This window comes from Aulonocara sp. 'chitande type north' Nkhata Bay, linkage group LG17 (genome assembly GCF_057382095.1).
Source record: "Aulonocara sp. 'chitande type north' Nkhata Bay isolate Kocher_YH1m ecotype deep benthic linkage group LG17, A_spYH_male_GT1.1, whole genome shotgun sequence".
Lineage (NCBI taxonomy): Eukaryota > Metazoa > Chordata > Actinopteri > Cichliformes > Cichlidae > Aulonocara > Aulonocara sp. 'chitande type north' Nkhata Bay.
The window spans coordinates 27,052,209-27,124,297 of NC_141360.1; the positions used below are offsets into that span (position 1 = coordinate 27,052,209).

At 40.1% G+C, this 72,089-nt stretch overlaps 1 protein-coding gene across 1 annotated transcript; it reads left to right on the plus strand.

Moving 5' to 3' along the window:
* The first annotated feature begins 14,233 nt into the window (after positions 1 to 14,233).
* Positions 14,234 to 35,170, plus strand: mtpn (myotrophin). The gene is made up of 4 exons (XM_086269416.1): positions 14,234 to 14,787; positions 17,891 to 18,004; positions 18,867 to 18,950; positions 33,745 to 35,170. The coding sequence occupies exons 1-4, from the start codon at positions 14,716 to 14,718 to the stop codon at positions 33,829 to 33,831; spliced, it is 357 nt and encodes a 118-aa protein (XP_086125542.1). The 5' UTR covers positions 14,234 to 14,715; the 3' UTR covers positions 33,832 to 35,170.
* Positions 35,171 to 72,089: the final 36,919 nt, after the last annotated feature.

The following is a 72,089-nucleotide window of genomic DNA, read 5'->3' on the forward strand; positions in this document are numbered from 1 at the left end:
GGCTCAGGGGGTTGGGAAGCGTATCTGTAACCGGAAGATGGTCGGTTCGATCCCTGGGCTCTCTGTCCTGGTCGTTGTGTCCTTGGACAAGACACTTTACCCTACCGCCTACTGGTGTTGGCCAGAGGGGCCGATGGCGCGATATGACAGCCTCGCTTCTGTCAGTCTGCCCCAGGGCAGCTGTGGCTACAACCGTAGCTTGCCTCTACCAGTGTGTGAATGTGAGAGTGAATGAATAATGGCATTGTAAAGCGCTTTGGGTGCCTTGAAAAAGCGCTATATAAATCCAATCCATTATTATTAATTATTAATCCCCTGCCAAGTTTGGTGCCGCTGATTCACACGAACAACTCCTAAAAACAATAAAGCTTCACCTACCTAGTCTTCAGCGGTGTACCAGGCTTGAGGCAACTTTAAACACAAACTTACACAGAAAGTGAGTGAGACGCACAGAAGTGATGGATCCTATGGACGCATAACCCGATTCCTTCAGATTCGGCAACTGTTTGTCACAAACAATGCCTGTTAACTCTATTTTTGACATTAAGCTGCATAAAGAATATAAAGAGGACAGGAAGTCACAGAAACACTGCTGGTGGTTGCTGATTTTCAAAATAAAAGACCATGCACACTGTATGCTGTGCTTCTGAAATTCAGAGTGATTCAAAGCAGAAAGGAACAAAACTACATCAGAGATGCAACATTGGAGGCATGCATCCAGTGTATTCCCACGGTAATAGAGAACATAATGTAGGCCAATTACATCCCAGCAGCTGAGGTACAATGATTTTTCCCTCTTCAGATGCTCCATCTGAAGAGGGAAAAATCATTCAATTATTGTGATATATCATTGTGATATATTATCAGCCCAGCGTTACAGTATCACAGCATTCAGAATGTAAATATGACTAAAAACAGCATCCATGTAAGCACTAAAGCATTACACTGTGTCTATACAGTAGGTATAACGTTTCTCATTCATTGGAACTGAGGTGGACTGAGATGTATTAAATCTGTACTGTCACTTGTTACTATGAGACAGCAAACTCTTATACTGCAGGATCACATTTCATTTCTCTATAACTGATGCCTATTGAAGCTGCCAGGATTTCAGATCCCAAACCAAAATGATTTCTTACACTTTTTGTCCGATGATTTTGTATCATGGTTACTTCTTTAGCGCAACTTCCTGCTGAGACTAACCCTACTGATTTACTGGGTAACAGAAATCAGACACAGGATTTTAGAAAAAATCCCTGCATGAGCTCAAGGCACAGCTTGCTGCGCTCATACACGGCGGCTTTTCAAATTCAAGCTGATGGTTACAAATTGAACATTTTTTTTCTCTCTTAATTGTAAGAGTTTCAAATTTAATTAAAGCATTTAAAGCAACTTCTGACAATATACCTTTTCTTAAAAATGTCACAGTTGGAAAAACAGATATTACCATCTGACTGCCTTTCCTGTGTTGCCTATAGTACAGAGATTCTTGCTGAGTATTCAGCTGACTGCTAATGAGCCCATCTCCTGTTAATTTAATTTAGAGCGTGGGCTCTTCCATGTAGCCACCACTGTTTCTGCTGCAGGGCCTTTAATCCCTGCACAATTAATCTCTGGTCTGCTGTTGGTGTGGCACCTTTGTTACATCCTGTCTTTCCTGTCTTACATCCTTGTGTTTTCTTGTAACCCAATGCATTATAATTTACACAATTAAGTGCTCAGGTAACTTCCCCAACAAATACAACAACAGATAGCAAGGATCATCAGGCGATCCACACCAAAACTGTTAACGGAAGCACTGTGTACTACTCGATGTGTATAATTTCCTAGGTAGAGATGCAATAGGATGTTGCGAAAGGCATTTCATGTTTTTAATGACACTGACTCTTATTGTGAAAGTAATGATCCTTATCTACTGATCATTTTCATTGTCAATGTCATTGTGTCTTCAGCATGCCTGTGAATAATCAGCCAAAGTGGACTCAATGTGCATCACCTTGAAAAATAACAGCTGAGCTGGAATACGAAAAGAAGGTCAACACGCATTCTCATTTTCCTTCTCATATTAGAGTAAATGATCAAAAATGTGAAATTTAGGTAGTATTATCAATCATAATCTGTCTGCCTGAACCAGAAATCACACATCCATCCTTTTCTCCTCCTTATTTTCAAGGTAGAGCTGTCGCTTTGAAAAAAAAAAAGCACAAGAATGAAAAGGCAAAATGTAACTGCACTTTTAGAAAATCCCATTTTCTGCATCATTTCCATATATTTCCAAAAACAATCATAACATCACAGATATATCACAGATTTTGTCTGGCAAGGCTTTACTGTTTCCAAACAGGGCAGCTTCATATCCTGAAATTGCTACTATTTCATTTTGCTGCTACATCAGTCGCGCACTGCAAAAACTGAGTTGCTATTTCTTTTTGCCGTCATATACTGTTGTGTTTGCAGCCACAAAGGGATTGATGCCTTAACTGACGTGAAACTCGTTGTTTCGTGCAATACAAAGTTCATCTGCTGTGCCGATCAGTGTGGTGGAGATGCGCTTTGTCCTCAAGTGGAGCGCATATCCTAAAGGCGTGTGATAAATCTCTCTTACAAGAATCACTTGAGCCTTGGATACAATTTATGCCTTTTTGTTTTGTTTGTTTGTTTGCTTGTTTTTTTCTGTTTTTAGAGATCAACGATCAAATCCTAAAAATAGAAGATCCCACTTCTGTAGCTGTAGAAGCGACTTTGCCTCTTTTCAGACCTTATACATTCATTTGAATATATGCAAAGAAAAGAAGTGACTTATGGAAATTGTCCGTGCCTTCTGTCTTTCTTTTCTGATCTCCCTTTGGGGTGGGGGACTGTTAACAAAGCCAGAATGAATGCTGCTGAAGTGAGAAGGAAATGTTAATGCATGAAATCCTTTTTCGGCTCCACTCTCTCCATAATGCTTCTCAATTTGCCCAAACTTTTCTCAAAGAAATTGGGTGATTTTCATTTTGCTCTTGAGTGAAGAGCTTCGGGAACATGCCTGTGTTAATCTCTTCAGGATTCCCTCTGTTTAACCCCTCACTGAGACATACTGACAAATGGGTTTTTCTTCTTCCTCTGTTGCGCTGAAATAAATCATTGCACCCGAGAAAACCAGAGTGGAGTTATTATTTATCCTTGGATTAATTTATTATCTCTAAAGCCAAATGTATTTCATTGCCTTCTCGTATATTCCTGTTTCGTGATGGCCAAAAGTATTTTACGGTGAACCGCTACAGTTAGTGTCCTGTGTACTGCACGGTGTGGACAGGCTGATCAGCTATGTCATGTGACTTAATGTGACTTGGCATTAACAATGGTCCAAAGTGACAACTGTGGTTGTTTTTGTCGTGAGCTTGATACTATTCATTAATGACAGGACCAACAATCCAAGCAACAATATGTCCCCTAAAGCTCCTGTAGTAGAGCGCTGAGGGGAGGGAATGATAAAGTGTGAGAAGGACCCAGGGGCTTTGAATAAAAAGAGATAGAGGAAAAAGTGAAAAAGAGAATTCCACCCATGATGAGAACCACAGCTTGGGGCGCACATCGCTCACATGTCCACCAGAGAATGAAAGTGCGGCCGCCTGATTTGTGCCTAATAAAGTTGTCAAATCCTATCAAGACTCACATCTACCATATAAAGCACTGGCCCAGTCAGAGCTAGTCAGGGGTGATCAGGGGTAGCCGGTAGTGGACAAAACCTCATAGTGATAGATGATGTGATAGCACTGCCTTATGGAAGTGGAGGCCAGATGATAGAGGGTGAAATGGGTGAACAATTGACAGCCACGGGTGTTTCTGCTCAATTTATTAGGAGCTGTAAGCATCCAAGAATTATAGTGATGATCCTAGTCTCCTGGTAGCAAATTCATCACAGACTCTGTGAAATGAACAAGTCTTGGAATATATTTTCTTCACACCTCAGTGCCTGAAAGCCCACTCTCACAGTGGCTGATAGGTTGGCAGGAATGTGGTACACATCAGTGTGCCTGTGCTTGCAGACAGGTCCTGTTCTATGCCTTCCCTATTTCCTCATGCCCACACTCCCATTAAGGAAGGCTGTATCTATGGCCTGACCCCTAGGGGGAGGCAGTGCATGGTGTCAGAAGAAGCAGCACATGTCTGCCCACAGAGGACACACTGACCGCTCCCTGTAACAATGACGAGTCAGCCTCAGATAGATCAGACCAAACAGGATATTTAGAGAATTAGCTACTAGTGGTCACCATTTGACCCCGAGGGCATCAGGATCTTAAAAGCTTCAGGTCCTGTTTAAGATCATTCAATCACAGTTCTAAGATAGACTTTTTAGAAAACCACTGACAGCTGAAGTGAAAATGTTGCTTTTTAATATTAACTTTAACAGTCAAATGTTTCCACAGGTTGCCTGTTGAAAACTACAACCTAGAGCTGTTATGCTATCTAGCACGACTACCCATTGCTCATACAGTAATATTACTTTATCTCTGCATTGCAGACTTTGACAGAGATTTAATTTCTCTTGAGATTACACTCAATAGCTCATGGGTCCATCAGATGGAAAATTATGTACTACTAATGTTTCCTCTGCCGCTAAAACACAACACGCTCTCCCGCAGTTACCAGTTTTTATTAGTCTTCCAAACTGCTTTTTTCTGCTTCACAAATTCATCCGAAAGAGTTTTGACTGAACTCCCTTTATCAAAAGTTTTCAAATTGTGAAGCTGAAAAACCAGATGATGCTCGCCCTTTCTGTCACAATACATTCCCAGTTTACAAACCCGATTTGCTCCATGTGCAATATCTGAGATCAACAGGGCAGCTGTGATTGAGAGGGTTGTTTGAGGTCTAAATCAGTCTAGGGTGGCACGTTACAGGGAGTTAGGGAAATTGCTTTCATCTCTAACTTGGTGATGGTGTTTTTACATTAAATCTGTGATGAGACACACATATTATAACTTCAGATTCACAAAATGAAACAAAAAGTATCCTGAAGTTGAGAGAGTTGTATAAGCTACTGGATCATTATTTTTTTATATATTCATATGTAATATAACTGATAATAAAAAAAATACCCGAAAGCTGTAATAAAACATATAAAAATAGTATACCCACCAGCTGAAATATGAAGTTTCTGCCTAATCATGTACAGGTCCACTAGCGCTGCCTCAACATCTCTAATCTGTGTAGGCAGGGGAAAGACCTGTGGGGGGATTTCTACATCAGGAAGTCAGCAACAGATCATTTAGGTGTAGCCCAAAAGCCCATTTGGCTTGATATGGCTTGATATGATTAGGATATGGTTAGCTTGGAAAGCAGGATGACTTTGGTCTTTCTTTCTCAAGCCTTTCCTGAACAGTTTTTGTAATTTGATTGGGTTCAAAGTCATGGTTGAGGGACAAACTTGGTCCAGTGAGATTGCCATGTGGGTTTGCTTGGTAAGCAATCAGTACCCAAGGTTACACAGATGACCGTACTGCAGCAGCTTCCAGTGCTATTTATTTCAGCTATCAGTTGTTTTAGTATCTGTTTGGCGCGATGAGTAATCTGTAGATTAACCAAGGAGAATTTTTTCTGGCTCACAATTTAACTGCTTTGGCTGCCTTTTAGCACTCTTATTAACATTGTTTCTAACAGCAGCAGGTTGACTTTTTCAACAAAAACAAAAAAGATCAAATGAACCTAAATACATTTGCAGCACCAACGAACTTTAAACGTTATCATTAGCTGGTGATTGAAATCCATGTGTGAAATTTGACACCATCCCAAGCTTGTTCAATCAAACTAACACACAAATACAAAACTGTTGTCCTAACTGACCTATCACACTGAGTTTTCAGATGAATATTATATTTTATAATATATTTAAACATTGAGAAACATTTTTTAGTTTTTAGTTATGTATACCTAAAGCCATCATTATTATTATATTACTATAATATATACTACATTTGTGAGGAGCATTCAACTTGCAAGGGAATTTCTCAGATCTTACAAGCTTATTCAATTCAGGTTTATTTCTATAGTGCCAAATCACAACAAAAACCACCTCAATGCACTTTATACTTTAAGGTAAAGACCCTTCAGTATTCTGGAGAAAACCCTAGCAATCAAGTGGCCCACCAGGAGCAAGCACTTTGTGATAGTGGGAAGGAAAAACTCCCTTTGAAAAAGAAGAATCCTCCAGAAAAACAAGAAGGAGCCAGCCATATTTTACAAGTGAATGAGGATGATGATATGAAGCTGATGCCTAAGTTCAAGAAGGAAGATCTGTCATCACTCATCTGCCTGCTTTCCTGAGTTCAGCTGACTATCGCTTTCCCACATTGTCAATCTCAACACTGACATCATTTCTCTAGTCCAATCATCTTCTTGCTTGCCTTTCTTGAGCCAATCAGCCTCCACTTTGGTTTAAATCTGTGCTCTCCGTCATTCTCCATTTTCAGATTCTCTTTCGTGCAACCCACTTCTTCTATGAACCACAAGTAAGCCTGCAATCTGAGAGTGAAGTGCTCTGTTAACATAATATACTACGGTATGGTGTTGTATGGTCTTTAAGACATGATGGGTACCTTTCAACATTCATAGGTCCATTAGTTTTTACAAGATCCCCCAAATCACTGGCTGAAACCCAGACTTCAAACATGGCAGAGCTTCCACTATGTGGATAGATGGCTGTGGATATTCACTGTACCTCTCTTCTGATTTCATCTGCACATACGGCAATTTAAATCAAAACGTAAAATTTGGATTCATCACTTCTTAAGACCTGTTACCACTGATTTTTTACAGTTCTTATGTAATGTGGCATCCCTCCACCCTTTTCCCTGTTACCCTACCTTAAGAAAGGCTTCTTGACAGCCAATATTTCAATGAGACGATTTGTAATGAACCGACGAGCAAATCATAGATGGATGAACTGAAGGATCACATGCATCTCACAGGTCCTCTGTCAGACATTACAGTGAAGACGTTGCTATATCTTACGAACATTACCAGAGAAAGTCACAAGGAAACTCTGGCTTCTTGGAAGTAAAATATAAAGAAATGATGGGCAGCTCAAGACTTTTGCACAGAGTGAAAAAGTTATTTCATGGTTTCTAAGAGGTCTCTCAACTCACACCTTGTTGCACTGCCCCCCAGTGTCCAAAAGGCAAATAACTGCAAGCTTAAAGTAGATATGTATATGTGGATGTAATTTTTCATTGATAGATAAACATACACACCAACACAAAACACAACACAAAACCCTCCATCTATTCTGATAATTTTGAGGCTACTGATAGTACTGATAGTACTGCTGCATTCTAAAGGTACATAAACTTGTATGACTGTGTTTCTTTTCAAATTCTGCATATTTCTCCAAGTAGTTATCTCTTTTTGCTTAAAAGGAAGAACAAAATTAAAAAGAAAAGAATATTTCAAGTGGGAGAAATTACAGTGTAGAGTGTAGTGTATTCATTTAATTTAAATTCATGGCTAATCATTACAGACAGTATTCAAGAATACGTTTGGAAATTTTCTATATTTTCAATGCTATTAAAAGAGAAAAAGCTAACAATTAATTGATTCCACTTACAAACAGTATCTGTGTATATAAAGATTGACATAACGTCTTCGTGATAAATCAGAAAAGTCCTTTAAAAAGAGCTACTCAGTGTAACTGTGTTCACTTTCACTCTGCATAAAAAAAGTCTTCAGTTCTGGGGTTTCTGGGGCTGCCAGAGAACTTTTTTATTTGCCACTATCTCCAAGCTCTCTGAGCTAAGTGTACATCTTAGTACTTTTGTCATGTTTTATGGCTGCAATGTAAGTTTATCTATATGAATGGCAGACTGAATAATGTATTGTGGTCAGTGTCACCAAGCAAAATTTTCTAGGGCTGAAATATTAAGGCTAATATGGCCAAAAGAGTGGTCACTTCAGCCTGTCTCCTAAAGAAAGTCTATCCCCACAGACCTCCATGTGAAAATAACCAACGTAAAAGCAAAGACTTAAAGTTATGAGTGAAGCATGCTAACTTTTACAGTCATCTATAAACCACTTGAAAGTGATTAACAATGAGGTAACTGCATCTATGGATGTATGTTGCTAACTAAGCTTGCTAGCCCTAGCTAGATAACTCTCCATCTGATACTGTCACTTTTGGCTTCAAACCACCCAAAATGGTGCTAGCTGAAAAGTTAAGCTTAGTCTTTAAAACTCGGGGTCATAAATTAGTATGTGACATCAGAGTGACTAAATCCTTTTTTTACATACAGTCTATGGGTTTTACACATTGTCATAAATCGTCTGGATTCAGGAGTTCTGCGGAGAAGCTCTTGCAGCTTGTTGCTTTGTTTTCTGGTCTTCAGCTGCTTGTACATATAGTGCCCTTATCTTCCTTAATAAATAAAAGTTATTCTTTAAATTTTGAAATGTGATTGTTGAAGACTATATGCCCTCCCAAGTCCTGACAATGTTGGACAAGCAGGTTGCTTTAGCAAATGCTGTCTTTGAAAACACACCTGACATTTGGGTGATTTTCAGTGTGTCCCCAGGATTGTGCTGAGACTTTAGTAGATACCTTGGGTGCCTGTGACAGTGACAGCAGGCCTCACTAATCACATTAGATTTGGCTATGGCAAAGACAAGGCCATGAACAACTAAGATAGATGGATTAAAGCAATTTAGCAAGTATGGATTACCCTTCACTACAGTGATCAGCGTGATAAGGATGGTCTCGAAGCTGGATTCTCAAACTCTCCAGCTGTTAGTTTGTATTGTGTGTGTGTGTGTGTGTGTGTGTGTGTGTGTGTGTGTGTGTGTGTGTGTCTATATATTGTTTTTCATTTTGCAGCAATTTTATTGAAACATTTTGTGATATTTATCTTCAAAGTTGCTTTATGAATAAAATGTTACTTATGTATGTAGGAACCAGTGTTCCAAAAATATTCAGTGAGACTGTTCGTCCCCAATTTTCTGTCCTGTAGAGGAAGGTGCTGCCTTTATTGGATATCACTGTGGGGAATGAAACTCCAAAAATAGTCAGTTTTGAAGGTTCTCAGACCTTGGTATATGAGGTATGATGACAAAGTTCTAGATGGCAGTTTGGTGTGATAGCTACCACTATCTCTACAAAGCAACAATCTACCAGCCATTGACTAACCAAGTGTGTCTTTCTGTGTGGGGTTAGCATTCTTCTCCGTGTGTCTGTGTGGATTCTCCCTGGGTAATGCACCTTCCTCCCACTGTCCAGAGACACGCATGTGGTTAGGTTAACTGGTGGTTCTAAACTAGCAACAGATTGGTGACCTGTCCAGTGTATAGCCTAGGCTCCAGTCCATCATGACATGAAGGGGATAAGTAAAATAAATGTACCCCTTCCAATATGGCTGCTACTTCTAGATTGCTGCCTTGAAGCACCTCTCTCCCTTCTGACCATTATCATGTTTGTTTTTGTGATTTCAATATGGACTTCAAACTTGTGAAAAGAGCAGCCATCAACTTCTGTGTCAAATTGACCTGACTGTCATGTCAAGAGAAATCAGTCGTGATGAGAGTTGGGTCTCAGGCTATGACCCAGAGAGAGCAATTATTAGTGGAAGAGCTAACGGTGTCCGAACCCGAAGGTCATCCGACCAGGAATGCGAGCAGGATCATGGTTGTTTTTGACATTCATGGGTTTGTGCACCGTGAATTTGTCTTCTAAAGTGAAACTTTCAATGCATATTCTACTGTAACATCCTGGGAGAACATTTGGCGCAAACAGCCTAAATTGTGGCTTTTGCCATCACGTGTCTGCTCACAGCCCTTTGAAAATGACTTATCCTCTTTATACCAAAATGAAATTCAAGGTTAAAAGTTCAGACTCAATGGACGCAGTACAGTACTAGTGAAGTATCGAGGTTTGTGCAACACAGCTGCTCAGTTGTTGGATACACTGGAAAAAGTCGATTTAACGGACTGTTTCAGAAAGATAACTTGTTAGTTTTTGCTGGAAATCAGGGACGAAGTACCAGTCTCTTTTCTTCACAAGATCAAGTCTCGTACCACTGAGTCCAAGGACTGGTGAGAAAATTCTTTCAGATTCAGGTAAATAGATTCTGATTTCACAGGTTAAGTTCTCATTGATTTCCTCTGTTCTCCCATAGGCGTGGGTTCAGGTAAGGGGTATTTTATTTCTATTGGCATAGGCTTGGGTGAGAATTTCTCTACAGGGCAAGAGTGGGTCAAGCCAGTATGTTTGGAAGGCAGACGCACTAGAAAGGACTCTGTGCTGAAAGAGGACGGGCAAGGCAAGTTTGCAAGTTAAACTACATCACTGTTTAACTTAACAATGCAACAAGGAGTGGAATGACATGCCCACGGTTACATACTGCATATGATTATAGAAGGTGTGCCAGTGGATCTGGGGAAGTCACACCCATTGCTGGAAAGATTTAAGCAGAGTTAGACACAGAGAGATAGTTACGTAGGTAAAGACATAGAGAAGGTGAAACAGTACCCGAGAAAATTGGGAGGGGGGTAACAAAAAGACTAGTTATAAGTAGGTACTAAATTTAAATCAGGTTTTGACTTTTATGGGGACTGCACTTTATAATATCACAGTCCAGGCTTCGTTAAGCATTTATGCGGGGAATGACATGCATTAATTTGAGACCTACATTAATATGGTCTACACTAAACTTCTATTAAGATATTTATCATTTTGTATTGAAATTAAACTTCAGGGGACTTAGATGAGGCTGAATATCTAGAACAGACAATTGAGTGAAATATTCCTTCATCAGTATATGAGCTTCAGTTGAGTCAATGCCACATACTCTGGCCCATCTGGTGTAATTAAGACTCCACCAGATTTGTATTAATCCACAGATAAAAATAGTCCACCATTTTACAAATTTACCCCCCCCCCCCCCCCCCCCCCCGCCCACACACACACACACACACACACACCCTTTTTTAAATTGAAACTCTATATTTATAACCTGATGTGAAAGACTCATCTTTAGGGCCAGTGCACTTAAAGCAGACAAAGACAGACTGGAATAGACAGAGACTATCCAGAGATAAGTTAAGCATTGCCTGTTTTTGAATTTGGAAACAATATTCCTAAACTATTTGAAATAAAGGTAACAATCATAGAACGTGTATTCATTTACATTTTTTCCCATATTTTAAAATAAGCATGAGCAGTAATGTTTTTCCTGCATCTTACATTTAAATTTAAGGCATTTAATGTGCACCAGTGAACAGCTGGAAACTGGTTTTATGCAACATACTGTCTGGCAGTGTGGTTAAACCTTTTTTATGGTTTTATCTTAGGAGAAACATAAATGGAAAATGGGATTGAGGTAGCTGATTTACATTCACATGGTGAGGGGATTTAAATTTGAGATGCTAATCTAGAGTGTCAGTCTGAAGTTAAGTAGAACACATTTTTTTCCAAGCTTGATAGGCTAAAGTGTTATTATTTAAATTAAAAATGTACTTGTGGAAGTTCTTGTCTATTCTTTGCTAGATAGCGTTCAACAAAGTGTTCGTGCACAATTAGAGACCCAAAATGTACAATTTTAACTTTAAAGCATCAATTATAATCTCTCGGTGAGGAAAATAGTCTTCATAAAATGGCAGCATTTGATCCATGAAGGAATGTCTAATTGACTTACTGCAGAGGTTATGTGAATTAATTATTATTCAAACTGACTGTAATGGCTGAGTGTTCTTGTAGTTATGGGGAGGTATATGTGCACCGTTGACTGAGTATTAGCCCCATGAATGTTTTGAAAAGCTAGAGAGGAGGGAGAATGTCTGGACAGTTTAATGGACACAGTTGCATAATGTATTTCTGCAGCCTGGGCTGCTAATAGACTGAAAAATGGAGGTGCCATACTGTCATGCCTATGGATAGAATTACTTTAACATGTCTGTCGGGTGGAAAATTCCACTCTGGTGCTTGTACATTAAAGAAATGTGCAGCACTCTCACAAATTTGGGCCTCCCTTTTGACACAGCTAAAGTATGTTTTTATGTTCTCTTTAAGTATGGTAAAAGTGTAATTTAGATCTTTATTACAAATAATGATTAATCGAAAACCTGGAGGATTTTATTAATTTTCTATCCAGCTGTGGGTCATATGAATTGAGGATATGTGATGAAATGCTTAAGCAGTACATTCTTCAGCACCATTAGTATGCAGATGTCATCATTATAACCGTGAATACTTGCAACTGACTATAATTAATTTAGACTTCACATGAATTTGTAGCCCATTCTGGGATTAATTTTAGTCAAGTTCTGTGTGTCACATTAGCATGGGGAAATCTGGGCAATACTCATCTCTGTCCTTATCAATTATTAGGGTCTAAAATCGGTTGCATAGACTGGAAAAATCTGATTCTTATTGTCACTTAAAACGGTTTTAATAATTGTGTTTCAGCTACAAGGTCTGTAATATATAGATGTACATATTGGAGAGATGATGGATACTATGCGAGGTACAGTGATAAAGGAAAGAGGAAGGCAGAGCACTTAAATTTAACCAGCGGTGTTTTAATTCACTATAGCATTTTCTTAGAATTGTATCTTTTACTGTTATCTTCTTCGTCTAGACTAGTTCCAGGGAAGTGATTTCATCAAATGAATGTGTGACAAGACTTTTGTCCTCACCTATATTTCACAAAGATGGTACATTGGAGATTATACACTTAGTTGGTTTCACTGGAAGAATGAAAGCAGATGTAGGTGTCTCTAGTGGCTTAATAGGCAAAGAGGCAGTTGTAGGCTTTGAACTTATTGCTCTGACCTTGAGCCTTTATAGATTAAGGTTATGTAATGATTGATCTTTCTACCCCTTTGGAGTGTTGCTTTCTGCAGCTGACCCTATTCATCAGGAGCTGATGGAGCTATCCTTAAATGGCATAGGTCAGAATACGGATAAATATGCAACACATGCTGCGTTTGTTTTCACCACTGCCTTAAAAAGTAATCATGCACAGCCATGCTCACGTAATAGGAAACATTCCTCAGGGATTTTGATCCATATTGGCATGATAGCATCACACGGTTGCTGCAGATTTGGCTGCTGCACATCCCATTCCACCACATCCCAACGGTGCTCTATTGGAGATAGATGTGGTGACTGTGGGGCCATTTAATTACAGTGAATTATATACTTTAATTATTTATTTAAGCCAGGATGGGCCAGTGCGTTCCTATTATTTATGCCAAGCTGACCTGACAACGATTTTACAATCTTTTATTGTTCAGTTCTGCTGAACCCCTGTCAACTGCAGCCTCAGTTTCCTGTTCCTGTTAGCTGACGGCCAGTGTAGTTGTCTGCTCTTCTGTATACTTTGGTTTTAACAAGTAACAGATGTGAGTTACGGTTGCTTTTATATCAGTAGGGCCATTTTCTTGTGATCACTGGCATCAACAAGCCATTTTTGCCCAGAGAACTGCCATCCACTAGATATATTCTCTGTAAGTCCTACACATGCTTAGCAATTTCTCAAATACTCACAACAGTCATGGCATTAAAAATCATGCCATGATCAAAGTCACTCCAACCACCTTTCTTCCCTATTCTAATGCTTGATTTGAACTTCAGCAGGTCATCTTGAACAAGTCTGTAGGTCTAAATGCGCTGAGCTTCTGCCATATAATTAGCAGATTAAATATTTGTGCTAGTAAGCAGGTGAACAAGTATACCTAATAAAGTGGCTATTAAGTATATGTGACGTCTTTCTTTTTTACATATCTTCAGGTGTTTTTTGTGTTCTAATAATAAACCACTTACATGTGAAGATAAAAAAAAGGACTGCTTTAAAGTGGAAATAATGTAGCTCAAACCCAGGCTGTGCTCTGAATAAAAATTAAACTTATGTTGAAGGCCATGTCAGTTCACAGCAATTTGGAGAAAAACGAATATGGTGTTTGGTCATAGCTATTTAAAGACATGTGAAACTATAATTTTGACTTCCCTTGGTTACTGTGGCGCTATGGCTTAACATGACAATGTAAAAAGAATGTAATATAGTTTGCATTTGGATTTTGTAACTAGGCATATGGGTTTGTTTTCTTACATCGTTAACTGTAGTGGAGTTGAATGTTTTTGTCTGTTTATTATTTCTATTATTAAATTTTTTCAGTTAAACATTTCTGAAAAACAGTGAAACGGTGTATACTCAGATGTGAAGACAAAGTGCGAAAAAACTTAAATGCAGAACCAGATAAGGAACGAATTTCCGTTTTACTTTACATGGTAACATAGAAGCTTATTTAATTATACTTTTCTGTATATGTTTATTCAGGAACTGTAAATAATTGTTACAAATTAGGATATTCAAAAATCCTGACGAGTCATATGCGTTGCATTAAGTAACTCCTTATCGTCACAGAACAGCATAAACTTCTCCATAAATATTCTCTTCCGGGTAACGGCATCGGAAATATTTCTGGATTGCAGAAAGGCGGATACCTGTTTGCTACTTTGCCGTTTAGAACTTTTCGTGAACCATTTTTCCCCGTCACTCGTCATTGAGTCGCCATATCGAACAAAAATTATTATTCTGAGTATTTTTATTTAGCTGAAACTGTATTAGCCTCGACGAGAGTAGTAGTTTTCTAGCCTCAGCTAGCTAACTTTTAACACACTAGCAGATAAGTTGTCAAACCCCCGGCAGTACAACAAGGAAGGTGCAACACCGAACCGACAACAAAAAGATGTGCGATAAAGATCTGATTTGGACACTGAAGACCGGGGACCTGGATGAGGTCAAAGCCACACTGCAAACGGTAATTTAGCTGTTATTTGACTTGCCCACTGTTGTGCTTTTTTTGACTACAGTCAGCATAGCTAAGGTAATCAACGCTAGTTCGTAGAGCTGCTAGCGAGCTAGCGTTAGCTGGAGTTGGGCAATGTTAAGTTAGTAATCCAGAATTGAAAAGCTGTTGGGACATTCTGGGTCTGTAACATTAACGGTAATGTGTGCACCTTTAAACTGGCTTTAATTCGTCTTACGGGTAACGAGACGTGTTTAAAGTTAATCCATTATCACTTTCCGCTGAGAGCAACTTGTTGGTTAGCTAACCAACTATGGTATCTGTTGGTACGTAACACGGGTAACGGCTCTTGACACCAGTAACAATGTTACTGTAACTGGGTGTTTTAAGCACAGTATGTACGTTACTAGAAAACGCATATTACAGTCTTCTATAAGCGTGTTGTTAAGAGAGCTGAGGCAAATGTCTAGCTATATGCTAGCGGCTAATCGAGCAGACAGGGCGGTGGTCTCAGCTGTAGTCTAGGAGATGGAGATGGAGGCTCGGCTAACAGCAACTGCAGCGTTCGTTAATGCCAGCATGCTCTTTTTGGAGCAGCCTGATGAGAAGGTTTCTGCCTATGCTTACCACGCAGAGATGTTTCTGTAAAACAGCTACCTTAGGAAACACGCCTGCATTCGGATTTTGTAGTTGGGTAGTAGCTGGATAGTTTTACTGCCACATGATTTACACTCAGTTGTTTCCCACAAATGACTAACTGAATCTATATTTGCTTCCTCATAAAGTAGAGCTCACTAATGTGTTTAAATTGTAAAATGCTAGTTTCCAATGTAAGTTTTACAATACGTGAAACTAGTAGTAGTAGTATTTATTTATTGTCATTGTCATATACATATATATACATAAACTACATATAGTTTTTGATCAAACTCTTAAAGACTGATAATGCTCAGGATGTTGGTGACTTTTGGGAAGACAGAAGTGTTTTCTTTTTTCTTAGTGTCTTGTTCTATTTGTGTCATCAACTATTAATCACGTGTTTGTATAAATGACTGTTTACATACACTCATCGTGATCGTCATGGTAATTTGGTACTTTTAACTATTTATTTCAACTGTTCTTTTTCTAGGGTGGAATAATTTTACAGCATACAATTTTCCACACAGGGTCAAAACTATACATACCGTCTCCAAGTATGTGACATATTTTAAGATTCTCTTACATACAGCAAAAGAAGAAAAAATTAATTTATTTTTTAGGTTGTCTGAGGTAACGCTATACTTGTTCAACTTGGCACCATAAAGTGCTTGCCACTGTTTCTATGTAGTCACTGATAGATTTCTTTTTTTTTTTTTCCCTTTTTTTTTCACCTTGAGTCTGTGACGTCAAGAAAAGCACAAGTTTTTAGACACAAATAACTGTCCTGTTAATAATATGTATTAATCAAAGGAGCTTGCAAAGAAAAGCGTCTGGACTTCTTTAAGTTGCTTGAAGACGTTTCACCTCTCATCCGAGAAGCTTCTTCAGTTCTAAGGTCAAATGGCGGCGAATCCCAGATTTGTCCGCCATTTGACCTTAGAACTGAAAAAGCTTCTCGGACTGATAATTTTTGCTGCCTAGTTCCCACATTACCATTATTATTATTTTATTAGTAGCCATACCGAATAACCTTCAGTGTTCCTGAAAGGGCAGCTTTAGTGACCTCTTCAAATTCCTGACAAATTGTTGTTCAGTGTTGTGCAGATCAATTACTTGAGCTGCCAGTGTAGGAGGGACTGTGTGAAGTTTTGTGTGCGTGTGTTAACTGCAGGAGGCGAAGACCGCACTTTAAGAACTGTTGATATAAACCACCACTACAAATGATTGACACGAGCTCATGATTACAGTTGGTGACTTCTGAGAAGTGAGGTTTCTTGTGTTCAGCTGTAATTGTGTCATTGACGAAACATGTAGATAAAAATAACTAACCTTTTTCTATAGTATAAATGGAGCACGTTTAATTTTATCAACCACTGAAAGTAACATTTAAACATTTTTAGAGAAGTTTGAGGTTTGATATCAATCAGCTACAGGACTTAGCAAGATGAGAGGTAAGGTCAAACATTGTGTTCAGTATGTTGAATTTGACCTACAAGGATGTTTTTGATAAGGCAGTGCTGCGGTGTGGATTCTGTTTCAGAAATATCTAGTGGTAATAGAACAGAATTTGTGTGCAACTGACCATGTTCATCTGACCCCAAGAAATGGCAGAGTAAAAAGAAATGTGGTGTTTTGTTTTTTTTCCAAAGTGTAACCTTAAGGTTTTAGGTCTACATAAAACTGGATTTATTTTATGTACAAGATTATATTGAGTCCTTTCACAACAGTTATTTCATGAAACTAAATATATATGTGACATTACTGCCATATTAATTCAATGTGTCTGCTTCAAAAAATTCATATTTGGAGATCCGTAGCAGGTTGAGTCTTCATTTTATGCTTTCATGGTAAATATTGTAGCAAATTTAATGTAGGAATTAGAGTCAGGAGATGACTATAATATTAATAATAATGTAAAAACTTGAGGTCATATGTAATCTCATACAGTTTTGATATCAATAATGCACAGTATTTCTCAATGCTGTTTGCCTAGTCTGTCCATTTTATTGCTATCTCATTAATGTTGATCTTAGTTGCCCCAGGAGAACCAACACCTGAGCCTTCATCCCCAGCTTAGGTGTTTATAATATGAAGGTCTTGTGTTACAAGATATTAATGCATCTTCTAGGGCTTCCTATACTTCTATATTCTTGATAGTATACCCATTTTTCTGAGCTGATGAATGCTTTTCTTGCTTCACTTCCATTCGTCCTTATACAGGCAAGTAATTATTCATATACTTCTGGGGAAAAAGTCAGGACTGACAGCCCTCGCTGGGACCAATTTGTGTTTTATTATGGGTCCAAGCAGCAAAAAATGATTTAATAGATGTTACCTTCTTTTGAAGGGCTTTGATTTGTGTTTTCTTTTTTGTTTTTGTCTTGTTTTTTTAAACTAAGAGACACCATACTGGCTTGTGGCAATGCCAAGTTAGGCGATCTCATCCCTGTTAATGTGTACTTTTTCCCTTCTCTAGGCTGAGCATGTGAACCGGACCCTCGATGGTGGGAGGAAGCCGCTGCATTATGCTGCAGACTTCGGTCAGACAGATGTGGTGGAGTTCCTCATTTCTAAGGGGGCAGATATCAATGTAAGAGTTACAACTATCTCAGCTTCATTCTTTTTGCATTAATTTGCCTACTGCTCAGCACTACAGTGACCACAAAAATAACAGAGCCTGTGTCTCCTTCCTTTGACTGTCTAATGTCTGGTTAGAAACAAACCATTATTTGTGTAAACAAAAGCAACCTGGCTTTAATAAAACAGAGTTTATCATATACATTTCTACCCACTGTTCATTGGCTGTTTTTTACCAGTGAGTTGGCCAGGCCTCAGCAGGGGTTTTTTTATGGGTCATAGTGGGCTTCTCATGAGACGCACATAACCACAATTGATCCGCTTGCAGTTAGGGCAGTGAGTCTGTGTTGCCTTACTTAACAGAGGTCTATGCATTTCCTGTTATGCTTAGTAAATTAAGCCCCTCTTAAAAAAAGTTCAGTAGTAGTTCAGGTAATCTTCCTTTCGTGTGAGGCTAAAACCTCTTTGAAAGCCCCAAATTTTCTATGCTAGAAAACCCCTTCTCACATTTAACCTTGATGGCCCCTTGAGGCTTGTAGTTTCAGAAGGTGTGGTAGTGGCCTGATTCAACAAAAGTCTTTTAAATTGCTTTTTACCTTGAAAGCATCATGTGTTAGTAATTTACAATGAGACATGGATGCTTTAACTCTAATGATCAGGAGTAGGAAGTCTCTAAATCTTCATTGCACAGGAAGACTCACATCAGCACGGTGCATCTCACCCTCTGAAAATTGGTATCTGCAAATCAAAAGACTTTTTTTTTCTTTTTAAAACAAGAGTTTAAAAGTGTAACAATATACAATCTTTGCTTTCCCTCCAAAGACCAAAAGTCTTCTTCTTCTCACTCATTCCTCTCTCATCCTCTTCTTCCACAGGCTCCAGACAAACATGGGTTTACTCCACTGATGACTGCCTGTTTTGAGGGTCATCTCTCATGTGTCAAGCTCCTGTTAGAAAAGGTTGGTGCCCTGATTGCGTTCATGTATGCGTATGTAAGCATCTGCACAAAGGAGTGCACTGGTGTCTTTCACCCACTAGTGCATGCTGATGTATCAGTGGTTCCATGTGAGCCATGAGTGCTGATGAGGTAACTCATTGGACAAAAAGCCCTTTAACACATTTCTATGGAGGCTGTGCTGGAATGTTCATAGAGCATCGCAGACTGTCGCTGCTGTGCACTTGCTTTTTTGTTGTTTGTTTCTTTCATTCATAGGAGCACTGCCGTTGGCTTCATCTAAGTCTCTGCTCCATCCCTCCACATTAGCCTCCCTAAGGTGTTTAGCTCTGGAAGTACCTTAAATGCTACTTGGGTCCAAAAAAATACATGCTGCTATGTGCAGATCTAGTCACAGCTGTGAGGAGAGGCACAGAACAGAGTCAGGCACAGCTGGCATTGGCTGTAACACTACAACATAATAACAGGAATACTATAATAAATGTCCAATCTATCCAGCGTCATCTGGCCTTAGAATACACATTTCTGCAGTTCCTTCACAGTTAGACAGACTCATTTGTAAGTGGTGAGCTTTCTTTTACAAAGTCAGTGTTTCTTCTTGCATGTCTTACCTGAATGTTAGACTCAAAAGTGTATGCACTCCTGGCATAATGACACATCTTCTACCCATCAGGACAGCTGTAGCTACTGTTTCACTACTGACCAAATGAGCCCGACTGCAGTTGAATTGATGGCCCTGTGGAGGATGAATGTCACACATTCATTTTAACACACACATATCTTTTTCTGTGTACCCCTCCACTAGGGGTGGGCGATAGAAACGATATACGATAGAAACGATATAAATTTGGCCAACGATAGAGATTTTGACTATACCTCTCTATCGCGATGGCGCATGTTGATGATGTCATCAAGCTGCGCCTGTTTTGGTTTAAAGCATCGCAGCGGCTAAAACCATTATCACCTGCAAATTATGCCAGGCGACAGTCATAGCAAAGAGATGAGGCACTTTTGAAATATGGGGAAAGCCAAAAACTGCGCTTCCTTCACTTCCGTAACATTGATTCATTAATGTTGAATTCTCTCGTAGCTTTTCTATTCCCATGTTGTTGCAGTATATTAATAACTCACCTCATATTGTGGATGAATAGTCTTAGTTGTTCTCCTGACTGACGTTTGCCCCATGTATAGCATCCTGCTATACGATTGCATTTGTCCCTGACCACCAGAATCCCTCACGTTAACTTTTAATGAGTGGAAAAAAAGTTGGTGTTCATCCTTCAGCTTCACTGTGCTAATGTTATGCTAACATAGCTGTGTCGCTAGCAATCACGTAGCACAACATTATATACCAGGTAGTCCAACTTCAGTAACCCTACAAACGCCACTGCTGTTTAGTTTTCTGTCTTCATTTATTTTGGAAGTGGTAGCAGAGCTGTACGTTTTATTTAGTTTCAAAAATCTCTCAGTCAGAACATGGTATGTCATGTTTAGGTGGAAACTAGGGAGCTAACTTCCTTTCTAACTTTTAACTCCGTTAAATTTAATAAATTAAATGGATGTTAAACTTAATTGTTACACCTGCTAAAGCAGCAACGCTGATGATTTTATTAAAGATTAAGGAATTTAGACAGTTTTTAACTCTTAGTGTTCGTTTGACTTTGGGACCTGAAGGGGGAGTTTTGGACCCAGATTACTCCGCAAAGCTCCTCACTACGGCAGCCGTAATGCTCTGACAATCCATCAAGCAGTGCGGCTTACCAAAGTTGTACTAATATATTTTTTAACAGATTTCTGCACGCCAAAATCGGTTCGAGGTCAGTAAGCACAACCAGAATTCATACTGTCGTGAAATCAATCAATGTAGAGCAGTGTCACAAACCACGGAGGCCCCAGAAAAGTGCAATCAAACGATGAGTTTATTAACAGCCCGGAGAAAACATCAACATATGTCTTCTAACCAAAATACATGTTGTGGATACTTATAAAGCAGTGGGGTACACGCCCCCCCATAGCGTCAATGACAGATTAAAATAGGTTCCAGACATTAGTCACAGTTAATCGTACATCTTTAATAGCTATAATCAGACATAGAACTTCTCTTTTCTATAACACCTTCCATACAAGGTAATAAACTTCAAGCCCTCGGGGTCTCTGAGGCTAATTATTGACTCTGGTCGTCTGTTACCAAGTAGAATAAAATATAGTAAGACACCAAATGAGTTGAGGCCTCAGGCCGGACACATTCCTAGATTATATGTATTATATGTACTGTAAGCATGCATTGCAGTTATCCTTCTATGTTCTAGTTTCCCTCAGCATGTATCACCTGGACAGTCATGCCAGTGAAGCTTAAGACCCTTAATGAACTGAACATCAACTCAAAATAAGCACAGATATGCAATGTGTATAAAATACTTTTAACCGTACTTGTAATAAAAGTTAACATAATGGAAGGATCCTCAAATGGACATCTTCAATAAACAACTGTAATGCAGTATCAATACTGTGAGAAATATTATTAGATGAAATAATGCTGTAAAGAATGTTATTAATGCAATTATAATGATGCAGATTATATGGCAGCAATAAAATAATTTCTGTATCTCCACAATACATAAGGCACACTCTCGATTTTTGAGAAAATTAAAGGATTTTAAGTGTGCTTTATAGTGTGGAAAATACGTTATACAGAAGAAAAGAATATCGCGATATATATCGTTACCGCACATGCTTCAAATTATATCGTGATATGAACTTTAGGCCATATCGCCCAGCCCTACCCTCCACCTTATAACACTCATGATGTTTTAAAGAAGCAGGCAGGTATATAGTTGACTGGGTCCTCTATCTCGGTACATGTTTATTATTAAATTTAAGTGGGGAAAAAAAAAGCTTATTTGAACAATGATGCAAAGAACATGGATGTTTCAGTCGGACAGCTTAGCTTTGTAAATGTGCTTCAAACAAATGTGTCATTTTCCAAATTTCAAGCCAAACTATAAAAATTGACAAAAGTACACCACCACTGATTGAGTGGAGTTTGCATTGTGGAAGACTGCATCATGTCATGAAAAAGCATCATTCAAAGGCTGCTCCAGACTGTTATGTGTATATGGGAAGAATTCAGAGAGAGTGAGAATCAGGGGCCTGAGGGTGAGTGAGCAGCTGTCTGTTTCCAGCCAGGCTTAATGAGGCAGGGTAAATGAAAGCTCCTCTACACAGTTGTTTCACAGTAGCATCAAGTAATGGGAAGTGGGGAGGGGTCACACTACAGAATGGGGAAGTCACTTTTTGCAGTCTTTACAATCTCATTGCCAGCAGCCAGACAGACTTTTTAATAGGTTCACAGGTTGAATGGGACTTTGAAGAAGGCATTTTAAAAGAGGAAACCATAATCTGTATATGGGGAAACAACAGTGTTTGGTTAGAGAGGCATGGTTGTGGTATGCTCCACCAACTGATTTCAGTTAATCAGCTGTATTAGTCCTGCATTTTTGGCAGCGCAGCTGCAAACTCTGTCCTGCCTATCAACAAAGGCACCAGAATCTTGTAACTAGTCAGCCAAGAGCGGAAAACTGTTGTCAGCTGGCAATCAGCACTAAGATAAACTGAAGGAAATAACGGACAGGAAAAAGAAACTATATACAGCAAGTCATTTGCTATAAAAGTTGCTAGCATGTCAGCACGCATTTGACATTGCATGTTTCTGACTTAAGTATACATTTGACTCAGAGCTTTTTATTCCTACCATAGACCATATTTATATCCAATGAGCTATTATTTAAGCATTGAAAGATGACACGTTATAGAATGATTTCTTTGCTGAAACTAAGCGGTGTACTTCAAGTTAAGATCTGAGCTGTCACTAGATGATGCATTTAATGTCCCTAAGAGTGTTAATATCACACAGCCACATTTCACTTTCACATTACAATGAGAAATTTGGGTTTTAAAAGCTCATTTTGTCTCTTTAAAAAAAAGACTTCATTATTGGCATTTATTTTCCTTAATTTCTTCTGCTGCCAGTCACAGAACATCCTTCTGAGAGTCAGAAGCTCTTCTGCATTTAAAATAGGCAGCTGTATCATGTAGTGCCTCATCTTTGTAAATCAAAGACCTTTGGGTAAGTTTTGTTTTAGAGAGGGATGAAAGCACAGCAACTTAAGAAAAAGTGTGTGAGTGATTTATTACACAAGTAAAATGAGTTTTGTTATGACAAGGACTATGACGAGGAAATATGAATAATTTTACATTGATTGTCTTGTTTTCATAGTCATTGTAGATCACAATTGTAAATTTAAACTGAAGTCTCATGAATTATCCAGCTACTGGTAGACTTTCAAAAAGCTAGTATCATATCGGACAAGACAGGTGGTCCTAATTCATCACAGTTCTTGATTTTATAATAATTCCAACTAAGTACCATCAATAATTAACACTAGATGCTAATAGTTGCCACAGGGAGCAGGTCTCAGTATATCCATATGAAAGCTTTGAAAACTTCCCATGTATCCCAACATGAGATTAATAGATATTTCAGAGCTACACCAATGATAGTGCTAGTGTAAATCCACTCTGTCTGGCAGCACCTGTAGCTGTGCACAGCTGCCACATTACACTGGATAAAAGGAGCCCACTGAGAATACTGAATTGTGACTGTTGGACTGTCAGACATTCTTGTGTTGGCAGATTAAAAATGGCGTGGTTCCCTTGTGCATCATGGAAGCTGACCCCTGCCCCCAACTGTGTGCCGTGTTGTTGTTGTTAATGAATTATGAAAGGCCATTATTACCCCAAAGGTGACCCAGCTGTAAGATCCTGGCCAAGAGTGCTGACTACAGCCTGCAAAGACCAGCCAGTAAATTTTAGGTCAGCAATAAAAGGGCATACACACACATTTTTCTTTTAATGGGAACTTGCTATTGTCTAGGAAGAAGTACAGTACTGTTTGAAGTCAGTACCTGTTGTTTTTGTGTCTTTTACATCCCTAAAGATTTCCTCCTTTTTTCTCTCTGCCCTTTATGCAAAGAATGGATGGAACATTTATCCTAACTATATAGATAATATATATACACACTCTAGTATAAAACATCTTTCACTTGTCACTGAAGTGTTTTTGTTTTTTGAGGGGGGTAAAAGTGCACACTTGCGGTCTTTATTGCTTCATATTTTGAGATTACCATAAACTTATAAAAGGATTTTATTAGAGGTGGGAATCACCAAACATCCCACGATACGATATTATCACAATACTTAACACACGATACGATATTATTGCAATTTTTTAAAATATTTTGCGATATTCAGATTCTGTACATAAAGGTAAACTTTATCAATATTCATTTTATCTAATATCAAAGTCTCACACTCAGTCTTTCTCTCATTTCAGTCAGTTTTATTGTTGACAAACTGAACAGTTTGTATTACAGTCTAGTCCAACTTAACTGAATGCAACCATCTGGTACAATTATAGCTATTCTGAACTATGCAATTTATGAAAACTATGCAGCCCCTTCAGCAACTGAAGAATTTGAAAGTAAATTAAAACAAAATATAATTTTACATTAAATAAAAAAGTTTTAAACTTAATTAAAATAAAACATGTCTTAAATTAAAATAAGTAAACTGTCATGTTTATTGCTGCCAAAAAAAAGTTAAACACATTTGGACAGTGAAGGAATGTCAGGATTCTTGCTCAGAAAAAGGATCAACATGCTCTGAAGTCAGAGCACAAAAACCTTTTTTGTAACAAAATATCGATTTCTGCTGTCCCTGTATCGATACATTATTAGCGAACAAAATATCACGATACTACACAGTATCGATTTTTTTCCCCCACCTCTAGATTTTATTTCCCACCCCCCACCGTATCTCACCCAGAGCCTTTCTGGCACATCCTGTTGTAATACATGTATTGATCTTATCTTTATCGCTGGGTGTTAAAAATTTGCCCTTTTAACTGCTCAGTAATGTTTGATTGCGGACAGCAGGTCAATAGTCTGAAAATCTTGTGCTTCAAATAGGTTTTGAGTGAGGCTTTGGCTCAATATTTGAAGACTTATGCATTCCATTCACAACAGTCATAATGAAAACTTAATGGACATTTTGGCATGTTGGTGGCATTATATTACTGACCCACTGCTGCTTTGTGTAGCTGTATAATCCAGGGTGATGATGTATCTTATTTTGACTGGAGACACGCTGGGAGTCTATTCTTGTTCATTAGTCTGTGTCTCAATTGGCCATCAACGTCTTTGACTGGCTAGTGTTTGGACAGTGAGGTGATCATGTGGGGTCATTATTCAAGTTGAGTAAAGCTCATTACTCTAAGTGGTGTCAGGAGCGTGCCAGTGAGCTGCTTGGCCGTTGGGGTAGCGTGGTGTATCCTGAAAGGCAAAAAAAGGAAGACTGTGCCAGCACTATTACTGGAACTCGACCATAAATACGGATTTGAAGCATTATCTCTGGCATGGCTCCAGTATACACTTTTTGACAGTATGTTTGGTGACGAGAAGGTAATGATTATGAGAATGGTAGAACCTAAAATATAGTGGTACAAATTATGCAGTTGTGTTTATCATATAGAAGTAGGGCTGTGCGATATGACCAAAATCTCATATCCCGATATAAGAATTCTATCGTCCCGATAACGATATAAATCACAAAAATTTAACATTTTCTGTAAATTCTGTGAATCTCGGGCAACTCGTCTTGCGGGAAGTGTTTCCGGCTGCGTGTCATGTAGCTGGAGTCGAGTGTTTTAACTGATGCATGAAACTATACATTTTTAGTAGGGGTGCAACGATACTCGTATCAATATTGAACCGTTCGATACAGTGCTTTCGGTTCGGTACGCATATGTATCGAACAATACAAAATTTTTAATTTATTTTATCAATTTTCCTTCTGACGATGCTGTCTGTGTTGAGAGCTCAGTGGATCTGCGCTCGACAGTGCAGCCTAGGCGGAGTAATCGATCACAGATCCACTGAGTGCGGCACAAGCTAGCGAGACAGAAGTTAAGCTCTCCTTGCAACATGGCAAATTGAACCTCCCCCACCCTCATTCAGATGTGGCCTTTGGAACTATTTTGGTTTTCATGTGAGGTATGACCCTGAAGGTAACCGCGTCATGGACAAAAGTAAAACAGTATGTCAGATGTGCCACGCAATGCTCAATTACATGGGTGGGAACTACTGCGTTAGCGCAGTTAGCTCGTTAACACGTTGACGCCGTCCAGCCCCACGCACGGGGCAATCCGCGGTAGCTCGTTAACGAAGATTTGCCGTGTTGTGGCGTTAACGTCATTCCAGATTAACGCTGACAGCACTAGTGGGAACACAACTAGAGATGGCACGATACCACTTTTTTTATGTCCGATACCGATATCATAAATTTGGATATCTGCCGATACCGATATGAATCCGATATAGTGGTTTTTAATCAACAAAACTGTTTTTTAAATATCTTGCTGCATTTTGTATAAGTTCATACTCAAGTTTAAAACAACAACTACACTAAAGCTATTCTGTTATACCTGTATGCAAAAAAAAATATTTCATAGTTCAGCAATACTGATCAATCTAATAAACTTAAACCTACACCATCCTCCCTATTCTGGTATTTTAAAGAGTACTTAGCATATATATTAAGCAACCTAACTAATAGAGTTCCAACTCCCAGCAACAATAAAAATAAATAAATAAAAAATAGGGAACCACCCCTCACGCTCCACCTCATGATGCTTAATCGACGTAATCAACCTTAATTTGATGCAGTGTGAAAAAAAAAAATGCACAGAAATCAATTATTTTTCAAGAAATATTAAATAGATTCAACATCTTTCTTCAACAAAATTGCAGACTGCACAGATGGTACCTTCCCAAAGGAAAAAGTACTATAGCTTACTAGAGTATATATATTAGACTTAATAGTTACTATATACAGTAATTGACTTCTATTCATTTTACATCAAATTAAAACTTTGGGTGTCAGATAATTATTTATTAAAAGCTAGACATTTTAAATGAGAATAAGAAAGAAAAGTATGTCTTTGTGCCCCCTTTTCCCTGTTAATGCCCTATCGGCCCCCCTGGCTAAACTTTGCTAGATCCGCCCCTGCACAGTTACCAGCGTCAGCTACGTAGAAAAAGATCCTCGAGTAGAAAGTAATATTAAATACATTCTAACAATAGCTGATCAAGCTTAAACGTGCTGCTGTTGTTCAGCCGCTGGTTTCCTCTTTCTGGTGCAAAGTGGGCCAAAAGCAAACTAGAGTCACGGACTCGCGACAGAAAAGCCGATCAGCTGATCGTTAAGCAGTTTCATGATTGAAGTAGCAGCAAGAAGAGGCAGTCGTTTGTTAAGCTTAACGCAGGAATGCTTTACAAACATTCAGAGATGGACTTACACACTTGCTTTACTTCTCTCGGGATAACTTTATCGGAGATGAAATGCCGGGTTGCTAGCGAAGCTCCACATGCTATCCAGACCACCGACAGGTCCCGCATGCCACAGCCGCTCTATCACGTGACGCATACTGCTCCAACGTGCTAACGTTCTGAGGTGAGTTACGGGGTGTTGCAAGTTTTGTGAGGTGCTTTCGTGATATTTAATGGATCGGATTACATTTTTTATTTTTCTCCGATATCCGATCCAGTAATTTAGGTCAGTATCGGACCGATACCGATACGTAATATCGGATCGGTCCAGCTCTAAACACAACGAATATGACTGCACATTTACGCTGACATCATCCTCGTGCAAAGACAAGTGGAAGCAGACAAAAACAACAAGCAGGCATGCTACAAACTTTACCCGAGTCATTTAGACAGCTGTTAGCACATGATTCTCCTCATGGGGACCTGATATGTTTAATATGCTGCTGAGAATATAGCCCAGAAGAAACGTATAGTATAGCTTTTATTTTGGAAAGAGCCATTTCTCTGTAATAAACTCTTTTTCCAAAGATGAGTGATTTCTCCATCAGATTTTTTTTTTTTATTACTTTGTTGTTTCATCAACATTAAATTTAAAAACTGTGCTTTTGAGTTAAAATATATATTTATAATTTTAATAAATGACAAATTAAAAAGGCATGAACATTTTTTTTGTATCGAAAAAATATCGAACCGTGACACCAAAGTATCGAACCGAACCGTGAATTTTGTGTATCGTTGCACCCCTAATTTTTAGATATAAGTTGTAAAGGCCGCCGTTTTCTTTGAGTATTTATTACACGGCGTGCTGCGGGGAAAAGCCTGTTCTAACGTTTGAGTCTAAGGTTTATTTTTTAGCACCTGGTAGCTCCTTTTTTAATTCTCATCCGTAAATAATCTTCTCTTTCACGTGATTCCGTTTATTTTGAGAAGTCTCAACAGGATCTTGAGCTTTATTGTGAAAGGTTTATGTGCTACATAAACAAGCGGACACGCGATGGTTTTACCGTCGTTATTGCTAAATACAACGCATAAAAACAGGTGCTTGTCCGTCCGTAGTGTGGTTATATAAAATATAAGAGAAATAGAGAACTTTAAGAAATTAATATAGCCACTACAGTGACCATCAGAACAATGAAAAAAGATTGCCACAAAGAGTTTATTTTGCGACACCACGAAACAATAGCGTAAAATGAAACGATAGACGTTTTTATATCATCATCCGATATATATCGTTATATCGAACAGCCCTATATAGAAGGCTTATTTGTCGCCATGAAGGCAGTGATTATTACTAAAGTCAACATGTAATGCTTTTTTTTGCAATTTTGATGAGGTCTGTAGTAGGGCTGGGCGATATATCGAGTTTTTAAAAAAAATATCGATATATTTTCATACGAGATATAAGATGTGACAACATCGTTTATATCGATATAGTCTATGTTACGTTATAATTATATTTGTGGAGCCGCAAGTTTGCCTCTCTTTCGTCCATTTTTGTCTCTACGCTGCGTTACTGGGCCTCGCCTCTCCTTCACTGAGCACAACTCCCCCCTCCCCCATAGCTTCACCTGCAGGCAACGACAAGATGAACACTGCAAATCTCTGTTAACGAGTTACCACAAGTTAGCATTACGGCTACCGTAATGGAGCCTCGCGGAGTAATACGTACTGTGCTTCAACGTAATATTACCGTATATTGTGTGTGTGTGTGTGTGTGTGTGTGTGTGTGTGTGTGTGTGTGTGTATAAGGATCATAAATGGCACCTGTTAAGAGACACGGTTACAAAGAGGATTTCAAACTCCAGGCTGTCAGTCATGCAGTAGAAGTTGGGAACAGAGCAGCTGTGAAATCTGTCTGTCTTTGTTATTATGCTCAGCGTCTTTTAGTTTACATTTTGACTGCACAATTGTGAGCTTTTTGTTATGCACAAAAACAACATTGTGTTCTTTTATTTATGGAGCATTATTATTTAATAAATGCTGATAATTTATTTTTGAGTAATTTCTTCATGTACATCTATGCTGTATGTTAATAAAAGTGCCTGATTGACATCTGGGACACAGCTTTGACTAAACTCTCTTTTTGTTCTTACCTTATGGCTTTAAAAAAACAAAACATCGAGATATATATCATATCGCCATCCAGCTAAAAAATATCGAGATATGAATTTTGGGTCATATCGCCCAGCTCTAGTCTGTAGGGTTGATTAAGTTTGGACTGAACCGACGACTAATGTCCTCTCCAGAGCTGGAGAAAAGGGAAGGGATAAAGAGAATCATCTCCATTCCTCTCCTCTTTTCCCAATAGTAAGACTGGGCAATATATCTTGTTTTTTAAAAAGATTGATAGATTTTTATACGAGAGATAAGATGTGACAATATCGTTTATGTCGATATAGTCTATGTTGCGTTATAATTACACTTGTGGAGCCGCTGGTTTGCCTCTCTTTGGTCCACATTTGTCTCTACGCAACGTTACTCTGTCCCGCCTCTCTCCTTCACTGAAAACAACTCCCCCCTCCCCATCGCTTCACCTGCAGCCAGCATCAAGATGCTGATAATTTATTTCTGAGTTTTTTTTGTTTTTTTTTTAAATGTACATCTACACTGTATGTTAATAAAAGTGCCTGTGTGACATCTGCGACACATGGCTTTGACTAAGAACTCCCTTTTTGTTCTTACTTTATTGGTTTAAAAAATATCAAGGTATATATCGTATATCGCCATCCAGCTAAACAATATCGAAATATGAAGTTTGGGCCATATCGCTCTACCCAGTAGCACATCAGAGTAGGGCTGCCACGATTTGTCGACTAGTCACGATTACGTCGACTATCAAAATCGTCGACGACTGATTTAATAGTCGACGTGTCGTTTGAAGCTTTGTAAGATCGCAAAAGACGCAGGAATAATAGCAGGATTTAAGAGTGTAATAACGGACTGAAACAGAAGATGGCAGCACAGCATGTACAAGGATGCCAGCTGCCGTTAAACCCCGAAGAAGAAGAAGCAGCTGTGTCCCAGAATTCATAGCGCGGCCCAGCTTAGTTTCCAACAATGGCGGTAGCTAGTTAGTTTTAATATTACTCTTATTATTCTTTCTGGGTCACAAAATAAACGTTTAACATATTTTCAGGCAAGAATGTAGCTGTGTAAACCTCAAATATCTGCTCAGTTTATCAGGACACCACATATTTTCAAAAGCGCTCCGACGTTTTCAGAGACGTCTGTTACCCACTAGCTCGATAGCTAGCCGGGGGCTAGGTCACTAGCGCCGTGAGAACACCGGACTCCCGGCAAATTGTTTTCAAACCCACCGCCGTCTTTCGCGACTCAGGTTAAATATATATGAGTCACTTAGATAAATTAAAAATGTTATTGTTTGGCTTTTTTTTTAGTATTTTATTTGTTTATTTGCTGAGATTAAAGTTATAGTTTTTACACAGCTGAATAAACGTCAAGCAGACAGCTGATTATCAGAAGTGTGAGATGCTGGAGAATATACTCCGGTGTCCTGTTATATTTTAGATAGCAAGGAGTTTATTAAACTTTACCGAAACAATCTGCAAATTTCATTAAAATTGAATAAACTATCATCTTGTCTTTATTTTTAGTTAGCACCTTAAAAGCTTAAAGCTGTAAGCTAATGATAGTTATATAAGAGCAGATGCTGCTGGTGCAATAAGCTGTAGTTTTACGTCCAGTGGATGATGATCTGATTAGTCGACTAATCGCATAAATAATCGGTGACTAGTCGACTATCAAAATAATCGTTTGTGGCAGCCCTACATCAGAGTAAGAGATTATGGTAATTGGTTATCAGGTACCTGGTATGCATGAATCTGCATTTTCAGGGAAAGTTAAGTGACAGAAGAACAAAAATTGTTTAACTTGTTAGAAGGAGTAGACTTTGAAACTGAGATAAATGAAAAAAGATTAAAACATTATTATCAGGGAAAAAAAATTTGTTTTTTGCCTGGCAAGCTGCCCTGTCTCTGACAAGATGAATTACACTGAAGAAACCCTTTGTTTATTTGCAGGTAAGGTAGGGGAGGGAAGTATTTTTATTTATTTATTTATTTAGAAATTGAAAGATCTGCCTACCAAAGCCATCGTTTTGTTTTTGTTTTGTTTTGGGGGTTTTTAACACTGCAGGATTTGATTAAAGACTCAATTTCACACAACTTCACTTAAAAAAAAAAACGTTTGTCATTGTTTATTTTATAGTTGATAATGTACAGCTTTTGTGTGAGATCAATTCTTCATTATACAATGAAGACTGGCCCCACTTAAAAAAAAATTTCTGCACAGACAACCAAATCAGTTATCATTTTGTTAATTAGTGAGCTTTATAGAAGCTGGTTGTCAGATTTTATTCCCCTTGAAAAGAGCTGTTCCACTGTTTCTCCTTGCATCCATGTTTTATGTCCCAGCTAAGACACATTAGCTGTCAACCATCATCATTTTTAACAGACATGGGAGTGATGTGAATTTTATTATGTAATCCTTTGCAAGAATGCTTAAAAAAAAGACAATTTCATAAATTTAACTTAGTATCTCTAACAGGCATGTTTGATACCATCAGAATAATCAGATAAAATGTATAAAATTCACATTGAAAAAGTGAGAGAACAGGTCTCACTAGTCTTCATACCGCAAGTGTTGCATAACAGAGCTCTAACATGTTTAACTAGAGTGTTGACAGGAGCATTATGCCAAGAAATGTGAAGTATGTTCTGATAGGGGGGGTGCTATCTCTCATTTTGTCTTCCATTTCCTTACCAATTAGAGCTGTAGATGTGACAGGTTACCAACTCAACCCTGGTAAATCCCTCTCCTCGCTTTATGCTCTGTTGCTCTTGTGGCATGGAATTTGCTCCCAGATAACCATCCTCCTGCTACCGGGTACTCGAACTGGGGCACATTGTTTTTGATGCCCTGCTTCTCTACGCAACAATAGCCTCTCTCTGCCTTGGTTCTGTAAGCTCTTTTGCTAAGAGGCTAAACTTGGCAAGCTAAACAAAGGGACGCGTTTCCACTGCAAGGCCTTCCACTCCTACTTTGCCATTAAATCTGTTGTCACTACAAATGCATTAAAACATGTGGCCTGTTTCTTTCTCTCTCTCTTTGTTTTTGTGTGTGTGTGTGTCTGTGTTTTTTTGTCCATACTAATCTAAATGGCTATTTCTTCTCCCATCTCCTTCACATTGATTCTGTTATCCCTCAAAGCTTGAATGGATTTGTGTCTCAGTGTGTGTGACTTCAGCCCCTCTTAGTCATGGACTCCTTTCCATTGATCTGATAGCCTCTGAATGTGGCAGCTTTATGTCTGAATGACCACCCTCACGACCACCCTCACTTTTCTGTAAAGATCTTTTATGCCACAGCCTTTCTGCGTCCCTAAAGCAGTCAACCAAGGGAAAGTCTTGTCCTTGTTGTGTTCATGATTGTCCTACATACCTTTCCTGTGTCCCTGAGTATGCAAGGGTTTGGCTGATGTAAAATTCATAATCGGACCATGAATGCAAGGCTTTGTTTGGACGTCGGCATGCCTGCCAGTTTGTGCTGGTTCTGCACTATAATTGAACCAAATATACATGCCTCTTCCGGGTGGACTCCCTGCAGCTTAAAGAAAAGTATAACAATAACTACACAGCCACAGTGTCAGAGTCAGCATACACATATTATCACAGCTCAAATGAGTAAGGGGCTAGTCTAAAGTAAGTCTTGTCTCTCTTCCTTTGGCAACTACCGTAACTTTTGTCTATGAGTTTTTCACTCATCTTTCTCAAAAAGTGAAAGATGCATTTGTACACCAGAACAATTGAACCTGTGAGATACTTTATAACTAACATGGCCTCTTTCCAGTTGAATCTTATCAACTGATTCCTGATGTTAATGATTTTGTTCATTAGGGATGTGTATGCACCCCCCCCAGACTGAGCTTTTCCCATTTCTGGAACAAACCTCTTCTGATTTCGCTTTAGCTTGGCTTCCAAATGCATCTACTCAAGGCTCAGTGCTTGGCCAACAGTTTTGTTTTTGAGTACACAGTTCAGCTCTGAAAACTAAATCACAGCTGGTGCAATTTGGGTCCAAAAACTATGCTTCGATTTTAATCCCTTGTTTTGGTTTCCTTAATCTTCCCAGTTCTTCAGATGTGGGTAAAACGAATAAGAAGTGTGTATGAAGGAGTTTGGGTCTGACTAGTTCTGTACGGCTCTTAAGTAGCCACGCAAGCTTTGGACATTGCTCACGGCGGCGTTATCAATGCACTATTTGACTGTCACGTTTGAGCAGATGTCACTAAAGTTTGAGGCACCAAGTAAACATTGTGTCCCCTCTCCTCCACAGGGAGCTGACAAAGACCAAAAATCACCAGACGGCATGACTGCCCTTGAAGCTGCTGCTACTGAGCCCATAAAAGCTCTGCTCAAGTAAGACACCACAGTGTGGGAGGTGGCTGGGCAGCTGTATGAACGGGCACTCAAATGGATGCAGTGATCTCCTGAGAGAAGATGGACTTGCCCCTTTGACCCTGATCAACCTCTGTCTCAACAATGCTTTTGTCTGTTTGTTGGAGGTTCATTTTGTCTGTCTGGTGGTCTTCCTTACATTGTAATTTCTCTTTTCCCCAGGTTTTTGGGATAGGATTTTTTTTTCCCCTTAGTCCTCTGTTTTTAGCCATTTAACAGAAGGACTTGTCAGTTATGTCTCCCTTAGGGACCAAACACTTGGGGAGTGCTCTTGAACCTGGATCTTAACACTGCTCAGATTAGTAACAGACTCTATAACACAAACACAAAGCTTTCATATACGAGTAAATGCACATCTTTTTCTTTTTTTTTCTTTTTTTTTTTTGCAGTTGTGTTGTAAAAAAATACTGAAATTAAATTGTAATGGATCAGTAGTGTGTTAATATTTTTACAACTTCACAGTTTAAGTATTTTATGGCCAGGGTTTCTCATGAACATTACTTGCACTGCACTATACTTGATAAGACTAAAAAGATTAAGTTTAATTATGTTAACATTTCATTATGTGTGGCCTCTTCCTGTACTTTAATTTTTTTTATAGATAGATCAAATTGTCCCTCAAATCTAAGCTTAATATTTTAGAGATGTTGGCTGAGGGAGCTGCAGAGGTCAGATTTTTCTTTTCTACTTGGTGATGTATCACTTACATATCAAATGGTGTTTTTTCCACAAATTTTACATCATTAAGGTATTCTCTATTCTTTGACCAATCACCATGCTGGCTAACTAGAATGACTTGAATATTGCAATTTTCAAACGTGTTACTCAATCCCTTTTGAAGCAATGTTAACAGCACATAATAGGATTAGATATTTTAGAACTTTCTTCATTTTGCCGCCCCTGGGTGAGAGTTCAGAGCAAAAACTCCCTTTCCCTTTCCCTTTTTTTTTTTTTTTTTTCTTTTCTTGCAGCTTCTCTGAGTATTTTGTAACTAATGGGCTCTAGGGGTTGTAAGTGATGGGTTAATGGGAGTCAGATTTGAAAGTTGTTGGTAGGGTTTTTTTTTTTTTTTAGGTTTTTTTTTTTTTTTTTTATTCCCCTTGCCTTGTTCGTTTTTTCAGTTCAAAGCCCTGCCTGTTTTGCTGCATGTCAAAACTGCCTCTGCTTTTATGCTATGAAATGGTCACTGTCCTCTTGGTTGCTTTCAAACAAATTACAACAATGCAATAGACAAAAAAAAGAATGCTCTTGCTGACTTTGTTGTGACAAAAGTCTGTAAAAACAAATAAAAATATAAAAAAACACATCTGTCATCAGTATCCATTTTCCTTGTAAACTAGAGAGGGAAAGGGCGAAGGACTGTCAAAAAGATGTTTAAGATTAATGATGGGTCAGCTGTGAGAATGCTTTCTTTATTATCTAAAGCAGAAGCACATTTTCTGTGGCAAAACGCATTCCCTTAAATTTGTCACATTTCTGTTGTGCACTGTGGTGACCTTTAAGTTGGATTAGATGAGGGCATTACTGTGATTTTTATGCTGAATTCACTCAAGATGGGATTTGCTGACACCACAGTGCTGCTTGTAACAAAATCTTGTTGAGGTGTTGACTTCAGCAGAATGTTTTACCAAGAGGGATGCTCTTCACAGACTTGTTGATACCAAAACCACATTTATATGTGTGATGCAGCCATCAACACCTCAGCAAACATCAAAGTGATACGGTTCTATATTGGTGTTTTTAGGATTTGAAAGTTAGTATTACATTAAATGCATTATCTTGGGACTTGCAGAAACTTAACGTAATTTACTGATTTGCGCAATCAGCACAAAGAGCTTTCACAGTATAATGCCAAGTAATCAAACAGTCATTGATTGTCCTGGTAAAACTACCTTACCTTAAATATTACCTGCTGCATGTGTTAAAATCCTTGTGGCAGTAGAGTCAGCGCTACACAAGTAATGGCTGTAATAGAGTACAAGCACAGTAAACAGGATGAACTCTAGTTGCACTCATTTCTCTAACTTGTGATAATTGGTTAATAGAATGAATGAAGATCTGTAAACAAAGTGGGATAATTGGAAAATGAGCTAAAAATTTGAAACTAGTGTGCCTCTCCTTAATAGCTAATGTTAGAGTGCTCATCATCTTAGGCAGCTACACTATATTGTGAAATTATTTATTCACTCACCCAAATCATTGAATTCAGGTATTCCAATCACTTCCATGGTCACAGGTGTATAAAATCAAGCACCTTTGTGAAAGAGTCGATCGCTCTCATATCCTGAATGCCAGTGTGGTACCATGATAGTATGCTACAGCTGCAACAACTCCAGTCATGAAATTTTCTCACTACTAAGTATTCTGCAGTAAACTGTTAGTGGTATTTTGACAAACTGGAAGTGACTGGGAATGACAGCAAGTCAGCTAAGAAGTGGTTGGCCATGTAAAATAACAGTGGGATCAGTGAATGCTGAAGTGTATAGTGCACAGAGGTCACCAACTCAAAACTTTTGGCAGTGTTCTACTCACATGGTGTATAATGCATGTGTGGTGTTGTTGACTTCGAATGAGGATATAGACAGGTGGTGAAAGAAATACTCCCAGGGATCTGCTGACACTCCTTTTATAGAGGAAACAAAGTAAGGGGGATGGCTCGCCCATCACTAGCAGCGAGGTTACTGAGATAGTTAGCCACCTTGCTGGTGGGCCACTGGAGTGGGTGAGATTGGCTCATATTTCCTTAAGGTCTAGGATGTTGTCCAAGTGTCTCGGTTGACACACCTCTGCAACACTGCATGGAGATAAATACATAACATAATTAAACAATAATTAGATAATTTCCTCAGGGATTAATAAAGTATTCTGATCTGGGGACGGTGCTTCTGGAGTTGCAGACTGGGGTGGTGGTTCCCATCATTAACCTCCTAAGACCCGAACTCTTCCACGACATGCATTTTTAATTTCTCTTTGATATTTGGGAATATTAGGGCCTGATGAATGTAAAAACAAAGAATTACCAGATTTTTTTTAACCTTATTTTTGTTTCTAAGAAAAATAAGATCCACATATGAGGATATTTGTTTAAAATTTTGATAGAACAGTAGCAGCATAATGTCCTCATAAATGGATATCAGGCCCATGTAGAGCAAAATTGAGTATTTTAGTCTAACCCAAAATGTGATGTCCACATATGTGGACGCCAGGTCCTAGGAGGTTAAAAAGGAAGTTTGGAGGGTGTATGCTGATTATAGGGGGATCACACTACTCAGCCTGCCTGGAAAGATCTACAGTAGGGGCATCTGCCTATTAGTTGAACTTAGAGAAGGCATTCAACAGCATCCCTCACGGTATCTGTGGGATATGTCATAGGAGTATGGGGTTTCTGGCCTGTTGCTATGAGCCTTTTGATCCCTGTACCCCAGACTGAAAGGTTAGTATGCGTTGCCAGCAAAATATATATATATATATATATATATATATATATATATATACACACCCAGCACGCCCCTGCGGGCGGTTTATCCTTCAAGCTCGGGTCCTCTACCAGAGGCCTGGGAGCTTGAGGGTCCTGCGCAGTATCTTAGCTGTTCCCAGGACTGCGCTCTTCTGGACAGAGATTTCCGATGTTGTTCCCGGGATCTGCTGGAGCCACTGGCCTAGCTTGGGAGTCACCGCACCTAGTGCTCCGATTACCACGGGGACCACCGTTACCTTCACCCTCCACATCCTCTCGAGCTCTTCTCTGAGCCCTTGGTATTTCTCCAGCTTCTCGTGTTCCTTCTTCCTGATATTGCTGTCATTCGGAACCGCTACATCGATCACTACAGCCGTCTTCTTCTGTTTGTCTACCACCACTATGTCCGGTTGGTTAGCCACCACCATTTTGTCCGTCTGTATCTGGAAGTCCCACAGGATCTTAGCTCGGTCATTCTCCACCACCCTTGGGGGCATCTCCCATTTTGACCTCGGGACTTCCAGGTTGTATTCGGCACAGATGTTCCTGTACACTATGCCGGCCACTTGGTTATGGCGTTCCATGTATGCCTTGCCTGCTAGCATCTTGCACCCTGCTGTTATGTGCTGGATTGTCTCTGGGGCATCTTTACACAGCCTGCACCTGGGGTCTTGCCTGGTGTGATAGACCCCAGCCTTTTCGAATGTTGGAACACTGAGCTACTAGTTGTTTCGCCGTCATTGTGGATGTTGGGTATCGAAGAATCCATAGGTCCCTCATCCTATTCATCCTATTCATGTAGCCCCTTCCGCCGGGGTTACTTGCGTAGTAGCATTCCAACAACGCCCTGTTTTCGTCTCTTCCCCATCGATGCCTTCTTGTTCCAGTAGCCCACTTTTCGTCAGGGTGCCCTGGTTCCTCAACACCTGACGCGGACCTTGTGGTATATGGTAAAGTGGTATCGTGCCATCTCTAGTATATATATATATAACTGTCTGTCACACATGAGGGGAAAGGATCAGTTGACAAAGAGCGAGCGAGTGAATTCGACAAAGTCGAAAGCTGACGGCAGCTCGCGGCCCTTGCTGTCGAGGTAGGGCTTCATGTGTGACAGACAGTTGGATCAGCAGCTGGATAGCGTAGTGGTTAGACTACACGCCTTTGGGACAGAGGATCGCAAGTTCGATTCCTGCCTGGGGCGTCTGTATCCAGTAAGGGTCCTAAGGTCTAGCCTCATATATATGTATATGTATGTATATATATATATATATGTATGTATATATATGTATGTATATATATGTATATGTATGTATATATATATATGTATATATATATGTGTATATATATATATGTATGTATGTATGTATATATATATATATATATGTATGTATATATATATATATGTATGTATATATATAGGTCAGACTTCCTGGTGGGTGTTGAACTTCACCAGGGCTGTCCTTTGTCAGCAGTCCTGTACATATTTTTTATGGGTTGGTCAACAGTTTTCACTTTGGTGTTCTCAAGATCTTGTTGTTTTGCTGATGTGGTTCTGTTGGCTTCATCAGGTGGTGGCCCCCAGCTTGCACTGGAGTGGTTCGTAGACTAGTGTCAAAGGGCAGGAATGAGAATTAGCACCTCCAAGTTTGAGGCCATGGTTGTTGTGGTGAAAAGTGAGCATAAAAGCAAAGCTATTTATTTACCTGTTGATCTACACAAGTTGGTGAGGGACTCACTAGAGCCAATACTCCTCCATATGGAAAAGAGCCATCTGAGTTGGTTCCAGTTTAGAATGCCTCCTGGGCAGTGTTCCTAGTATGTCTTATTTGGAGGAGGCCCCAGGGCAGACCCATGCTCAAGAGATCTTTTTGCTGGCCTGAGAATACCGTGTTGTTCCCCTGGAGGAGGTGGCTGGGGAGAGGGAGGTCTGGGTTTTTCTGCTTAGATTGCTGCCCCTGCAGCCTGGCCCTGGCAGGAGATGGATTGATGGATGGCAAGCCTCGTATAGGTTTATTAGGTGAGAAAAGGGGTCTTGCCATACTTTAATTTTCCTTTTTCCAGTCTATTTATTTTACATAAACAAAAACTGTCATTCCACTGTTATTTAGTATAATGGGATTATATGAATAACTGCGGTAATTTTCTAGTACAAGGAATATCATGCTGTTTGACAAATTTTACCTTTGGTTTTTCTTGTAGCCTTGGGCAATCTAATCAGTATTTGTGAACTTAAGCAACTCTGTCACAAATATATAAAACTGCACACTCTAATCTTTGTTGCCATACCAATCTATCGCCTCGAGCAATTCCATTATGAATCATGGACTGATTTTGACTCCCACTAGATTTGTCTGAATGTCTGGATTCAAATAAACTCTTTATAATAACAGGACAGGCAGTTCTGATACAGAAAATGCACTCATCCGGTCATCCACCATCAAATTATAGCAATCATACCAACTATTGTCACGGTCAGTTTCATCATTTAGTGTGACAGCCGTATCACAAATTAAATTAATGTTTCATCATACCAAAGGCCAAACCATTGTACACAAATGTCAGTGAAATTACCCTTAATTGTGATTGAGTACTGCTACATTATTCAGCATCTACCACTGTCTGTAAAACAAAGGTTTTTGGATCACAATCCTTACCCAAAGTTGACATAAAACTACTCCAAGAAAGTACTAAGCTGTTGTTCCTACATATAAATTAAGTTCAGCCTTCGTGTGACGTGGCACTGGTGTTCATATGCCTATCTATAAGCTACTTTCCTAACTCCTCATTATTAACAGCAACCAAAGTGCACGTCGTGGGTTAAATTCCATCTAAGGTATTGTCTGAGTTTACATGTAAATGAAATTCAAACTGTTTACATTCAGTCATTCAGCCAGCAGGATCCTCATATAAAAACAGCTCCATTATGCTACTGGTATCAAAAACTCCCCGGGGTATATTCAAATTAAACATCATCGGCTCTGTATGACAATCTCTCACTCACATTTAAAAAAAAAAAAGTATATATAGTAACTACTTTTCACAGCACTTGATTGATTTTTTTTTTAAAGATTACTTGTAGAATAAACTTTAAACTGACAAAAATTTTGAAGAAAACCATCACTCATAAAAAGTGGACATTTCTAGATGTCTTGTGAGTTATTTACTACACATTTCCGTCTATATTAATGTGAAACACTTGAGCTCAAGCAGAATTGAAAAGTTATGCAAGGTTAAACACTGCTTGTTTACACGACAAAGGTTAGTAATGATGGACCTGCAGGAAAAACCTCGGGGACAGAGCAAGTGAGTATGTAACTGAGTTGTATCCTGAACTGAAGAGCTACAAGAGATCAGGTCCTGTCAAATGAGCACACCTGGAGGGAAGGTGGAGACTGAGAGATGTTGCTGAAAGCTGCAGTGCTTTATATAACAGGAAAGGCACATGCCTCTGTAGGCCACTTTCCATGTTTGCATGCTCACGCCTGCGACGTTTGCCGTGTGGGCAAACGTCAAGATAAAATGACTTGGCCACATTTTGACAGCCTCATCTCCATGCTTCCACCCTCCAACCCGTAACATCTTATTTCTGCTCATTTAAATCACTTTCAAAGTGAACGACCAGGAAAAACTGAGGTCTGCTCTTGGCTCAGGGCTGACAGTTACATTCTTGTAATTTAAAAGAGCCAATTTTTCCCTTTGTCTTTGTCGCGCCAGCAAATAATATTGAGGGCTGCAAAAGAAAGCATGCGATTCAGGCTTGCAATAAATGTCAAATGAATAAACGGCAATACGTTTTCATTTGATTTTTGAATTGTTCGCTACACGCTGTACAAGATCCCCGGACAATCCACGGGCTTTCAAAGCAACACTAATCCTGTTTAGGGTTATTAGTTTGGCCTTGTCACTCTGTATGTGGCACAGTGCTCCTGTAATGTGTTAATCTGTCACCCTCATTTCATTTTTTGTATTTCTTTATTCCACAAATGTAACTTAAAATTCACACAAGTTTTCCAAAAGTCAGAAAAATCACGAACTCACTGCTTGACCTAGGTTGCCTCAGACGTATAAGAAAAAGGCATTTGGAAGTCATACATGGGTTCAACTGAATTCTCTCTTTTTAACGTAACCAATAGTGGGATTTTTTTCCATGAATAATTATGCAACCAGTGTTTGCATTTAAATAGAAAGCAACACGTAAGAAATAATTAAAAACATTTGTGATAATGACGGATTGCCAGTCAGGGGAAATTTATACTGTATCAGTCACGTACATTCAGGGATAGAACCTAATTGAAATCCGAGCGTCTTTACAGTAATTACGATAATTAGCATGTGTGCCCACGTATGCGCGTGAACAAGTACACACAATGACACACACAGTCTCTCTGACTGTCATGTGTTTGTTTTTTCCACACACAGAGAATTTATGCAGAGCTACCCTTGTGATCAACCAGCTCAAAATGGTGGTTAATGAAGTGGCAAATCCAAATCATTAGCATAATTAATACAGACTCTGATTGCCTTTTGGGTACCTCTCTCTCTCTCTTTTATAATCTATTATTGACTCCATGCCTCATGCATTATCTTAGCTTTTAACTGATTTTCAGCAAATCTATAAGTTCTTTGTACTTTTTCAGCAGTCACATGGCCTGAAGGCAAGCCAACCATGAAATCAGCTATCAGATCAAAAGGATGCAATAAACTGATGCTCACTCACCAAATGTGTATTTTGATTAAACAACTGAATTGGGGTGATCCTGTGTATGTTGTTTTCGAGAAGACTAATCTAGCTTTAGGTGCAGTTTTTAATGGACATTTAGGCTTCATAAGGTTTTTGCACTGAGAAGTGGCTTTACCCCCTGGTTGCAAACTAAATTATATTGTAAAGCATGTCGTCTCCAGCAGCCTAAAGATAAAAAGGCAGTATTTCAATTCATGGTTCACTGTCTATTCCCTGTAGCTCCAATTTGTTCTTGTCAGCAACTTGTTGTTTTGTTGAAACAAACTCCTGATTGAAGTCACTTACTTGTTTGCCTTGAATTAATAGTAATTTCTTAGCTAAGTTTATTAGTAATGGTGGATTCTCGAGTAAAAAAAAAAAACTAACAAAGAAAAGCACAAAACAGGAAATACACCAAAGATTGATTTTAACATTAGTTTGTATATATTTAGCTAAAAAAAAAAAGGTAAAACTTTGCTTGAGAACAAGTTCATCATAGTTAATACAATCAGTTCAGTTGGAAAGGTGAGAAAGTATAAACAAATGTGATACATACACAGACTTTCAGCCATTTGTTAGCAGGTGTATCTTTCTAATATTTCCAAGGTGTACATTTTTCTGGAAATACTGTATGAATAAGTATGTGCAGTAGAAGGAAGACCTGCAGGGATATTCTTTCAACTTAATTTTGGGCGAAGTAAATCACTTTTTTAAAAACATTTAACTAGCATATGTAGATCCTAAGCTGATGAATATAGCCCCATGTTTACTAGTTGGTTTTAAAGTCTTAATGCTGCATTCTGCCTGCTGCTCTGTTAGTTTTCAAAGCTAGAAATGACCACATTTGGATGAGAAGGTGGAATGCTAATCAGAGCTAATAGGGTTAGCAAAGTTGGTTAGCAAACTGTATTCATAAATTTCACTGCTGCTGAATCTTTATGGCACACAAATAAAATGTAGCAGATTATTCCAATTATTTCAGATGATCTCACTCACCAAAACTGAAGCACAAGTTAGAGACGTGTTCAGAAAGCTCTAGTAGAAACAAGGCAGAAAGGTCAGTGACGCAAATTAGCAGATGAGTCTTAGGATGGGCTACGTCTCCCCTTGTCTTGACAGTTGACAGTCAAAGCAGTCATACCCCTTAATTTCCGCGCCCTCACTAATATTCAAATGGATGTGTTTTTAGAAGAAAGAAACCCTGTTGTTAAAGAGGGAACTTTTATATAGATGCTAAAACCATTTTTGCATCAAGCTGTACAAGCCGTCCACTCAAAATGCTCTAATTACCATCAGGGTGTATACCTCACCCCTGACGTCGTTGCCCACCTCTCAATTTTAAATACACTTAGTCATTGAGGGCTAGCAGGAGGGACTATGCGCTTACCTGCTGCTCCTTGGCAGGTAGCTCCATGCCCTCCTGGGTTTTAATTGCACCTTAGAACACATATGCATCAACACTACAATGAGCGGGTGGAGGGAGGTTTGGAGTCTTCTCCCACCCCCATTCTCTGCGGCCTGCTGGAGCGGGAGGGCTAGTAGGAGGAGTTGGCCGTCCGACTGCGGTCTGGGGTGTGGGGCCTCCCTGCTGCTGCGGAGTCGGGGTGGTCTGCCTCTCCCCACCGCAGGGAAAAGGGTAACACCACCTGGGTCTGGGTGCAATTCCCCCCTCCAGGGGCAAGGGTACCTAGACCCGGTTTGTAGAGTACGCTTGGGGAGTGTGATCGTGTGTACAGCGTCTCTTTATGTCTGTCTCCACGTTGGTTGAGTGTGGAGTGAGTGCATATGAGAGCATGAGGGTGGGAATGGATGTTTGTGTCTGTGTGTGCCTGTATGTCTGTGTCTATATGTCAGGTTGGGTATCAGACGCCACCTCTCTGGGGACATCTCGGGCCCTCCAAGGTTTGGAGGCCTATCTCCACCCACCACCACTTCCCCTGCCGGTGGCGGACTCCCTCAGGTGTCGGTGTGTTGGTGGTTCTTTGTGTCTGGGGGTGGGCATCCGGGTACACACCGGCTCACTCTTTGGCGGCCGCTTGTCGGGGCCTGGGGCCTGGGGCTCGCTCGGGCCCCTTTGGAGGTGGGGTGCCCCCGGCCTCTCGGCCTGGGGCTCGGTCACTCAGGCACAGCTGGGGGCCGGCGGAGCTCACGGGCGCGTCACTGCAACTCCCCCTGACTTCTGCTCCGCGGCTGCTGGGCGAGCCCTCATCTGGGACTCTCCTCAGCTCTTACTGGAACAGTGGCGCGGCTGCCCCTCTGTTGGTCTTCCATGGTCTCTTGTGTTCTGGGGGCCTCTGGATGTCTGGAGTTTTGATCTCCTCCATACCCGCTTCACACCCTGGAGGACGGGGCTGTGGCCCCCCCACACTCCCTAGCAGATCATTACATGGAGAAACCTTTGGAATGCAAGCATGCTGATCCACACAGGTATGCACACATGGGTATTCACAGACGCGGACTAAAGCTTTCTTGGCTGCTACCTCAAAGCACACTGTGCGCTGTCTATCTTGCGTGCTGCACAATATCGTTTATTATTTAGTAAATATTGATATCTATGACTAGCTAGTTTATTGTGATGGTGCTTTGTTTTCTCTATTATTATGTTGCTCTTTGTTGTTTGCTGTCTCCTCTGTTTGTTTTTTTTGTTTGTTTTTTTTTTTCTCCATACAGGGGACCCAGGAGTTCTTTTTTTTTTTCTCTCTCTTCCCCCCCCTTCTCACCGTCTCTTCTCCCCTTTGGTTTTCTTTCTTTCTCTCCCCCTCTTTCTCTCATTCATTCCCCCTGTCCTATTTATTAAAAAAAAAAAAAGACAAAGGATGAACTGAAGCTCTGCCATCACGTAATGTCGCATACTGCTGTTTCTGATGTCATTTAGAAAAAAAAAAAAAAAAAAAAAAAAGAAGAAGAAAGAAACCCTGTTGTTAAAGAGGGAACTTTTATATAGATGCTAAAACCATTTTTGCATCAAGCTGTACAAGCCGTCCACTCAAAATGCTCTAAAGTTGGTCATTTCGGAGTCTATGGGGACTGATTTATGTTTCGAACCTGATTCAAGTGGCCATTAGATTAAGTGCAATTTTTTTTTGGCACTAATGCATTGGCTTCATTTTTAGGCCCCAAAAGCTGTCATTTCTTCTAGACGTTTAATTGTTATGTCCCAGTGACCACTGAAATTGAAGTTTTGGCTCTCCCCCTAATTCATTTAGATAGGGTCTACAAAAACTAAAACCTCCCCCAAAACGGCACTACCGAAATGACTGCTGAGGCGAAAGACTTGTTTCTAGAAGGTGTGTGAGTAAAAAGTTTAGAGGAGATTCTATTTAAAATTAATGCAACACAGACACATTCATATGTTTTTCTCACCATTTATTCTTCTCATTTACACTTTTTCTTTTTAATAACATCTTCTCCAACTAGGGCAGTGGAGCTCAGAGGCAAGGATACAGGTCACCAGTCACCCACAGGCCTAACAAACTGAGACAATAATTCACACTCACATCCACACCTACGACCAATTTAGAACCACCAATTAACTAACATGCCAGTCTTGGGGCTGCTGGAGGAAACTGGAGCACCTGATGGAAAACCCACTCAGCAACAGGAAAAACCATCTTAAGCTGACCAAGTAATAGAAAACTAATCCCCCATATGTAGTTTAGGATAAGTCACCCAACAAGCCTTTAGAGCCTACTGAAGTGCTGCATATTCTCCAAACTTTAAGTGGCCACAAGCTGGCAGTAAACTTACGAAACTGTAAGTGCCAGCTATTTTTATATTTAGAGGAACTTAAAGGAGCTGTGGATAGTGTCATGCAAATTTACTGTGTGCATTTTGTTCTTGCATCTGTATGAAGTGAAACTGAGGAGTAGAGGAACTGATGCGTGGAGGAGAATTTTGTCTTCATTAAAATTTATCTGAAGTCAACTTCTGCATTTTGAATTTTCATTTGTCAGATGTCAAATGAAAAAGTGGGCTTCTCCACAGAAAACTGCAATAGACGTTTAAAGCAATCTGTAGTGCTCTCATATACATTTGTATAACCATAATTTTGTTACAGACTGTTTAATTATCAGCCCTTCTTTGTTTGTACTCCAGTGAGCAATGAGCTGGATCCAAACCCCACAAGATGCCTTGTTGCATATTTTTTTTAGCTGAACAGCCATTTGCAGCAAAATCAATGTAACCACAATGCTTGTAGGAAAGTTTTAATTGGAAATAATAGGAGAGTCATTATTATGTTTGTCGACTTAACTCTTGATGCTGGTGTAAGTGTGTGGGACATTTATGTTTTTGGCCAATTTGAGCCAACTGAGTAGCTCTTACATGCCTACGTGAGTATTGTTGCTGACCATGTCCATCCCTTTGTGACCACTGTGTACCCATCTTCTGATGTCTGCTTCCAACAGAATGTTGCACCTTGTCACAAAGCTCAAATGATCTCAGACTGGTTTCTTGAACATAATGAATTCACTGTAATCAAATGACCTACACAGTCACCATATCTAAATCCAGTGAACACTTTTGAGATGTAGTGGAACAATATATTTACAGTTTCACTACATATCCAGCCAAATGAATCTGCAATAAAGTGGCCAGTGAATGTAAAAAGGAGTGATATTGTTTTAGTCAGACAGCTTGTACAAGGTAGAGATAAGGAGTCAAGAACCTAGGACACAAGAGTATAAAACAGATCGCTTTAAACGGTAAAATAAACATTAATACTTGATAACTGATACTCTTCTGTATTTAGCTTACCTCTGTTTGCAAATCCAGCTGACTCTCTCCACAGATCCAGGTAAACATTGATGCAATAAACCTCTGAAGCATTAAGATCCTGTAACAAATATAATAAGTACAGGAAAATCTTTTGCAGGGTTCATATTTCAATAAATAAGATGGTTTAGTGTGGAAGTCCCTTGCCTAGTATTCATTAAAAGCTTTAAAACTCATCTCAAACTCATCTCTTCATCAGATTACATTGGAGTTTTTACATTTCCCTTCAGGCTTTAAAATGGCTTAAATGTAACTTTACACTTCATTAGTATGTGTGAATCATGAATATGCAAATTGATCCCCGCCTCTATCCCCACTCTCCCCTTCACCACTTATCGGAGCTCAATCATACTGGCTCACCTTCAATTCTGCTCAAACTGCCCTAATGCCATTTTCATACATGAACTCCGGACAATGTCATGTTAACCAGGTCACGACCAGTTGACCTTTTACAGATCCTGCACGAAGAGAAGGACATCATCAGCTTCAGTCATGTTATCGTTGCTGGGAATACCATGTAGTAGGGCATGCAAGATGCAGAGCACACTTTCACTTCCACTTGCTTGTAATGAAATGTTACATGCACTTCCTACATCAGGTCAAATCAGCACAATCTGTCATTGCATGGGTTTTGGATCAAGGAGCTGGCAGGTTCAGGATCAGTTCAAGTCCCATCAAGTCTAATTTGATAGCGTCAGACTCGGTTGGGTAGTGCCAAGAAACATTTCTGGCTGCAGTCCATGTGTTAAAATGCCACACAATAACAATGTGGAGTAATTCATCCGCACATAAGTCAAATATAAGCAGATTTAAAGGTTGCTTGTATAGGTTGTGTATCTTAACTACATAATCAAAGATCAGGTAATGTCTTAAATAAACATTATTCCTGATTGCAAGGTCTAACAAGGTAGGCTCACCCATTAATTTAAGGCAATTGTTTCCTTACATATGTTACTCTCATGATGTTTCTGTTTAGTCACTTCCTGTTTTATCTTGACATCTCTGTTTCTGTTTGACTTTCTGCCATATGGGTTCAGCCTGTTTATGAAAGCCCCTTGCTGACTTTGCTTGCTTCGGTTGATGACTGATAATCTTTACTGTTCATGTATGATTCCTGCTTGTTGTACAGTAGATTGGAGATTTAGATTTTTTTGGAACTTCCTCTGCCTCTCTGTATGTCCTGCATTTGGGTCCAATTCCTCTGTGATTGTCACAGAGGAGTATGAAACCTTATCTATCTAAAAGTTACTTGTCAAGATAGTATTTCACTTCCATGGAGCCTGGAGACAGGACCACAATGCTGAATTGCTGTTAAACTGCATTTTAGAATGAGCAGGGCATACGATTTATAGCAATAGTCTGAGAAAAAATAAAAAAGCATTTGCAGAGAGAAGACTCAGACAATCGAACCTTGAAGTGCAGAGGCTATAGGCTATGAAAGACTGCTCTGAGTCACATTTCTGTCACGTAAAATACAAAAAAATAAAGCCAAAGTGGGTTACTTTTACTCCTGACACCACAATTGGATAGCTGAAGATGAAGCAAAGTGCCACCTGCTCCAAATATTGGTTGCTGTTGTGACAGGTTAATGGCGGGGTGAAAATTAGTCATGAAGAGCATGAATCAATGGGTTTTCTTTGTCTGGTGCATAAACTGTATATAGAAGACAAAAGCAGCCTCTGGTCTGAAAGGATCAATGTGGATGTGCCTTAAACCTGCATTCTTTCTAATGATCAGCAGACACTGATACACAGAAGCCGACACTTTGGTTCACTTGATTTATATCCTTGTGAATACTGTACTAATGAGTTTATCTTCCTGTCATGTCTTATCATAATTCAGGTATTCCTTCATACAGCAAGACTTTCATATCATAAATTATGTCCGCTTTGGAGGGTAAACTAGCTGATATAATACGCTATGGCATGTGTTTTTTTATGCTCAGTATTTTATGAAATAAATGTAAGTTTAAAGAGAAGGCCCACAGGGTCCACAGTAAGGTAGACGCTGTACTGGCCTTCGTGAAGAAGAGAGAGCTGAGCATAAAAGCGTATCTGTCAATTTTTCTTGTTTATACATATCCAATACCCTCAACAATTGTTGTATTGTATTGTATCTTTATTTGTTTCAGACATATAAAACAAAAAACAATATATACACACTACATATATTTTCATTTACAGATACGAATATATATGTAGATATACACACACACACGTATGTGTTCAGATAAACAAAAAATGTATAATGAAATAAAACAAAATTGTCTGACATAATGTAACAATGTTTGGTCTGAAAAGGAGTAGGAAGAAGTATGAACATACTTATTAATTCCTACCCCTGCTCAACATCTTATTGATCCCACATAATTCACCTAATTCCCATCATCACATACTCCACACGATACACGAGGAGAACCTATATAAACTTGGCTACCGTGATTGATATAATTTGGATATAATTTGATATTTTTATACATACAATGGCTGATCATCTTTATCGGTATCATATTCTTCCAAAATCAGTTTTCGAAGTATTTTCATGAACTTACTAATTCCTGAGCATTGCTGTAGATCTATAGTAAAACTATTCCACAGTTTTACCCCATAAATAGTGACACAAAAGGTTTTAACCTTTGACCGTGCTTTAAGAATCCTTAGATTCAATTTCCCCCTCAATTCATAGTCTCCTTCTCTGTCATAGAACATCCTCTGTATATTTCCTGGTAACATATTGTATCTGGCCTTGTACATAATTTTTGCAGTTTTATATTTTATAAGATCCATAAACTTCAGTATTTTTAATTTCAAAAACATGATGTTAGTATGGTCTCTAAATCCTGCTTTATTAATCATCCTGATTGCTTTTTTTTGAATTTTACATATTGGTTGAAGTGCAGTTTTATATGTGTTTCCCCAAATTTCCACACAGTATTCCAAATATGGCAATATAAGTGAACAATAAAGTACCCGGAGTGATTTGGAAGGCAAAAAATATTTAACTTTACTTAGTACGGAGATGCTTCTTGACAGTTTGGCTTGTATATGCTTTATGTGAGGTTTCCAGCAGATTTTGTTATCTATTATCACACCCAGAAATTTTGTATCCGAAACTTGCTCTATTTCAACATTGTTTACTAATAATTTTGCTCCTGCATCTTTTTTACAATTTCCGAATAACATAAATGTAGTTTTTTCCAAATTTAATGATAGCTTATTTCTATCAAACCATGTTTTCAGTTTAATCATTTCTTGTGTGACAATTTCCAAAAGCTGCTGTAAGTTCTCTCCAAAACAATGGTCATGAGTTTTGGTTAGTGACCGAAAGAACAAGGTCACGGACACACAGAGCAGAAATGAGCTTTGTCTGAAGGGTGGCTGGCCTTTCCCTTAGAGAGAGGGTGAAGACTTAAGTCATTTGAGAGGGATGCTGTGGTGAGCTGCTCCACCATATCGAAAGGGGCCATTTGAGGTGGTTCAGGTATCTGGCTAGGATGCCTCCTGGGTGCCTCTTGGGTGAGGTTTTCTTATCCAACTGGGAGAAGGCCCAGGGGTAAATCTAGGACACTAGAGAGATTATATCTCTGGGCTGGCCTGCAGAACATGGATCGATGAATGGAAATGTAAGCATAAGTTTCCACCTAGCTCTCAAGCTATGATTATCTCTCACCTCTGTTGTTTCCTGTTTAACTTTTTAAATGTACTTTATCGTTTCAAGGCCTTCAGGTGGTTCTTGCCAGTGTGATTGCTTGCCCTGCTCAAATGTGTTGCACCTGTTTCATATTGTCCTGTGTGTAAATTTAGTCGCCATTTTCCCTCTTTCTTTGTCAGATCATCAGCATACCATGTGTTGAGCATTTAAACCTTCTTTTCCTCTCATAAATCCTGTGCACCTGACTCTTTTTTCCTCCTCTTGTCATAAGTTTTGACTCTGCCTCTTGACTCTGTTTCGTTGCTCTGTTCGACTGATCAGCTGTGTGTCAAACTGTTTTTATCATAAGTAAAGTCTGCCTTTTTTACTTTTTACCCGGTCTCTGGAGTTGAGTGCTTAAACCTCTTCATGACAGCTGTTATATTAAGCCCATCATTGACCTTGATCTTAAAACATAGTTCTAGCATGAATGGGAGAACACTTTTATACATGAGGGTCCAGGTTGGGTTTTTTCCAGTCCCAAAACAGATCCTCTAGAGCACACTCATAAAAACCTCAACTCTGCTGCTGATCAGCTACCTCACCTAATGAATTAAAGTCTTTGCCTTTGAAGCAAAAAATGTAACTTGCCACCACAGAAACCTCTTGGAGGTCACTGAGCGGCTGTGCAAATTGTATTCAGCTATAGCTGTTTGGCTGTGTTGGTTTTGATGACAGATTTAAATGCACACTTCTGTTTCACTGTTCTCATCTGCAGGGTTTTAGACAGAAAAGCTCACGCCAAGCCTGCCAAGCACCAAACACCAGACATTTGGTGAGCTGGCTCTGCTTCTGTTGGCTTGTTTTAAAGTTTTCTACTTTCTAATGCCCAGAAATCAATAAATGAAACTTCAAAAAGTGGCCATTCCGAGTAATTTACAACGGCTGTGAACTTTCCTGGGCAACTTGCTGTACCATACTCTGTCACAAAGACTTAAGAAGGACTTCGGACTATCAGCCATTCTTCTTAGTCACAATGAGTAAGGACACTCCAGTGGAGTGCTAGTAACTGTAGCCTGTGGTACTGAGAAATCTTTGAAAGATCTTCTTTGTTTTTCCTATTGATTCATTTATTTTCTCAGGGCACTGGTGTCTGTCCTTGGCACAGTGTTAGAGGGAACTGAGTGACTAATAGTACAGGTAGCACTTGAGGCTGAGACCAAGTCTATAACGACAGGGCTTATGTCTTCACTTGTGTTGTCTGGTTTGACTAATGTTTGCATCTGCCATGCTCTCATCTATTATGATCACGTCTCTTCTCACCAATAGATGACAGTAAGTCTTCGTCTTCTCCCCTGTCTTACTAAGGAGCAACTAAGGAATAGAGAAACAGAATTCCCAAGGCTCTCTACTCCCTGTTATCCACTGTGTTTAATTATTAGGAATCCACACATATTCCTTCTATTTTAATAGGCGTGTCTGATGTTTGTGGTCCTCACAATGCAAAAAGCACACAAAGAAATTGCTAAGGAACAAAGAAAATACTCGTGCAACACAGAGACAGAGAGAGAGAGCGCGCGAGACAACACTCAGGATATGCAACAATATGACAGAAAGAACTTTCTGGAGCTTAATCATCAAGGACCATTGTGGCCTCCATGGCAGAGTGCTGCCTCATTAAGAGCAGCTCAGTAAGCACATTAATGTCCTTCAGACACTGATACACTTCTTAATAAAGTAGCTCAATTGCAGACTCTTGTAATGGGACACTCTGACAAACATAACAAAAGCCTGGTCTGGATTTCATTTCTTTCTTTCTTTCTAATGAATACACAGACAACACCACGGAGAATTATCCAAATTTCTCAAGTTTTAAACCTTAGCAGTGGATCTTAATGGCAGTCTCAGACATCACTTCATGATCAGGTAATTCAGTTGTAAACAGAGGTTTTTGTTAATTATTATAATCATAATAATAATGGATTGGATTTATATAGCGCTTTTCAAGGCACCCAAAGCGCATTCACACACTGGTGGAGGCAAGCTACAGTTGTAGCCACAGCTGCCCTGGGGCAGACTGACAGAAGCGAGGCTGTCATATCGCGCCATCGGCCCCTCTGGCCAACACCAGTAGGCGGTAGGGTAAAGTGTCTTGCCCAAGGACACAACGACCAGGACAGAGAGCCCAGGGATCGAACCGACCATCTTCCGGTTACAGATACGCTTCCCAACCTCCTGAGCCACGGTCGCCCACTGTGGCTCATAGTTAATTAGTTAGTTAGTTAATTAAGTTAGTTAATTATAGTTATTATGTTAATAAAGTGTTCCAATGTTTCACTTCCTTTTATACTGGCCGGATCAATTAAAGTATGGTGAACTTTGTCTTTGCAGTTGGTTCTCTTGTCTTCTTGTGGCACACTCATTCTCTGTATCTGATCACCGTCCAGGTCAGTGATTTCACTTCAAGAAATACTACCAGGGGCATAATAGTGGGGAAAAAACTGACTGTCCAAGACCCCAGTGGTGGGAGGGGTACTTGCAAGTTTGTAATGAAAAGTTTGTTTTTGCTTTCAGTTTTTTGTTCATTAAATCTAATTAAGTCATTAGTGTCACAATTAAATTGCCTAAATAAATCAGCTGGTGGCTGAACCTTGATTCTAATGCCACTTTCACTTCTTAAAAATAACGTTAAATGGTTTAGTCCACTCTGCACTCTGGCTCGCCTGTAAAAACACAGCTAATTTATTCTATATAGGTGATTGCGCTTGTCTTTGCCTTTTCCCAAGAAAGCAAACTCAGGATATCAAAACAGAAAAGGAATGAGAGGAGGGAGAAGTAAACTGAGGACACTGAGTCAGTGTTTAAGAAGTTCCTTTCAAAAGTAAGGTGAGCAAAGCACAGCAGACATCAAGTAGCATTATCCTTTGCTGTATGTTGCATCAACTGTTTGGTAAGAAAAGTGTTTTGAGGAAGCCAGTGTGTTTGAGAGCGATAGAATAGGAATTTAAAATACCACCATGACACTGTGTCTTAATTTCAATCACCTAGGCATGCAAAGAACAGGTCGCTCTCAAGACCTCAGTGAATGCCAGCATGGTACCATGATAGGATGCCACCTGTGCATCAAGTCCAGTCGTAAGATTTCCTTGATACCAAATATTCCACAGTCAAGTATTAGCTGTTTTATAAGAAAGTGGAAGCAAATTGGAAGGACAGCAACTCATCTGTGGATGCTGAGGTGCATAGTGCACAGAGATTGACAACTTTCTGAAGAGTCAGTTGCTCCAAATCTCCTAATTTTATGTGGCCTTCAGATTAACTTGAGAACAGTGCGTAGAAAGCTTCATGAGATGGGTTTCCATGGGTGAGCAGCTGCTATATTACCAAATGCAATGCAAACTGTTGAATGAATGATGTAAAACACGCCGCCACTGGATTCTGGAGCAGTGGAGACATGCTCTCTGCAGAGATAAATCACTCGCCTCTGTCTGGCAATCTGATGGATGAGTCTGGGTTTGCCAGGAGAATGATACTTTTGTCTGACTCCACTATGCCAAGTGTAACTTTGGTGGGGGAGGGATTATGGTTTGCGGTTGTTTTTGAGGAGTTGGGGTTGGCACCTTAGTTCCAGTGAAAGAAAAACTCTTAATGTTTCATTATACCATAAGAGTTTTTGGACAATTTCATGCTCCCAACTTTGTGGGAACAGTTTGGGGATGGCTTCTTTCTGCTCCAACATGACTGCACACTAGTGCGCAACACAAGGTCCATAAAGACATGGATGAGTGGGTTTGGTGTGGAAGAACTATACTGACCTGCACAGGGTCCTGACCTCAACCCGATAGAACAGCTTTGAGATAAATTAGAGCGGAGAATGTGAGCCAGGCCTTCTCATCCAACATCAGTGTCTGACATTACAAATGCACTTCAGGCATAATGGTCAAATCCACCATGAAAGCACTCTTAAACCTTGTGGAAATCCTTCAGAAGAGCTGAAGCTCTTTTTATTTAACACTATGGATTAAGAATGGGACATCACTCAAGGTCATATGTGTATGAAGGCAGAAGAGAGTATATTTTTGGCAACATAGTGTCTTATAAATAATATTAAATCTAATGTATTCTGCTGCTTTTAAACCTACTTAACTATGGTAATGTAATTATAGCGTAAAAGTTTTATAAACCTTAAAAATGTTTGGACATGAACTTTCACAATATAAAGATTATTAAATTATTTACAGGTATTTTGGCGTTTCCTTGGTGACCTGGTTTGACTTCTGATAGGCCTTAGTACCAAAAAGTTGAAAATAGTATTAAACTGTAAGCAAGAGTGTGTCTTTGTAACAGATAGTGATTAAAACATGTGAGAGAGACTAAAAGAAGAAAAGAGAGTGAGGAAAATGAAGTTACACCGACAGTGGTGGGAAGAATGAGGAAAGCACAGGCGGTGGGAGAAAAGTGTTAGAAAACTCAGATTGGATCTTGGGCTTTTTTTCTCCACAGCGTGGGGATTATTAATCTAAAAATGACTGATGACAAAAATATGAAAATAATTCAATCTTAACCTTGATAAACAAGCAAAAGGTATTGAATCATTAATACAAAATCAGAATCTTTATTTTTATTGGAGCAATGACAGGCTTATAAATATGAGGTGAGAGGCAGGGAGCTGGTTGTGAACGTAACATGCAAGCTCCACACAGCAGAGTCCTGGGAGCCTTTTTTTTCTGTGAGGTGAAAGTGGAAACCACTACACTAGTTGGCACAGGGTGCACGATAGCTGACTAAATTAGACGTTTGCAGGAAGAGCGTGTTTATGTCAAGCTCAATCTTGGGAAGATCTCTGTCATGTGGCCCCACTGGGGCCAGTAACAGAGGCTGCTGCTTATAGTAAAACTGAAGCTATTTTGTGTGTGTGCGTGTGTGTGTGTGTGTGTGTGTGTGTGTGTGTGTGTGTGTGTGTGTGTGTCAAAGGACCAAACCGTCTAAGCTTAGACTATCAATTCCCATATCTTCACATACAAAAAAACCACAAAGGCATGAGGCATAGTTCTATTCCATGTGATCTTTGGAAAAGTGTAGACTTGTTGTCCTCACGCTTTTGAGTTAATGCTACCTGCAACACATTAAATCACCACGATAGAAAACCTGTGAAATGCAAGATGAAATTACGAAGAAAAAAAAAACCCAACAACCCCAAAACAGTCTAGTATTTTGATCATAACTGCTCAGATCTCCAGTTGCTCATTGTGCTACAGCAATGAAGACTCCCTTGTGTGGCATATTTGTGTTTGTTGTAGAGTGAAAATGCTTCTAAGCCTTTTTCATTTGTACTTCTTCCTTTGCAAAACATATAAAACTGTACACGTCACTATCATTTCAGGGAAAGGAATGCATTTGGAGGAAAATCAAATCTGCTGCATCTTTAAGAGAAATTGTGCTTCAGGCTAACTTTTTAACTTTTCTAAACGAACAGTCTGACAGGCATATGCTTGATGCCATGAGGTGAAAAAGTGTGCAGATCAACACACATTTTTTGACATTGGTCATTTTTCCAATGCAGCACCATTAAAGTCCAAAAGGAGATTTTTAGTGTGCACCACCATCCCCATTTGTATGAACTATACTACCCTTCCCTTTTCTGGGAGGCAGTGGGGAGGTAGAGCGTACAGCCCAATCCGGCGGGGAGGTGTGGGAAGCCAGATCAGGCGCCCCCTTCCGGCTCTCCTCTCTGCTCTCTCCTGTCTTGTCCCTTTTGTCTTACTTCTCTCTATCACTTTTTCTATCCCTTTGAAGAAGTTAGGCCCCATAAATGCTAAAGAGGTAAGTATTTCTCAGTTGCAGTGAATATATAGGAAAATAAACTTTAGGAAACTAAACAGAAGAAAGAAGAAGAGAAATAACAATTTAACATGAACCAGTGACACACTCCAGGGCCTGATCAACCCTGGCAGGGCCTCCTTGGATGAGGGTGTCTAGTGATAATAGCCGAAACACCTGATGAATCCAAGGTCCACTACTGATGATGTGTCCCAAATTTAAAATGATAATCTAGATCAATCTCTAATCCCTAAACCTAACCAAGGAAGGAAAATGGCAGATTAGCCTGGGTAAAAGACCGAAAGTTAAAGCGCACAAAATGATGTGTGCTGCTGGCAAAGTTTCTGGGCTGCCTTTCCTCATAACAGCCATTCCTCAAGAGTCTCTCCATCTAAAGCAATGCATTATCACCCACATAGCAAAGTTGGTATGGTCCAGATCTGGCCCACACAATGTGCTTACACATGGCCCACATACCGCAAAGAATGACGGTCCTTTGGGGCCCAGATCTGGTTTGCTAAAGGTGGCCCACACACGGGCCAGCACAAGGCAAGTTGCAGACACACTGGTGGCCCTTTGCTGGCCCATGTGTGGTCTACCTCTGGCAAACCTGGTCTAGGCCGCCAAAGGGCCGTCATTCTCTGTGGTATGTGGCCCATGAGTAAGTTGTGTGCAACCACGGGCCAGTTGCAAACACACTGCTGGCCCTGTGCTGGCCCAGAACAGTTTCAGCGCTGACCCCAGATGTCAGCCTAATGTGTACCTTAATTAAGCCATGTAATAACAACATGTGTATAATAGTGCAAAAGTAACATGACAAAACTCTGTTCAGACAGTGAATGGACTGATTCTTATATAACATTTTTCAACTCTCCCAGATTACTCAAAGTGCTCTATACAACATGCCACATTCACCCAACCACATACTTTCTCTTAACCGAGTGCTTCCTAACTACTTTCTTACACATTCACACTTACAACATGCAGACTGAAGGAGCCAGGAATCGAACCACTAACCTTCCAATCAGTAGGTGACCTACTCTACCTCCTGAGCTACAGCCAGGCGCTGGCAAAGATGAGTAAACTCTCACTAGGTTTTGGATAAAGTGTAAACTCACAAACCTGTCAAAGCTGCATTTGAAACGTTGGCTACCATAGCAGTATAGTATTGCAACATGGCATTTGGGTCTTATAACTAAAAGAGAAAAATAGGAACATAAATAGTGCATCATTGCCAGACCTGGCCCACATCTGATTGACATACACTCTGCCATGACACCAGTCAGTCAGAAGTGCCAGCTTGATGCCAGATCCCGCCGAGACCTGTTTTCTATGGGCCTGAGCCCACATAGCAAACAAGCATAATCAGGACCAAACCATCCCAGATATGGCATGCCATCACATAAACAGTGGCGTAATTGCCAGGCCTGGCCCATATCTGGATGACATACGTCTTATCATGCCAGAAGTCAGCCAGCAGTGCCGGTTTGATACCAGATCCGGGCCAGACCTGCTTGCTATGTGGGCAGGGACTGTAACATCTAGTCCTTTTAACTGAACCCCTTTTACGTTATGTTTATTGGATATTTTATTTGGTGTTTGAACAGCTTTCTATTACCTAATTAGCATTCCATAACATAATGGGCATTGTCCAGCAGCTGAATGCTGCATTAATGTCAGAGTGACCTGCTAGTTTGAAGAAAGGAAGCTGCAGGATCTTGGGAATCACTGAGCTAACAGTGAGCCATTGTGAAGTCAGAGAGAGGGATTTTCACAGGGGCTAGTTATTAATCATTTCCTGCAGTTGTATTTGTTGAGAAAGTGGAACCAGACCTTAAAAGGCGCATCGCCACCACTGCACTCCATCTTTCCCCTCAGTACTCTCAGATCACCTTTACCAGACAGCCTTTCTCTAAGTTTAGAGAACTTGTCGATTAAGCAAGTTTTAGCAAAGGCCATTAGATTTCCAAAATATACCACCTATTCCAGAGGAAGATAGTGAGGTTTCAGGCTCATATCAGGAAGATTCATCGATACAGAGGCCCAAAGGACGTCCACTCAAAGCTGTCAGACAGTTTGCAGCCAATTATAGGGCTTTTTTCAAATTATCTCTGAGTCCAAAACATCCCCATGCTCTGTCAGAGCTGGCACTAGCCACAGTTGCTAATGGCTGCTGGCAGCTGGGGCACTTGTTTAACCCATCACCAAAAGGTTCTCAGGGGGATTGATTATGCTTGTTTGTATCTGTCTCCTTTTTCTTTTACTTGCTGGTGGAATTAGAGGGAACCGCTATGCAGACATGTCACGGGTGTTGTAGCAGACAACCAAATGGTGGACCGGAATTACAATGTCAAACCCACCCGATTGGCTTGGGGTGCAGAAATTAAAAAGGAGGAAGTAAAGTATTTACTTGCTCCAGCGGTCACTGTGCACAATGTGACAGCATTGGAAATACCTGTGCACCAGTTTTCCCTTTTGTTCGGCGCTGAGAGTTGAGCTTTTCCTCCCCACTTGGGGGGGTAATTCAACTGCAATCTTTAGAGATGAATAGATTACGTGCACTCTATTAACCTTTTCCTTTACCCCAGTCTCTTACCGTACACTTTATGAATATCAGTCCTGCATCTTAGCTCAGTACTAACTTTAATGCAGCTAATAGATGAAGAAAAAAGGAGAAAAATTGAGAAACTTGACATAAAATATCACCTTTCTGTATCAATGACTAATGGAAAAAGGTCTGCAGGTTAGGAATCTTGTGCTTAGCAATTAAAGTCAGAAGTGTTGCATGTCTGCTTCTTATAAAGCCTCGGGTTTTACGTGATTATAAAGGAGCAAATGTGTTGGTTTGGGCCATTGGATGGGTGTTTAAATTTTTTAAAAGAAATTCCTTTTTTAATCACATAATTTTGCTGTTGTTATCATCACTGAGGCTTAGGAGTGTTATTAGTGCAGGGCTGGTGCGTTACTAAACCGCTAATCACTTTTTAATGGATGATATGCAAATTAGACATGGATTTCTGTGAATTTGTTTGTTCTCCTCACTACAAATATTCCTTAAATGAACCCGAAGAGGCACGCTGAAGCAAAACTGTTTCAGAAACGGAAACTACTTTGTTGCAAAAAGGCAATCAAGCAAAAAAGTATGTTAAGCAAAAGGTTTTTTGGACAAACTCAGAATAGCATAAAGAAATGCTATTTTAAAAAGAGACTGAAAAAAATTTCACAGGAGCGAATAATCTATTTTCCTGTCTCTAAGTTGCTGAAACTTGATGTCATATGCACCATGAACTTCTGTAGGATCAATAGAAATCAAAGGTTTTCTTTAATGTATTTTGAATTGTTTTATGCCTAATATTCTAATTGGGTGACAAATATGTCTAATAATGCACGGGTGTTTAAAACTTGCCGGTTACATTACCGGATTAAGACCATTAAAAAGTAATATGTTACATTTTCTCATTACCTACTGAAGTAAAATTTTAGACTTCCTCTGCATTAGCAAAAGCAAATTAAAAAAATAACTGTGCATGCTTTGTTGCCCCAAGGGGGGTTCGCCTGCTGTACATCTACAGTACTTCTGAATGTATAAACTTCTAGCAAATTGCATAGCTGGTTAATATTGGTATCATCTCCTGCATCACGTAACCATCAATATGTTCATTTCCCTCAGGGTGACAGCTTTAGCCAGCCTCATTAACCTCCTCAGTGGGCCACCAGTGTGCTTAGCTTGCAGGTGCTTCTTCATATTTAAAGTAGACCTCTTAGACTTGTCCTTTTCACCCACAAATTCCTAATAATGTGACTAGATAGAATAGAATAGAATAGAATAGAATAGAATAATCCTTTAATTGTCCCACAAGGGGAAATTTGGTTGTAACAGCAGCCAAAAAGACACATATACAAACAAACAGTACACAGGACACAGAACAGAAACATACACAATTTTTCTTACATATTTACATTGAGGACAATGGTTACTATATACAGAGAGTACTGTAAGTTATTAAATTAAATAAAAATAACTACAGGTAAGAGACAAACCAGGTTGTAGTGCGAATCGGTTAAACTACATAGGCAATGTAAAGACTGTCGCATCTCTGCCATCTTTCTAGCTGAGGACTGACATTAATGTAGATCAGAGCAACCAGGTGTAACCCTCTCAAGGTTATCCACTGCTGTTCAAGGCAGTGATTTAATGTTTAATGCATGCAGTACTAATTCTATCCAACAGGGGGCAGTGATGGCGCTATAGTTTTCCTGCGCTGCGTTATGCAGCAAGAAGAAGAGCTGCAGCGGACCAGATAGCCAGCAAGCTAGAAGAAGAACACACAGAGCGCATGGAGTACCGAAGAGAATAAAAACCTTTTCTTCTAAGTGTTAAGGTTTTTATAGTTATAGACTATTAGGATTTGCTTACCACGCATCCTTTTTTTTTCCAGTTGTTTTTTTACTGTGTTGAGACATAGTGCAAGAGACAGTTGCTGGATACTCGATCGGCGATTGGAAGGCGAATCCAGTGGGGTTTTTTCCAGAGACGTATCGCTCCACCCAGAAGGACGGCGAACGAGGATCTTACTCATCTTTGCAGATAAGCACTGGGCTTATCCACACACACACACACACACACACACACACTCTACCCGGGTAGATTGACAAAGTTTTTCTCAGAGCTCTGAATTTATTTTATTATTATTCTTTTTTTACTTCAACACCATATTTTACTTTTTTCCCCTTTCCTCACCAAACCAGAGTGGTTGGTGGAGGTAGAACTGTGACAAGAGACATAAATGGACTAATATGGAAACTGAACTGACTGATTGAAGGGGGGGATTATATTGGGTTTTTGTCTCATAAGTGTTGTTAACATTCTGCATATTATTGAAGTTGCTGATGAGACTGTTATGTGTTGTGTTGTAATAAATGCCATAGAGTGTTCTCTATAAGACAGCATAAGGAAGTGTTCTAGTTTTCTTGTTCCTCTTCTCCTCATTGAAAGTACCTAGAATATCCATGTCCCTAAGTTAATCAATTAAGGGATCGATTACAAAAGTTGGCGAGCCAGCCAGGAGGAGTAGATGGAAAATTAGTTTGAAAACACTTCCATTTAGCTGATTTTTGTAAGTCTTTGTTTAAAATTTCACAGCTGTTGATTATTAAGTGTTACCGTTTTTCACAATGTATGCAGAACAGGAATATGGTACTGATATGAAGAAGTGTGTATACATTGAAGGAATTACAGCAAAAATTACTGATGATCAAATTACTGAATTTTGTATGCAATTTGGCTGTGTTGACAAAGTTCTTAGAGTAAGACAGACAGGGCAAAGTACTGGCGTTAAAGCCCTGGTGGAGTTTGAATCTGAAGAAACTGTCATAAAGTTGGCTTCCACCCTCCCTCTGTACCTTCCCAGCGTTTCGAACCCAGACATTATGTGGCGTGTAGATGGTGCCTGTAAAACTGCTCAGTCTTCAAAGACAATGTCACCCACACTTTGCCCACGCCAACAAAGTGACAGTTCGGGCTCAGAAAATGAACCAGATTCTGATAATAGTTGGACACCCCTGCTACGTAGACAGACTGCAAAGAATAAAGAGATTGAAGAGGTTGTAGCCGAAACCGCTTCTAAAGTAAAAGGACAGAGAACGGTCTCCAAGCCAACTCACCCTGTCTCTCAACTAACATTAGACAGTGATGTGTACAACCCTCCTGAAGTCCAAAAGATAATTGTGGAGCATGTCATCAAAAGCGATGCCCCTCCCACTCCAAGTCAGGGCTCTAAAGGTCTTCGCCCATTTTCAGGAAGAGTTCCTAAACCCCAAAATGAAGTAGATTTTGAGACGTGGTCACTTCATGTGGAACTCATGATTCAAGATAATCTCCCACTTGATGTACAACGCCGTAAGATTCTTGAGAGCTTACTCTCCCCAGCTTCTGACTTGGTGAGGCAGCTTGGCCCACATGCAGCTCCTCGTGAATATGTCAAGCTTCTTGGCTCAGCTTATGGATTAGTTGATGATGGGGAGGAAATTTTCGCCAGGTTTCTGAATACCCACCAGAACACAGGGGAAAAGGCATCTGAGTATCTTCAGCGGTTGCAGGTGTTGCTCACCACAGCTGCACAGAGGGGTGGTGTGAGGAGTTCAGAGACTGGGAAACACTTGCTGAGACAGTTTCGCCGCGGCTGCTGGGATCAGTCCCTCATCTTAGCATTGCAGTCTGAACTGAATTCAGACACAGCTCCTGATTTCTCTGATTTTCTTCTACAGTTACGGACTGAAGAAGATAGAAGGGCTGCAAAATTTGATCGAATGAACCGTCATTTAGGGGGTGCAAAAGCTAAATCATCCGTACACATGCAGCTGGTCCCAGACATGTCTTCCATGCATGATGAGAATACCAGTGTACTTCAGACATACATCACTGAAACAGAGGATTTGAGGAGGCAGGTAACTGAGTTAAAAATGCAACTTAACAAAAAGAAAGAGCAAAGGAAACAAAAACATGCTGAGAAGAGAAATCCCACCCTAAATGCCTCCGCTAGTATAACTCCAGTTGCAGTACAAGCCCAACAAATGGCACCTAAACCCAGACCAAAACCTTGGTTCTGTTTCAAGTGCGGTAATGATGGACATATAGCCAGAGAGTGTGAAGGTCCTCCAAATAAGATCTTGGTTGATCAGAAATACAAGGAGTTGAGGGAGAGGCAAAGAGAGTGGGAAGCCAAATATGGTCATTTAAACTGGACCGGGTCGCAGTGGAGGGACTGACTGCACCCAAGAATGAGCCAGGATGTCCCATAAGATTTCAGGACAAAGAAAAAGTCACATGTGAAAGCCATTCCCAAGCCCAATTACTCTGTGACTGTCTTCCAAAAAGGCTTATTGGCCCAAAGTGTATCAGAATCAGAATCAGAATACTTTATTGATCCCTGGGGGAAATTATTTTTTGTTACAGTGCTCCATTTTAAACCAACATTAAGACAAGACAGACAATACGCTAACTAAGAATAGTACAATATATACATATATATACATACATACATACATAAGTCACTTATAAATAAATAGTTGGAAAAGAAACATGTGTAGTTGTAGCAGCAAACAGTGTGTTAAGTGGATGCGTTGTACAGGGAGATGGCCACAGGCAGGAATGATTTCCTGTGTCGTTCAGTGGTGCTTTTCGGTAATCTCAGTCTCTCACTGAACGAGCTCCTGTGACTGACCAACATGTCATGGAGTGGGTGGGAGGTGTTATCCAACATTGTCTTTATCTTGGACAGCATCCGCCTCTCCGACACCACCTTGAGGGAGTCCAGCTCCATCCCCACAACATTGCTGGCCTTACGGATCAGTTTATTAAGTCTGTTGGCATCTGCGACCCTCAGCCTGTACTGTACTGCAGCAGTCTCCATTGAAGGGAGTCAGTGTAACAGTCTACTTGATTCAGGTTCCCAAGTAACCACAGTATCAAAGTCGTTTTATGACAGGAACCTTTCCAGACAGAAAATCTTTCCCATCCAGGATCTGCTGGACATTGAAGGTGCTGGTGGTCAGGAAGTGCCTTATCTGGGATACATATCCACAACCATCCATTTCCCTGAAAGTGTCATGGGGAAATCAGCTGAAGTTGACACGCTTATTCTTGTAGTTCCTGATCACAGGACAAACATGGAAGTGCCCTTGCTGATAGGGACTAATACCCTGGATATTTTGTATGAAACAGTTGGCTTAGGAAAAGCTCAGCCAAATCATGTCTTACAGGAAAAAAACATCCATCACTCTCCACTGGTGAAGCATCTCTATCACAGGTTCAAAACCCGTCAAGACAATGGCAGAGTGGGGAAAGTGAAGCTGCAGAGCAAAAAGTGCATTACTGTTCCTGCAGGGAAAAAAATGGCCTTGAATGGATATGCAAGGAAGGTCACAACAACATCTGACACAACCCTGATGGTTGAGCCTCTAGAGTCAACCTTACCTGGTGGGCTCTTGTTTTGCAGTTTTGTAATGACACGGCCTTTATGTTCATCATTTAAGGTCCCGGTTCTAGTTAAAAATGACACAGCACATGATATTAAAATACCTGCTGGCCAGGTTATTGCAGAACTCATCCTTCCAAAAGCTGTGTCATCCTTGACTGAAAGAACTGTCAAAACTCTGTCAGGTGACCAATATCCGTCGGTTCCAGCTACAGTTGCATGCAACTCTGTATCTGTGTCTGACACAGGAACACTCACCTTTGACTTTGCTGACTCAAGCTTGTCTGAGGAGTGGAAAGAGAGAATAACAAAGAAATTAAACTCAGTTCCTGAAGTTTTTGCTCTTCATGATCTCGACTATGGCCACACTACTCAGATTAAGCACAGAATTCGACTCTCAGACCCATCTCCATTTAAACAAAGACCCAGACCCATCCATCCTTCCGACTACGAGGCAGTCAGACTACATTTAAAAGAGCTTCAAGATGCGAACATCATACGTGAGTCAGAGAGCCCCTATGCCTCTCCCATTGTTGTGGTCAAGAAAAGAAATGGCAACATCAGATTATGCGTAGATTATCGCAAACTGAACAGTAAGACCATCAAAGACGCCTACGCTTTGCCCAACATTGAGGAATCTTTCTCGGCTTTGACTGGGTCCAAGTGGTTCTCCATCCTGGATCTGAAATCCGGCTATTATCAAGTGGAAGTCGAGGAAGAAGACAAATGTAAGACTGCTTTCGTGACACCCATGGGATTCTGGGAGTTTAACAGAATGCCCCAAGGAGTGACAAATGCTCCCAGTACCTTTCAGAGATTCATGGAAAAGTGTATGGGTAGCATGAATTTGAGTGAAGTCTTGGTTTTTCTTGATGATGTCATTGTTTTCTCTGCGACACTTGAGGAGCATGAGGAACGACTGCTGAAGGTCCTCCACAGGATGAAAGAATTTGGTTTAAAGTTGTCGCCAGAGAAATGCCAGTTCTTCAGGACATCTGTCCAATATCTCGGCCATGTTGTATCCTCAGAAGGGGTCAAAACAGATCCAGCAAAAATAGCTGCCCTCACTACCTGGCCAAGACCAGCTAACATCAAGGAACTCAAGTCTTTCCTTGGGTTCGCCGGATATTATAGGAGGTTTATAAAAGACTATTCCAAGATCGCAAGACCTCTTAATGACTTAACAGCTGGTTACCTCCCACCAAAGAGAAAATCCAGTCTGTCTGGCCGAACCCATAAGGTTTCTACAAGTGTGGATCTCAAAAAGCCATTTAATGGCAATTGGACCCCAGCCTGTGAAGATGCTTTTAAGACATTGATTCACAAGCTCACAACAGCCCCTGTTCTTGGGTTTGCCGATCCTAAGAAACATTATATTGTGCATACTGATGCAAGCACCCATGGACTCGGTGCAGCCTTATATCAAGAACAGGAGAGCAAGTTAAGGGTCATTGCCTATGCCAGTAGGGGCCTCTCCAGGTCTGAACAAAGGTACCCTGCATACAAGCTTGAGTTCTTGTCTCTGAAGTGGGCCATCACCGAGAAGTTTTTTGACTATCTCTATGGAGCAAAATTTACAGTGGTGACAGACAATAACCCACTCACATATGTCTTAACCTCTGCGAAGTTGGACGCAGTAGGTCATCGTTGGTTGGCAGCTCTTTCCAGTTTTGATTTTGACATCCAGTATAGAGCTGGGAAGAACAACCAAGATGCTGACGGGCTTTCCAGACGTCCGCATCCACATGACTGTGATGCCTCTGATCAGAGTCCTACTGATGAGGAAAATCGCATTGAAAGCTTTATTGCACAGCTCTTACACCGCAACAAAGGGCCCGATTTTCCAACTGAGGCAGTAAAGGCAGTATGCGAGAGACATCAGTATTCTTCAACTCTCGAGGAGGAGGCAGCGGTGCCATCGCCTGCACGAGTAGAATGTTTGGCTATTGGAACCTCTGCAATACCAGCAGATTTCTGTCAAACTGATGTAGCTGGGTCATGCCCCCTGCCGCAAATGTCTCTTCCCGATTGGGCACGTGAGCAGAAATCAGATCCAGTCGTCAGCAGAGTAATGAGTCTTGTACTTGCCGGAAAACGTCTCTCCTACAAGGCAAGACGGCACGAAGACAGAGAAGTTCAGTTAATGACAAGAATAATGGATCAGTTAGTTGTAATGGATGAGGTCTTATACCGAAAACGCATCATTCAAGGGGAACCCATGTATCAGCTCGTTCTTCCGCAAAGTTACAGAGAAGTTGCCCTTGACCAGCTCCACAATGCTGTGGGCCATCTGGGTGTTGATAGGACTCTGGACTTAGTCCGAGCTCGGTTCTATTGGCCCCGCATGACCATCGATGTAAATGACAAGGTCAGGACATGTGAAAGGTGTCTCAGAAGAAAGGCACAAGTTGAAAGGAGTGCTCCTTTGGTAAACATAAAAACTAATCGTCCCTTGCAGTTGGTCTGTATGGACTACCTTACATTGGAACCAGATGAGAGAGGGACTAAAAACGTCTTGGTCATAACAGACCATTTCACTAAATATGCAGTTGCAGTTCCGACTCCTGATCAAAAAGCAAAGACTGTGGCAAAGGCCTTGTGGAGCAATTTTTTAATCCATTATGGATTTCCTGAGAGGTTGCACAGCGACCAGGGTCGTGATTTTGAGTCTGCCTTGATCAAAGATCTTTGCTCGCTGCTTGGGATAAAAAAGACGAGGACCACGCCCTACCATCCCCGCGGCAATCCTGTCGAACGGTTCAATAGAACCCTTCTTCAAATGCTAGGGACGCTGGAGGAAGAAGATAAAGTTCGGTGGAGAGATTTTGTGCAGCCTTTAGTACATGCGTACAACTGCACAAGGAATGATACCACAGGTTTCACTCCCTACCAGTTGATGTTTGGCAGACAACCGAGGCTCCCAATCGACATAGCATTTGGCCTATGCCCTGAAAGATCCAGCAGCCTCTCTCACTCTGAATATATCAAAAAGTTGAGAGAGAGTCTCTCAGAAAGCTACCAGTTAGCCATTGAGCACAGTCAAAAGAGTGCTTTCCGGAACAAACAGAGGTTTGATAGTAAAGTGCGGGAATCCACCCTTGCCAAGGGAGATAGAATCCTTTTAAGGAATGTTGCCATCAGGGGAAAGCACAAAATCGCTGATCGGTGGAGCCGAACCGTGTTCACTGTGATCAGACAGATTCAGGACTCGCCTGTTTTTGTGGTGGTACCTGAAGGAACAGATGGGCCTGAAAGAGTGCTACACAGAGATCTGCTCTTACCTTGTGGGTTTCTCCCACCCACTGTTGAAGAGACAGCACCCAAAGTAACAGTGTCACGGTCTAGACCTACAAACTCACCACCAGTTGACACATTTGAGACTGATTCTTCAGAAACCAGCAATGAGGAGAGCACTGAAGATGAAGTTGAGTATTACTCTCTTCATTCTCTACCCTGTAACGAGCCTAATGCATTGCAAGATGGGCCCCAAGAAGCCGACCAGATTGCAATCACAGACAGACTGGCTGGAATAAAAGTCCACGAAAAGTCAGCTACAGAAGACCTCTTGGGACAGATAGATCAGCTTCACACAGTTGAATCTGAGTTGAGTCCAGAGCTCTCTACTCTAAATCCAGATGCTCATGAATTCCAGCCAGTGACAACCCAGAACGGAGACGATGAGAAGGACCAGGTTCAGGGGTCACCGCTGCATGAGATCAGTTCAGCTGAAGACAGCCAATCTAAAGATCTCTCACGCAGTTTGGGTGATAGTCGTACGTTGATTACAGAAGTGAGCAACAAAATGAAAGTTGTGGAGGAAGAAAGAAAAGGAGAACCAAATCTCTCTAAAGATGTCCCTAATCTTAAAGAGGGTGTGGGACTAAGGAGGTCATCAAGGGAGAGATCAGCTCCAAAGAAGCTAACTTATCCAACGTTGGGAAATCCTTTGGTGACAGTCATGCACTCCATTTTCTCTGGGTTAGATCAAGCTTTCACCCAAGCTTTTACCCTCGACAGTGTACCCCGCGTAGATCAACTAATGCCCGGGACTGCTGAAACAGTGTAAAGTTTCACATGCAAGGATGCATGCGGTTTAAGGGGGGGAGAATGTAACCCTCTCAAGGTTATCCACCGCTGTTCAAGGCAGTGATTTAATGTTTAATGTATGCAGTACTAATTCTATCCAACAGGGGGCAGTGATGGCGCTATAGTTTTCCTGCGCTGCGTTATGCAGCAAGAAGAAGAGCTGCAGCGGAGCAGATAGCCAGCAAGCTAGAAGAAGAACACACAGAGCGCATGGAGTACCGAAGAGAATAAAAACCTTTTCTTCTAAGTGTTAAGGTTTTTATAGTTATAGACTATTAGGATTTGCTTACCACGCATCCTTTTTTTTTCCAGTTGTTTTTTTACTGTGTTGAGACATAGTGCAAGAGACAGTTGCTGGATACTCGATCGGCGATTGGAAGGCGAATCCAGTGGGGTTTTTTCCAGAGACGTATCGCTCCACCCAGAAGGACGGCGAACGAGGATCTTACTCATCTTTGCAGATAAGCACTGGGCTTATCCACACACACACACACACACACACTCTACCCGGGTAGATTGACAAAGTTTTTCTCAGAGCTCTGAATTTATTTTATTATTATTCTTTTTTTACTTCAACACCATATTTTACTTTTTTCCCCTTTCCTCACCAAACCAGAGTGGTTGGTGGAGGTAGAACTGTGACAAGAGACATAAATGGACTAATATGGAAACTGAACTGACTGATTGAAGGGGGGGATTATATTGGGTTTTTGTCTCATAAGTGTTGTTAACATTCTGCATATTATTGAAGTTGCTGATGAGACTGTTATGTGTTGTGTTGTAATAAATGCCATAGAGTGTTCTCTATAAGACAGCATAAGGAAGTGTTCTAGTTTTCTTGTTCCTCTTCTCCTCATTGAAAGTACCTAGAATATCCATGTCCCTAAGTTAATCAATTAAGGGATCGATTACACAGGCAAGGTATATGAGATAATTAGAAACAAATTAGTTGGAAGATTTCTCTTTTTTGTTAGTGTTGCAAAAAAAAAAAAAGAAGAAACTGAACTACTGTTACAACAAACCAGAATGTCAATGACGTAGTAGTTCATCTGGCTAGTAATCCATCACAATTCACAGGTTATTGTAATGTGTGAAGTACAGAAAGAAAGTGATAAGTTTTGCTGTCATTCTTTGGCTGAATTGCACAAACTAATGAAAGTTAAAATCCAATGAGAAGTCAAAGAGGCTCACACACAGTCATATGCAGGAGAAATGAATGTTGTTCACTGTCAATGGAAAGAGTTTGGGTTCAGGAGTATTACTACATGTCAGTATGGTCAGAGGAAGTATGAAAATATATAAATGTATCAAAGCATTGACTCTGTTTCTGATGTTTGATCTTCATAACGTGGGAGTCAAAAAAGAAAACCAGTTCCTCCATGATCATGACCAATAAGATCACAATCATTTCTTCAGTTTTGTACATGCAAAATTTATCAACAAACAGAATCTTGTAAACAAAGCCATGGCCCTAGAACTTGGCCAGCTCTCACCTACAGTATGACATTATTATGCAATGAATAAACCCAATGACAGCATTTAGATGGCAGAGCTGGCCTACATTAAATTCATTTTATGAACATTGAGATCCACATCAATACTCTTAGGAGTAGTGATTCTTTGAAAATGGACGTAACATTAAAAATCTGACCTTGACGTTTAGCACAGTTTGGGTAAAGACCAATCGTGTGATCATTTCGTGTAAGTTTGATTAAATTCTGAGAAATTCTGCAGGAGAAGTAGTGAACTTAACAGATGAAAGGCTCCTTTCTTTGGCCTAAGCTCATCAGCTCAGAGCTAGATAAGTCAGAAAGTAAAATCGATACACTATAAAATTTGGTGCTGATGACAAATTATACAAATGTCAATCACAATTTCATTCCGTTTGTGCAGCTGTGATTAACTCTTATATCTTTACTGGTGTGTTGATGTGATAAATTGTAAATTTATCACTTTTGTAAATCTTAGAGTTAATTAACCAAATTTTGAATAGAGCAAAACTGCTATCATACAGGATAACACCAGTTCAGAATGATGATGTAGAAAATGTTGCCAGTGAAGTCTGTAACTTGTTTGACATTACAACAAACTGTGTTTAACAGGCCCTCTGAAGCATCATACCAGGATAATAAAATAAGACGCAACAAGTCAAAATTATGAGTCAGTTTGCCATTTTCATCTAATCAGAGTCTTCGGGTTTGATGATCAAAAGCCTTTCTTTCAGGCTGATGAGAGATTTGAGGAACTTTTAAACAGAGCGAACTTCTGAGCACTGGTGACAGAAACATCTTCATTTACATTTCCTGTATTGCTATTTGAAGATGCTCCACAGAAAGTAATTGGGTATGACATTTATTTTTCTTAAAAGGACACTTCAAAGGGACTTTCTCACTGTGCTTCTCTCTCCATCCTCAACATGGTTTCCTCTTGGTGTTCTGTTAACTTTTATTCACTTTGGTGCAACGACTTTACTCTGAGTGGCACAGACAGAAGGGATGAGACACTGTTTTCCCAACCACCCTTCTCTTTTGAGATTATTAGTTTCTGAAATAACTTCACATTAATTCCTCATGGTCCTGCCATCTGGCTATTATCTTTACAAGTAGTAGACAGAACTGAACAGCAGGCATAGGTTTCTGGCAGGATTTTGTTTTGTTCTCACATTTGTTATCGCTTTTGGATGCCCAGAATTGTCCTCCCATATGGAAAAGAAGTAGAAAAACCATATAGTAAATGCTTAAGGTTTGTGTAAGACTTACATGCCTAATACTATTGTGTACTTGTGGCCCATTTGGCATTTTTTTAATAAAAAGTATTGACTCATTTTATACATAAATCTTACATTAATGTTGTATTAAAATGGATTATTAGGAAGCTTTGCGCTCCACTTCAATGCAAAATGTGTGCACTGATGGGAAGACGTCAGTATTGCCCAGATTTCTGACTGCTGAGGCCATGACACATCATCAGGTGTAATTATGGTAAGCAGGCTGTTGAATTTAACACATGATCAGCCTTCTATCCTAGTTGTAAAACTAATGGAGCGCTAATTAGGGCTTATAGCCACGGTGTAGGTCTCTCTGCCCAGACATTTGCCTTACATGTGTCACATTTATCACTACAACTGGTCCATTAAGCTCCACCATTACTTCTCAACAGCTGCTATTTCATGTAAAAACAAATTACGCTAAAACCTCGGCATAACTCGGAAAAAATGGCTATGGTGCTATAAAGGCAGAAAGTTCCAATGTTGAAGTTTGTATTTGAGGAGTGGGTGGCACAAAGATAAATTTCACTCCTCTATCCTCGCTTCAGAAGGCAGTGCTTTTTTTTTTGTTGACGGAAATGGGGACTGGCTTCAATCTCCTGGTGTTGATCACTGCTCTGTGCTTTCAGATGAGATAACATAAGGAAGTAAGGAGAAGAGAGCAGCAGGAGGAAGAGGAGGAGGTTGTGTCGGCTAAAAATAGAATTTAAGATGACTAAATGGAGAGATAGCATCCGCTACGAGGACTGAAAATTATGGTAAATTGCACTAGTTGTAGAAAGTGATTAGCTATGAGATTTCGTGTGCTGGGAAACTTCCACAATTTACTACCCCAACATTACCAAAACATGACAATAATAACAGCAGTAGCGCATGTCCTCTCAAGTGTACCTTGGCTGTTTGTTTTAAGTTGGTTTTATTCCTGAAAAGGAATTAAAGACCTGATTAAATGAAAAATACCTAATACCATTTCCTACTTGAAGCATTCCACATG

Coding starts and splice junctions, on each gene's coding strand:
- mtpn (XM_086269416.1), top strand. CDS start 14,716: ATGTGCGATAAAGATCTGATTTGGACACTGAAGACCGGGGACCTGGAT. Junction 14,788..17,890: donor TCAAAGCCACACTGCAAACG/GTAATTTAGCTG, acceptor TCCCTTCTCTAG/GCTGAGCATGTGAACCGGAC. Junction 18,005..18,866: donor CTAAGGGGGCAGATATCAAT/GTAAGAGTTACA, acceptor CTTCTTCCACAG/GCTCCAGACAAACATGGGTT.